The 51930-nt window shown below is 36.6% G+C and overlaps 2 protein-coding genes, 1 long non-coding RNA gene and 1 pseudogene across 4 annotated transcripts in view; 2 read left to right on the plus strand and 2 right to left on the minus strand.

Annotated features, from left to right (window-relative positions):
• Nucleotides 1-1117, plus strand: part of LOC140929162 (uncharacterized) — a 5147-nt gene extending 4030 nt beyond the window's left edge. Inside the window, exon 5 of the mRNA XM_073379031.1 lies at nucleotides 1062-1117. Coding sequence (XP_073235132.1) covers nucleotides 1062-1117 — 56 coding nt within the window. The remainder of the gene's footprint in view (nucleotides 1-1061) is intronic.
• A 1266-nt stretch (nucleotides 1118-2383) lies between these two features.
• Nucleotides 2384-6487, minus strand: LOC140929163 (uncharacterized; annotated as a pseudogene).
• Nucleotides 6488-41056: 34569 nt separating this feature from the next.
• Nucleotides 41057-48956, plus strand: LOC140926462 (uncharacterized). Of its 2 annotated transcripts, none has more exons than XR_012164428.1 (3): nucleotides 41057-41113; nucleotides 47751-47826; nucleotides 48793-48956. It is a non-coding gene; the product is annotated as an uncharacterized lncRNA (long non-coding RNA). The 2 variants fall into 2 exon arrangements; XR_012164429.1 differs by lacking the exon at nucleotides 41057-41113 and adding an exon at nucleotides 46421-46560.
• Nucleotides 41240-42393, minus strand: LOC140926461 (transcription factor MafF-like). The gene has a single exon (XM_073376197.1). The coding sequence runs from the start codon at nucleotides 42307-42309 to the stop codon at nucleotides 41776-41778; it is 534 nt and encodes a 177-aa protein (XP_073232298.1). The 5' UTR covers nucleotides 42310-42393; the 3' UTR covers nucleotides 41240-41775.
• Nucleotides 48957-51930: the final 2974 nt, after the last annotated feature.

The raw sequence follows: 51930 nt of genomic DNA on the forward strand, positions 1-51930 counted from the left end.
TCATTATAAAAAAGAGTATTTATCAGAGAAAGTATTATTATGAAAAAAAGGTTGATCAAATTTCTAAATTAATACATCTAAATGATGATGAAAAGAATGAATTATATAGTCGTCTAATGTCAATAGATAACCATGTAATGAAAATAATAAACAAGCAATTTTGTAGAAAGAGAATGATAAACATTTTTTATTTAATTAAAAAACTTTTGGAGGAGATGGGTTGTGAAAAGAGTAGTCAAGTTTATTTAAAGATATCACCCCAAAATATAAAAAATTATGAAAAGTGGTGGGATAGTTATAAATCACTAATTTGTGAAAGCACCAGTAAATAATTTTATATTTTTTAAAAATATAAAATTTAATCTTCTAAGTAACTATATCCACTTTCAAATACTCTAAAAATATCTAAAAATGCTTTTGTTTCATAATAAAGATCTTCATTTATTTCCGAATCTATTTTTAAATTAATAAGAGTTTGATATATTCCTTCTATATCAATACCACCATCTTTCATAGCAGCTTCTACAAGTTTTGAAACATATTCAACTTTACATTTTTTTTCAAGTTCTGAACTATTTTCGTTAATTTTCATTAGATCAACTAATTCTTCTCTTTTTTCTTCTGTTATTTTAAATTGTCTGTGTAACATATCAATATGATTTGAAGCAAGATTTTCTAGGAATTCTTTTTGTATTTCTTTCATTTCTTTAAATTCTGAGAGTATATACTCACCATGTAAAAATTCAAAAATTTCTTTTAGTAATGTTTTAGCAAGATGATTTAAATCTTTTTGCCTTATAATAACAGCTGCCATTTTATTTATAGAATTATATTATTCCTTTATGAAAGCACCAATAAATAATTCCGGTTAGATAACCAAGTACTTCACATTCTTTGAAAGGTGAGTTGATTGCATATACACATCCTCTTCCAATACTATAATGTTTCCAGAAAGCTCTAAAAGCGAGACTGAATATCAGGTGATTGGTAATGATATTTGAATCAGAATTTAGGTAGTGTCTTGATGTTGTCAACCTATAAATAATTTGATCTATTTTTAGGTTTTGTGAAAAATACTTTGCGTAGAGAAACTGATAAACTAGACAAGCTTTTATGAAGTTATCCGGATAAAATGGTGTTTTATAAGTTGGAAAGTAAAGATTAACATATTCCACTATTGTACTAATCATTTTATATATTATGTTTAGAGTAAAAAATATAAAAAGGAGGCCCCAATTCAGGGCCCCCTTGGAGGAGAACAAAATTGTATAATAATCACCGAAGCAGGTTTAAGTAATAAAATAAAAAAAGTTCAACCCCATGAATCACGGGGTTGAACTTTTATTTACTATATTAATGAACCAGGATTTTACGAATTAGTTTTTTCAATATTTATCTAAATATTGAAAATAAAGACTTTAAGAATATAATTTTAATATAAAATGACAAACATGATTGAGAAAAGTTATAAAAATGAAGATTTAGGAATTGAGTTAAAATCATTTATCGATAAAAAGCAAAATGTCTGGTTTCTTGGAAAAGATGTAGCTGAGATACTTGGCTATAGTAAAACAAGAGATGCATTATCACGACATGTTGATAATGAGGATAAACAACAAATATTTACTTCTCATACCAGCGTCCACAAAACGGGGACGGTGGCTCCATGTGGTAGTATGTGCACTTACATAAATGAATCAGGCTTCTACTCCCTTGTATTATCCTCTAAATTAGAAACAGCTAAAAAGTTCAAACATTGGATTACCTCACAAGTTCTACCTTCGATAAGAAAATATGGTTTTTACAAAATGTTTGATAACCCTAATAATAAAATGTTTAAAATAGAAAATGAGACAGATCTACATTACAAAGTTGTACAACTAATTAGAAATTATTATCCAGATTCAATATTAGTAGCTGGATTGGGAGAGAATCAAGATACAGAGGAAAAAAGACTAGATTCCTATAAAAAAGGATATCAACGAGGACAACCAGATCTAATGATTCTAGATTACCACAGGGAATATAAAGGTCTCTGTATTGAATTCAAATCACCAACTAACAATTACTGTGTATCAGAATTTCAACTAAAGATGAAAGAGAGGTACCGAAATAATGATTACGCATTTATTTTGAGTAATGATTATGATAAGATCAGTAAATTTATACATAATTATATGGATGGTGTACGTATTCTTTGTAAATATTGCCCAAAAGCATTTTGTAGTAAGAAAACTCTTAATAATCATCACAAAGTAATTCACAGAATTGAAAAAAACATTTAATTTTTGATATAGTACTAATATCAAAAACTTGGAATAAAATGTAGAGTATGGATTCATCAGGTTACTCTATTTATCTAAAAGGTAAACTAGTTATTTTTTTATATATTAAATTTATTTTTATATTTTTCCGCAAAGTTATCCACACTTGATGGACATTGATCAATTATCATTTCATCTAATATTTTAATACGATCTATAAATTCTTGTTTATTCCACTCATCTCCTCTGAGTGCTGATCGAAGTTCTACTAATACTTTTTCATAAGTAGTATAAGCCAGCTTTGTTGTTTCTATCTTCTTCTTAAAATCTTTCTTTTTTGTAATTCCAGCTACAATTACTCCTGCTCCATTTATTACTCCAAGAATAATAGGATTTAGTGTTAATCCTCCTGTAATAGTGCCTTAACAGCAATAAGAGACAAACTAGTAATAGTAAAAAAATTATCTAAAAATTTATAAGATTTATAAGATTTTTTATAGCACCAATGTTTTTTATGATAGTGTTTATAGAGATTAGAAATAGTGTTATATTGTTCCTCTGATAAATCTTTATCAATATGATTAAATTCAAAAATACTCTTTCTTTTACTACTATTTCTTTTCATTTATTCTTTTGTTTACATTATTGAGCAGTAGCTTCCACTATAATACATAAGTTCCATTTAACTTTTCTTGAAGAATTATTTTGTGATATTCTACAGAGTCAGTGTCGTAAAAGTTTGGTGAATACATAAATTTTTCGATTATTCCATCTTGATCTAAAAACTCAAATTTTTGATTAGCTGAGTGACTAACAACTGAAGCAACTATTTCTGCGGAGTAGTTACTTATTTTAACCTTTGTAGTACTTGTTCTAATATTTTCTGCTAACCATAAAACTACTTTTTTTCCATTAAAACTACTTGGGATTGGTATATTTTTTCTTGTATTACTAATTTGTAAATTTAGTGTATTATTTACATTAAGATAATATAAAAATAAAAGTTGATTATTATTTATATCTTTTTTTGTAATGCTAAAATTCCTATTTCTCCAAAGATTAAAAATAATACATAACGTGTAACTTGTATGACCAGTAACAGGTGAGTAAGAAATAGTATAACCATTAACATTCAATCCATCTTTTTTTATAATGTCAACTGTTTTATTTGGAAAAGTAAGATTTCTTGCAGAATTACCTGTAATAGAGGATAAAGCATTAAAAACAACTCCAGATCCTTGTTTATTTATCACGTAACTATTTGCGTTAGTAAAGTCAAAAAAATCTTTAAAATATTTTCTGTAAATAATATTTGATGTAAAATCAACTAACTCATTAACCATAGCAACTGTGGCAGCGCTATTGTTACTGTTTCTATCGAGAGCAATATTTAGTATTTTTTTATTATTTGTTTTAATGTCAACATTATACTTAACTTCTGTTGGTTTAATATCAAATGCGGTGTGATAGTCGTAAACTTTAACTGGATCGATATTGCTAAATGTCCCCATAATACCATAAGCAATCATATAAACCCCTAAAAACTGTCTCGGATATGTATTCAAGTTATATCCACCACGAAGAATATCAACCAAAATGTGAAGAAAGAACTTATTCCCAGATAACAACTTTCGGAAATTAACTATTATTCTATGGTAGTACATAGTTTGTGTTTTCCCTGTTGGATCAGCGTACCTATGGGATAGTTTTTTTACACCTACATTTCCAATTGACAATCCTGTTGAAGTTCCTTTGTCAACACTTATTTTACACACTTATCCTTTGTCAACACTTATTTTATTTTTATTATTCCAAAGATTATAATCTGTGTTGAGTATTTCTAAACACAACGTGTAATCAGTATTTACAGCTAGTCTAAAAAAATTAATTCCCATCTTATAAATATATTTATGTCCCCTTTCACGAATATGGTAAAATAATACCAACTCCGAGTGCACTTAATGTCAACAGCCAAGCTTAGTTTGCTAGAGTGCATAAAAAATAGCAACAAACAGTTGGGATTAAAATTCTGGCCATTCCAGATGGCCGCTTTTATTTACATAACTAAGAAATCCAAGAAATAAGAAACTAAAAGTAATTTATTTAAGCTCTAGCAAAGGTGAGGGCCACGATAAAAGGCCACAGGACGCTGTTTCAGCGGCCGGCCCCACCCGCAGGCTGTTGACTTATAAATGCAGACTTAGGGTATGATAAACACAGCGCCAGCTTGTGTTTCGGGATATTAACAGCTAAACGCTTGCTTACGTAAAATTCGTACCTAAACTAGGCGTTCTGATATATTTGGGAAAGGCGTTTGATTTCCAGCGACCTAGTAAACGAATTTGAGAGTCAGAAAAACCTTTAGCGGTAGCCCAACTAGCGGCTCCAATACGGAAACTATGAGCTTTGTAAAGAGCACAGTCAAGGTTGTTAAACTTCAGGGCAGCTTTAAGCTTCGTGACAAAAAATGTCCTAGTGATAGGCGTCCCATCGGGCCAGCAAAACAAGGGACCCGGAGCATAACCTCTAAGTGAAACATATTGCAAAAGCAACTGTACAGGACAGCACAAGGACTCAGGATAAATGTAAACAACAAAATTCTGTCCCGGGTCACTGTGTTTGTAGTTAATAAGAGTAAGCTGAAGGGCTTTGACGTTTCCCTTCTTATCCACTAAGCGATCTAACTGAGTTATTCTAATGAGATTAGTGCTCTCACCGGAAGTTGTTGTTATTTCTCCTATTCGCAGAAATGCAAAAAATGCAATGGCACACATAGCTGAGAGCAAATGTATTTGATATGCTGATGAGACTGTGTGTTGAAACGATCCTAATAGCTTGTTTAGGATTGGTAACGTAATCGGCAAACGAATATCTGTAGTGGGAGCTAACTTCCTATAGCCCTTAAGGAGCTGATTTATAATGGCTGCTTTGGTGGGATCATCCACTGCAGCTAATTGATGTACGTAACTAATGGCAGAAACATAAGACGTAACGGACGACGCTGCGTATTTCAAAGAGTACAAATGAGCAATAAACAAAGCTAAAATAGCTGGTTGAATGGGTAGCTTAATAAGCATGTCACCTAAAAATTGCTGGGCCCAAGAGGTAAATAGTGCCCAGGGCCTTTTGTAAGCTTTAACTGAAGCGCTACTGATGCTAGCCTCTAAAAGTGTTTTAGTTATATCGGCCAGTTCTCTGGTAGCAGATGTGGAGGAACAATTGTCGGTTCGGCTGCTGCATACTGGTCGAGGGACTTGAATTTGTCTACCTGTAAACGCGATAATGCGTCAGCGCTTGTGTTACAAATACGGGGCAGATGAACTGCCTTAAAAAGTATGTTATGCTTCAAACATGACAAAACCAAGGAGCGGACTAAAACCAACAGTTTTTTATCTTTTGTGGTTTTCTTATTGATAACCTCCACAAGCGCTTGGTTATCTGTATGGAATGTGACACACTTATTGGCCAGCCTATTGGCCCATATTTCAACACTAATTACAATCGGAAACATTTCAAGTATGACTATATTAAGCGAGCTCCAACGCTTGGGCCAAGCGCCATATAACCAGTTCCTACCAAAAACCGCGCCATAGCCTAATGAGCCTGAAGCATCAGTGTATAGGTGTATCATATCGGATGAAAGCCAAACGAAATCTAAAAAGAACGATTTGCCGTTGAACTGTGTAAGGAATTGCAACCACAAGTGAAGATCGCCTTTTACTGCGCTCGTTAAGCGAATCATATACATCGGTCGCCTGACGCCTACTGTGAGGTTAATCATTCTTCGGAGAAATGTTCTTCCAGGCACAACTACTGAGCAGGTAAAATTTAACAACCCTATTAGAGATTGCATGTCTTTTAGAGTGACTTTCTTGCGCTTTAGGAAATCTTGTATCATGTTAGTACATTTGTCTATCTTATCCTGAGGAAGCCTCGCTTCCAACTTGCAAGTATCAAGTTCGATACCCGCAAAAGAAAGAACTGTACTAGGACCAACGGTCTTTTCAGGCGCCATGGGAACCCCTAAATCGTCACAAGTTGTTAAGAACGATAAAAGTTTTGTCGAACATGTAACTGTATCACGCTCAATGATGAGAAAATCGTCTAAGATATGTAGAATACCCGGAGTTGACAATTTGTAACGTGCAATCCATTCTAACGCGGAGCTAAATGCCTCAAAAATCTTGCACGAGCTGGAACAGCCCATGGGCAAGCACTTATCATAATAAAAGTGATCTTGCCAAAAAATACCAAGCAAGTCGTAATCATTTGGGTTAACCGGAATCAATCGAAAAGCATTTTTGACATTTGTCTTTGCAAGCGCACAGCCCCTGCCTGTGCGCCTAATAATCCTAATAGCATCGTCGATTGATGCGTAGCGAACTGAAGATGCTTCCGTAGGAATATGAGAATTGACAGATGTGCCATAAGGAAAAGATAAGTGATGAATTAAGCGAAATTCCCCTGGCGCCTTCTTAGGGATTAAACCTAACGGCGATAAACGCAATGAAGAAAAAGGCTTTTCAGAAAAAGGTCCAGCTATTCTACCTAATTTTAATTCCTTGGAAAGTTTTTCATTGACAGCTGAAGGATTTTGAATTGCTGACAGCAAATTATTGCAGAAGGACGTCTCGTGATGTCCGACGTAATCAAGAGAAAACCCTCTTAAGAAACCATCTAGTAGATAGCGCTTCGACGCCGGTGGATAGCCGTCTAAATAAAACTCTAATTTACTTATTTTGATTGGTGTTGGTAGCGGCATGTGCCGAGGCGGGGCGTGATGTAGCGGCAGAGGGTTTGGTCCCTCGACATCTAAAAGCCGGATGGGTTGCCCCACATTTGAAACATTCATGTTTGAAGTTACAGCCGAAACATTTTTCGCCTTGATGAAACTTCCAGCAAAAGCCTTTGGGAAAGGGCTGAGACGATTGTTTATTAGCGTTGTTTCCTGGAGAAGCTGGAAATGAACTACGGGTCATGTGGTGCGCCTGCAACCACAATTCCCATTGTATTTCATCCCAGGGAAAAAGGGATTTTTGCCGCAAATAGCGGAAATTCTCATCGTAATAGCGCCAATGCGCATTTTTGGCCGCTAAATCACGCACCGTCGCACTATACTTCATCAAGGCCGGTGCCGTTTCTGGAAAACGCACTGTGTAAATAGCAACAAAAATTTGAAATGCAGAGGTCCACTGATCGATTGTAGCTATGCGCTTGGTGTTTTGCACAGGCTCGAGACTAACAGTTGGCGTTGAAGACCCAGGTAAATTTTTTATTGTAAAATTGTATTTGGGGTCCCCGGGCAACGTTGCGAAAAGGCTACCTAAATCGACATATTCGTTTGCCCAGATTTTAGATTGCAGTTTTTCGGATACCCTACTCGCTAAGGGAACGGAAATCAACTTGTGAATAGTACCAGGCCGACTGTTAGCATCGGGACTGCCCGAAATTACAGAATCATTATTTGATTGAAAATTATGGCCCTCACCAGTTAAATCCTGAACAACAGCTGCCACTGACTCCTGTACAGCAGCAGCTGGATCAGCATTCTGCTCTGTGGTTGGAACAGTGTTCGCCGACGGGATAACGCCTGCCTCAGATAAACTTTTTATCACAGCGGCTGACACTGCCTTTGTCAGATCCGGAATGGAGACCGACGACGGGATCAATGAGGTCGTTAGGTCTTGACGATCCACTGCAGTGGTGGAATTGCCCGTGAGGGGTTGCCTTTCGAGTTCAGCTGGATGCGTAGCGTCTGCAAGATGGGGTGTTTGGACAGGGCCGTTGTGTGGAGGGACTCGTCGTGATCGCTTGCGTGCCACAGAAGGGACAGAACGGGTGGAACTAGACCTTTTAGCACCAACGCTGGTGGCTTTGCCTTGTGTAGCGCTTGTTCCTTTACTCAGGCGTTGTTTTCCACGAGTCATCATTCTGGCGGATCCGAGTAGTGCCCTAAAAGTAACAGACAAAACCTTTCGAACGACTAAGAAACTGGCCCTGATAAACGAATGTTACAAATGCGAAATAAAGGAGCTAGCGACCATAGGCAAAGAGGGTGGAATGGGATAGCGGACCAAGAAAGTTGATCGCCAGGTCATTCACTTAAACAGAGATAAATGTGGATAAGCAGGCAAACAACAAATCGGCAACATGTTTGGCAAACCCAGTAAAATGAGATGCCGCAATGAACATGCTAAAAGTTCCGGAAATAAGGTATATATACCTTAAAACATATCAATATAAACTCAAAAGAGTACACAAAAACAAAGAAAGGTGAATGCCTGTGCGATCTGACGTGTTCGAACCAGTCAGGTCCTCTGAGCTAGGGAAAAAAGTTTCTTTAATGCAAACAAAATCGCCCCTCTGTAACTACGATATAAAGCATAATTGCCCCGGTCGTTTAAATGAACGCCATCCCGCAGTAACATGGGGATGCTTGGTCTTCGTAGGCCTTTGTGGTTCCAAAACTCGGCATAAGACAGGGGCTCCAAGACAACTTTAAGGTAATTGTTCAAGACCTGAACACCCAAATTGTAGTCGGGATGTTGCGAAGGGGCTGTCGCTCTATTAAGAATTTGGCAAACCACCACAAACTTCACATTAAACTGCCCGTGTAACATGCGGACAAAGTCCTCGATGTTTGAGCCAATAGTTTCTGGGCGTTGCCCGGCCTCACAGAGGTCATTAGAACCTATCTCTAAAATAACTACATGAGGCTGAAAGGCTCTGACGCGCCCTAAATCGAAGGAACGAAGTTTAGCGACAGTTCTTCCCCCAATCCCAGAAAAACAGATTTCTATAGATGACAAATTCAAATTAGCTAGCGTCCGTTTGTCACGGCGCTGCTTTAGGAAATAATGAAAACGTTTCACGAAGGAATGTCCCATTATCAAAACTTTACAATTTTGTTCCATGGCATAGAAAAGAGGAAGGGGACAGAAGTAAAAGGAAAGTACTTAACTTTGCCGTAGGCTTGATTTCTTGAACGTCCGAAGATTGAGCTTGCAAATTGTGAGTGGAATCGAAGTTGTTCACACCTTATAACTCCTCGAGAAAAACGATCATGCGATTGTGTAATTTTACTGAAAACGTGGAGAGTAAAATTACTGCACATGTTGAGTAAATGTACGGAACGAGGACTACAGTAATTTTACTGAACGTGTTCCAGGGATATAAGTGGTCCCTGAGATCTCCTGATTATCTTGTGATCGATACTTTACATGACTGTACCTTTTACCTATTATATAGTAAGAAGCAAAGGTCAAGAGAATCACCTGTACATGTCGACGAACATTATCAGGTCACAAAAACAACCACCTCAACCCTACATTAAACTGTGTAAATAACTACATATTATTGTGTAGGTGACATAAATTTTTTTATTTGCGAGCAAATAAACTCATTTACCTTGAGAATTTTTGATTATAGACATGTAAATAACTTTGTGGTTATAGTCATGAAAATTAACTTTAGAAGGAGTTAAGTTTCCTATACTTCTTATAACAAAACTAACTCCTCCATCTATTTCATCAGTCCATTGAGACCCACTTGACATGAGATAAGCAAACTCATCTTTATAATGACTTGGTTGAACTGCAGTATGATGAACTAGATTGTCGACATAACCTTTGGTTGCTGCTTCATTGTCTTGGGTTGGTACACCCAGATTCTTTATTGAATTACCATCAAGGTTGACATCAGCTTTTACAACCCCACTTATTACAATTTTAGGTGTGTTGATTTCTATTTTCTTAAGTGGTTTGGTTATTGCTTTTGGTAGATCAGTGAATAGCCGACAAGTGATAGCTGTGTGATTTGAATTGTTATGGGTTCTTAGTTTTACTCCTGACATATTATAATTCCAAGACTTGTGAATATTTAATGACCAAGTGCCAGTTCGATTTCCACTTACCCAAAAATTAGAATTGGAATGGGAGTCATCTCTGGGAATAAACCACAAAAAGTCAACGTTTATATTTCGCGAACCAAATTGAAATTCTATTTTGTTAATGTATGTGTTAGCAGTTGGTGTCCATCCTACAAGAGGTTGACCAGGTGCTGATGTTGTAAAAACAAAATCATCAAATGATGAACCTGAGATATATTGTAGATACAAAGTCGTGGGCGCAGCTGGATTTGTTATAGTAAATACACCACTTGTTCCTTCTCCAGAATGATGATCAAATCTTTCTATTTGTTTACGAACCCATCCGCGATTAGCAGCTTGTTGATCTGTGGTTGGGTCACTGAGGTTAACTATTTTATTACTACCAACATTAAGGTTACCAGTCATTGCAACAGTACCATCTTTTTCCAAGTAATCACTCAAATCTGGACTTCCAGCATTATCATCCACATATTTTTTAGTTGCAGCATCTGTGTTTGACACTGGAGTAGCAAGGCCAACTATTTTATTGTTGTTAAGATTTAAGTTACCAGTCATTGCAACAGTACCATCTTTTTTCAAATAATTACTCATAGCCACATTATTTAATAAAAGCGTATCATCTACATATTTTTTGTTTGTAGCATCAGTATTAGCAATAGGTGCACCAACATTTCTTAGTTTTTTATTTATCATATCATAATCCCCACTTGAAGTGAGATTAAATCCTACTCCTGGTGCTCCTTGTATTCCCTTAGCAAAGGGATGATTAGCAGAATGTTCGTTAAATATTCCCATTTTAATTATTGGTTAGATTACCAGTAAATTTTTTTGCAATACGTTTTCTTGGTTTATCAACGTATAAAAATGAATACGGTTTTTTAGTTGCTGCGTGGTAATCTTCTTTATTAACTCCTAACTCAGATGATATTCTATTTGCTTCCCTAGATGATGGAAATTCGTATAAACAGTAATGAGAACAATTCAGCCGAATGTCCTTTGGTGTTTTATAAAACGATTGACTGAGATACACCACCGAACAATTCTTATGTCGACCTTGAATGAAATAATCAATCAGTTGTCTTTGGTTGCGTTCACAAACATAGTCATCAAATATCACAAGTTTTTGGTTGTCTTCGTAATCCATTTCTGACACTGGTATTATTTCATCATTACTTACATGAAGTATTTCATACCCCAGTTTACTACTCAACTCCCTCATTTTTTGAATTAGATTTTGATACTTATCCTGTTCTAGATTACGCGCGTAAAGATAAATCTCATCATAATATAGTAGTGGTTTAATTAACATATGATACAACAAATTAGTTTTACCACTTCCACTGTTTCCACAGATTAACATCCGAAATGTGTCTGATGGCATGTAAGAAAATAACTGTTTATATTTTTTATCAATGTCATCGGTACTATCATAGTTTGGTATTTCCATTTTTATTTAATCAATAGATAAAATGGATATTGAAGAATACAAAAAACTTGCAAGAAATAAAATTGAAGCCGATGCTTTGACTCGACAGGTGAGAGATGTTATAAAAACAACAAAATGGCAAAAACAAGATATGAGAGAGGGATTTAAAGAGACGTTTAAACCACTTATTAAGTCCCAAGATAGTATTAAAAAAAGTATTGATGAGCAGCAAAACGAAACTATAGCTCAACTTAAAAAAAATCAACTTGCTCTTACTCAAGGTTTTGAACAGTTCAACCGATTAGCTGATATGAGGGAATTACCATATCCCAATGAATATTGGGGTGATTATGATAATGTAACAGGTTGGAATGAAAATTGGGTGCCACAACACACTCCTCCAGAGGATAGATATTTAAATTTAGAAAAAAACTTTGAAGGAATAGATTTAAAGATATTAAAAGAATATGGATACCCAAGACCAAATGATTTTTTTGAAATTAATCCAGAAGATTTAGATCTAAATTTAGAAAAATTAAAAGGTAATATAAAACAGTTAACTGGTGAAATTAGTGGTAGAAATAAAGCTAAAAATCCATCTCCAGTGTATGAAGCTGATACTAAAATTAAAAAAATGCAAAAAGGAACACTAATGAAATATAGAAATACTATGAAAGATTATTTAAGATCTCTTAAATATAAGGTAGGGGAAGGTATTTACTTTAACAATCCACTTCAACTTCTAGACAGACTTGAATTACTAGGTGGTTCAATTCTTGCTGGGAATAATGGTGTAACCTGAGTTTTCTCAAATCGCACATCTTCTCAACCAAATGAAAGTAATCTCAAAAAAACAACTTAACGATCTACTAAAAAATTATATAACAATAAGATAAAAAAATGGAAGAACGAGCTATCCACATTTCTTCAATTAATAGGGAAAAAAGAGGAACAAGCAGACCTGGTGATTTTACTATAAAGTTTAATCCATCTCTGAAACTTGACCCTGATAAGAAACACGAACTTGCTCTTGATCGGCTGTCCATGACTTACTCTTGGTACAACATTAGAAGTGATTACGACAACAATAAAATCAAATATACTCATGATGGCTCCACCTGGCAAACAATTACTTTTACAGATGGAATGTATTCCTACTCAGATATCAATGATTACATTCATCAATATATGGCTCAAAAAAATCATCACTCAACAAACTCCAAAGGAGAAAAGAAGTATTCAATTAATCTAACTTTTATATTATCTACCTATCGAGTTTTAGTATCACTTGAAGGTGATTATCAACTTGATCTGAGAGGAACTAAATTTGGAGACCTAATTGGATTTGAAAAGAAACTTATTACAAAAACAGAGTATGGAACAAAACTACCAAATATCACAAATTCGATTGATGTATTGAATATCAACACAAGCGCAATAACTGATAGCATTGTAAATGGAATAAATACTAATACTATTGCTGTGGTACCAACAGACAATCTCACAAGGTCTTATCCATTTACGTTTGAGCCTAAAAGACCTTTGTATTGTCCTTTATCATCATTTCACATTGATGAAATGAGAATATATGTGACAGACTCACTTGGAAGACCAGTAAATTTTAATGGTATAGATTGGTTTATGACTTTGATACTTCACTCGATGTAATATAACTATTAAAATAAAATGATGAGACAATCAGAGTTTAAAATGAAACTTGACCCTGAATTGGGTAGATATACAAGACAACATATTTATGGAGAAGGAATGATGGATGTGTTTAAATCGGTTGGTAAAAAAATATTTGGAAAAACAATGAAAAAAGCTGCTAAAAGGGGCGCTAAAAAAGCGGTAACAGCAGCTGCAACAAAAACTGGTGAACATGTAGGTAAAAAGGCTGGTGATAAGATAGTACAAATGTTATCAAAAGAAAAGGCTGCACCCTCCAACAAAAAAGTTACTTTTAATAAAAATGTTGAAACAATTCCAAACAAAACAATGACTCAACAAGAGATAAATAAAAGAGTGAATGCCATTCTTAGTGGAGGTACAACACGTAATAGAAAAATTATATAATTATTAAAATAAAATGAAGTCATTTAGAAATCCAAAATATTTAGAAAGATATGAAGATGTTGTTTTTGACCTTGAACAGGCTTTAGCCACGCCTGGAAATAATGCTCATCAAATTAAAACAGGTCATAGATTTGTTGCTGATAACACAGGAGAAGCTACTCCTTTTGATTGGTATAACGCGCGATTTTCAGTAGATTTCAAAGTTGATCAGCTGGCTGCTGGAGCTGATATAGATGCAGATGGAGATCAAATGGGAATAGTAAATGGAAGTAGTTCTCTCATAGAAAAGTTATCTATCCTAGCAAATGGTAGAGATGTTTACAGTTGCAACTATGCTAATCATGTAGTAAATATTAAGAATTTGCTTGAGTATAATCCATCTTATGTTGAGAGTGTTGCCACAAATGAATTTTACTATCTTGATACATCAAGAAATGCTGAAAGAAATAAATACACAAAAAGGCAAGTAACTCACAGACGGAATGCAGCTAATAACGCTGATGAAGCAGGATTGATGATAGATGATGTTCAAGCTAATTATAACAAAGGTTTTGCAATAAGAAAAGCACTATTAGGCGACTCAGCAACAGTACGATGTGAAATTCCCCTCAACAGATATTCTTTCTTTGAATCATTAGAGGACAAACTTCTTCCAAATACAAAAATTGAGCTGAATATAGAACTAGAATCAGATAATAATCTTATCTGGCGAGTTGGAGGAAACGATTGTAGAGTTATACTAACAAGATTTCAACTATTTGTTCCAAGAATAACATTTAACTCAGAGGGACAAAAACTATACATGGAAAATTATCTTAAGCCCTACAAATGGGTGTATCTTAATGAAGTAGTAGAGCGATCAAATAACTCTCAACAGCAAACAGGTCATTTTAGAATTACAAATGCTATCTCAAAACCACGTCATGTCTTTGTTTTTGGAATTAACACAGCCAATATTGGTTCACAAACAGAAAATCCATTCCTGTACAACACTTTTAATTTACCAAACAATTCTAATATATCTCGCTGTTATCTTGAGGTTGGAAATGGGAATGAATACCCTGATATTCACTTTAAACCAGCTACAGATCCAGCAAGAGTTTTCAGAGAAGTAATGGGTTATGTTTACGCAAATAACGACTTTCAAGGTGGAACACTACTTAATAGATCAAATTTTGGTTCTTTGTTCCCATTTGTTTACTTTGACCTAACAAAACAAAAATTGGATATCAAAGACGGTGTTACAAAATTAGCACTTCACTACGAATTATCTGCTAATCCAAACGCTGATTATAATTTCTACGCTTTAATACTTCACGAACGAGTGGCAGAAATCGAACAGCAAGGAGGAAAACTATTGCTTAGGGCTTAATCTCAGACATCCCTGCGACCTTCCAACTGTCTCAAAATTTTATACTAGCTGTTAAAGTTACACAGAATTTTCTACAAGCTGTTATAATTACACAGAATTTTCTACAAGCTGTTATGATTACACAACATTTTATACATTTGTAGAAAATGTTGTGTAATCATTTGATTGGTTGAAAAAATCACACGATAATCTCGTGATAAAAAACAATAACCTTCTAGAAGGTTCTAATGACAAAGCAATTTTTAGATCACACCTAGAACATTTCAAACTAATTTAAAAACTTAACCACCAACTGAGATAAACCCAAAACAAATTAGATTGAATTTAATATAAATATTATAATAAAAAATGACAACTTATTTTGAATACGGTGTAAAACTTACAGATGGACAAAAGTCAAAATTGGCTTCTGTAATATTAAATCAATCACCACTAACTCTTCGATTAAAACATTCTCATCTTCGAGGTACTGATGAGTTAATGCTTACTCAAAGACAAATTGCTAAAATAAAAAAATCTATTGCAAACAAAACAGGATCAGATATAAAAATAAGTAAAACACAGATTAGACGTTCTGTTAAACATGGAGGAAACTTATTTTCTTCACTCGCATCTCTTGGAGCAAAAGTACTACCATATGCAATGAAAGGAATTTCAAAAGTTGTTCCTGCATTAGCAACTGGTGCTGCTACTGCACTTGGAGAAATTGGATTAAATAAAATATTTGGAAAAGGAATAACAATTCCCCCACAGTTTTTCCCAATGTTACCACCTCTTGTAAGAGAATTTACCAAATCACAAATAAATCAAATTAACAAAGCTTATCAAACAGGTGGGCGATTAGTTATAAAACCAACTCGTAAACAGATAGAAGGAGGATTTTTAGGTACTCTTGCTTCTATTGGAATTCCAATGGCAATTAGTTTAGTATCTAAGATATTTGGATCTGGACTGCAGGTTGATAGAAGTGGATCATCTAATACAGCAAATGTTTACGTTCCACATCCTCCTCCACCACCATCCACATATGGAGAAGGTTATCCTTATCACTTTCCACCACCCTTTATCGGTACATGGGAAAACCCAATTGGAATGGGAGTTAAAAAAAAAAGTCCAATTCCAAAGGAAAAGGACTACTACTAGGAAAAAACAGCCCATTTTAGAGGAATATTTAGTCGCGATGGACTACCTCATAAAATAAAAAAAGAATGTGGAATAATTAATCTAGATGATATGAAAGGTCCCGGCACACATTGGGTTTGTTATAGAAATCTGGATTCGGTAGTCGAATATTTCGATCCTTTTGGTCTAATAATGCCAAATGAAGCACTGGAGTATTTTCGTACTTCCGGAAAACGAATAGTTTACTCAATGGATGAAATACAAAATCGCAATACTGTTCTCTGTGGTTATTGGTGTTTATACTATCTGTTTGAGAGACAACGGGGTAATAGTATTCTAAATGTAATACATAACCCTCATTTTGATAATGACAATAGTGATTTTATAAAAGAGTATTTTGAAGGATAAAAATAATATTTATTAAATATTATTTTTTTATTCACTATCCGCCGGTGAATCCTTTAGTTGCTTAACACTCTCAACTTTTGTATTTAAATTTTTAATAATATCAACTATATCATTAATTTTTGAGTAAATGTCAATAAGACGATAAAGTTTCTTCTTTTTATCACTATCTATTTTCAACCAAGAATACTCCTCATATCTTATTTTTTCCCACATCTCACATTCACCAGCCATTAGCACTCTAGAAAGATCGTCGTTTTTCTTTCTAAGAGAATCAAACTCATTATTTATTTTTCTCCTTACTTCTTTCTCAAATTCCTTGAGTTTTTTAACATCCATCTTTTTTTCTATTTCAGAAAAGAATTTGGCTTCCATTTATTATATAAATAGATAATTACCTTTTACAACTTTGTTGAGAGTATTTGATTTTTCACTTATTTCCATAAGCAACTCAAATATTTTTATAAATTTAGTATCATTTTCCAATCTAGAATGATCTACATATTCATAACTCACGTTTAAAAAATTATATATCTTTTGAAGTTCACTTTTTACAAAATTAGATCTAGTAGACATATTTTATCTAAACATTATATTAAATGAAAGAATCATATTGCATTAAAGATAAAAGAGTAACTCCTTGCACAGAGCCAAGCGGTTACCAATCTGATAAACGTGGGCGCACTCAATTCTTCTGTCATTGTGCAGTTTGTGGAATTAAAAAAGTTAGATACGTGAAAACTGGAACAGCTTCTCAAACTGGAAGTGGAAAAAGAAAAACTAAAAAGTAGTCAAAAAACTAGTAAGCCCGTCTGAAGGGGCGGGCGTCTTCGATACTGTTGTTGGTACGGCAGTTGATGGTTTTGTTCATTACGGTTTACCTTGGATGGGTAAGAAAGCAGTTGAAATGGGACGATATGGAGCAAGTGAGTTAATGAGAAATAAAAATCTTCAGAAGAAAGCTGTAAATTATGGGATTAATAAACTCACTCCATTTATTCAAGATTCTGTTGGAACAGCAATGGATGAACTATCAACAAAAGTTAGACCAAATAAAAAGTATAAAACTGATAGACCAGAATTAGATGGGAAAGGAATAGATATTCACAAATGGATTGGAAAACTTCCAAAACCAAAAGCAGGATGGACTCCAGGTTCGTACAAATATATGGGTCCCTACAATCCTCTAGACAAACAATTAAGTTATAATCCTGAAACCGGAAAAGTGACAGCAGCTTATCACGATACAGTGATACGGTGCATTATTTTGCATTATTTTTTTGGCCAGAGAAGATTTACAGACCAGAAATTAGATGATTCAGGATTAGTATAAGTTAACTCACCTTGTTTATTTTTAATCTTTGTAGCTCTAGCAAGATATTTATCTCGTCGATCTTTGTCTTTGTGAATAGTGTAGTCTGGATATTTAGGTGAACCAAAACGAACTTTCTTTCCACTTTGAAGTGTTGCCATATATTTGTTATTTTTTCGTGTTGAATAATCAAGCGATTCAGCACCAAGTTTTTTAGCATTTCGGGTTAACTTTTTAAAATCTTTTCCAGTAACAAGATATTTTTTATCTGGAACATAATCTGGATCCACATCATGTCTATAACCATCATCAACTATAAAATCTAAATCCTCTTGAGTAGGAGTAGTTTCTCTCGATCTTGGTTCCATTTTTATTATTTTGATTATATTGATTTTAATCAACCTGGTAAAAAATAAATAATATCTTCTATTACTCCTACTAAAATATAATCTGGATCCCATTTTTGTTGGATCAAAACTTTTATTTTTAATAACATTTCAAAATAACGTAATAGTTTCTCATTATATAATAACTTTTGAATATTTTCATGATAAAATCTAAGATATATGTAGTATTCTAACATTATCAAAAAATGTAAATCAATAAAACTTTTTTCTTTTTCAATTTTAAGTAATATTTGCCTATTAAGAAATTTTTTTAAATTTTGTATCACTTTCAATTTATCACAAAATTCTTCATATTTTCTTCTATCAGAATCAATAGCTTTCTTTTTCTTTTTTGCTTTGTAATAGTTATAAACACGAGTTTCTAGAAAGTTGTCAAATATTCTTTTTATTTTTTCTATAGATGTCATTATCTTATTATAAAATAACATATCTTTAAAACACTAATCTTATAACAAAAAAATGTTATAAGATTTAATAATCACTATCACTATCACTATCACTATAACTATCACTATAACTATAACTATCACTATTCATAAATCTATTGTAAAGCTCAAAAAAAGTAATATAATCAGGTTTTAACTGTGACTTAAACTTTTCAAAACTTTCACAAAATTCATCATACTTAATTTTATCATTCGGATCAAAATCAAAAACTGGAAAATTATCTTCATAATACGCGTAAAACACATCTGAGTAAATTTCTAAATCTTCTTCTAATCTATATATAAAATTAACATCTGTTTCTTTTAAACGTAACTGACTTATATCTTGTTGTAATCTCCCATTTTTTTGACCTCTTAAAAAACTATCAAAATATTTCTTTATTTTATTTGCGGATAAACTACTAAATTTTTTTCCTTCAGGAAAATAATCATTTTTTCTTTTAATAAATGATTCTATACTCTTATTTATTCCACGAATGTACAACCACTCTTTTTTATATTGTTGCGCATACTCAGGAATTTTATCATTTTTATTTTTAGATTTTAATTTTAAAACAATGTGCGCAGTTCCCACTTTCATTACTACTCTTCTGAACAGTTTTCAGTAGACACTTCAACGCATATAAAGAATTCGTCTCCTTTTCCTCTCTTTCCTTACCATTTTTTCAACATGGTAGGATATCAACATTTTTTAAAGCTTTCCCTAACCGTTTTCGGAGGACACAACGGAAAGACATTACAGCGTACATGGGAGATACCAGACTAAGCACAAACTGCTTTTTACAAACAGACTGCAATTGATGTAACTTGAGTTTGCATGTATTTCTCTCCAGGACAACTTTTCGAAGCTTCTCTCTGTCATCCTCCAGCTGTCTTCTCAACAGCCTCAGGCGTGTAACTGTAATCGCCGCTGCCGGCATAATCTCGATTTTTGTAGTTACGGCGTCTTCGCCGTATGACTGCAGCTTTCTCTGATTGCATGTCCCGAAGCAGTTTGTTTAACTCCAAGATTCTTAATTGTTTCGCCCCTTGTCTCGTTTATACTATTTTAAGTTTTTGCCTCCTTTACAACATCATCTTCAAAATCCTGGTGTTGATCCGTTCTAGAATTCAGATTCTCTGCTGATGCCTTTAAATTATCTTGTGCAAAATTTAAGAGGAAGTGATGGGAAGAAGGAAAATATTTACCACTGGATATTAAAGCATTGCGAGACAAATCCAGGGACTTAAGTCGAGTAAATGCAGAGAGAGAAGTGCCCAGTGAAGATATCTTTTCATGATATGTACCAGGCAAAGAGAGAGATTTCACATGATCTTCATGATCACAGGAAAATAAATAATAATGACAAACCATCATATCATCACCAATGTTTATTTATTTATGGTGATGCAATAATAATAATAATAATAATAATAATATTTTAAAAGTGATTTATTCATCTATTTTGCACAACTATCAATACAGTATGTGGTCCTTGGTCCACGACTTGGTCCGCGAATGTGTTCGATGATTTATTGATTAGTCTTCTTTCATATGGTGAAGTTTCGGCTTTGCTGCTGTTGGTGAAGCTGCAAAATTAGAGTTTCTTGAATTTTTTACTTTTGCGGCACCATAAATTACAAGGTCATGTTTACGTGGCTTGTGAATAAATAAAACGCAACGGGAAGACGTGCCTTTTTGCAGGACACTGGTTTTCAGATAAAACTTTTTCTGCCGATGGAAGCCAATTTTGCTGCAGACTTTTTTAGTTTTTGTTTTATTGACTTTCGGAAAAATCACCAAATTTCGCGTAGTGGTCCTTGGTCCGCGACCTATCACTGTGGCTTAATGACATTCCGCAAAAATAAATGAAACCTTTTGATTGATAAAAGGAATGTGTTAAAAATATTCCTAATACATGTTTACAAGTTCTCTTTTCTTCATTTCTCGAACACATACAGAGTTTTTCAACCCCACTGAATATATTCTCTATATTTTGATCTTTCATATGGTGAAAAGGTGCTGTATTTTTATTTTTACCTATGCTGAGCGCTGAGTATTAATTTATAGCATAATTGTATGAAGAATAAATAAAATACATGAAATATTGTGAAAATTACGTTTTCGTAGGGAAACTATCACATTCTGTCGTGCTTTTCGTTCTTTTTACATGAGTCGTGGACCAAGGACCATCACGCACAGTCGCCTTTTTTCGAATCACAAACAAAATACTTAAGGTTAGAACTTGTCACTTCACGATTATCGAGAGGAAAATAGCAGTTATCTTCAGGGAGCATTTCAGCTGGTTACGTTTTGATTCAGGTAAGATTTTCAAGATAATAATATCTTGTTGCACACCAAGGACCACATACACTATATTTAATTTTGAATTGTGCATGTATTACGCATGCACAATATGCGTGAATTAGTATGTGTAATCAAATGGTGACGAGTGAAATTAGGGAATAATTTCACGCGCGTTTTGTCCAAATCCTTATAATTTCCCGAGCCTTTAGGCGAGGGAAATCATTAGGATTTGGACAAAACGCAAGTGAAATTATTTCCTAATTTCACGAGTATACCATTTAATTACCTATTAATATCATGGGTGACGAATTACGTTAGCAGTCTTGGATTTTTGACATGTTTATCCTGGATCGTATCGATCGAGAACTCCTGCACTCTCTCGAACGTTTAGAGCTTAAATTTGGCTTAAGTTCAGAGTTTTTTGACAAAATACCTGTTAGAATCCTTCTTGATGTGCTCTTTCGTGTATTCAGTTTTTCTAAAGCGTCTTTTTGTGCCCTGACATCTTCATTCATGACATTTTAAAACTTGACACTGAGACGTACGGAAGGTTGCCATGGCAATTTTGTAATTTCACATGTGAAATTACAAATTAACGCTGAAATTTCGCGCCAAAATTAAGGAGTAATTCGTCACCTATGATTTATTATAATTATTATTATTGAGCATGTATTACTATAAAAATACTACAGAGATCTTGGATCATATCAACAGTGCTCGTCATAATATATTTACTCGGCTTGTCTTTAAGTGTATTTCAGCTTGCCCAATTAATTAGCGAAAATAACCAGTCTGAACCGCCCCAAACCGGTCCCATAAATGCTGACATCAGCAGAAATCCCAAAATCTGTAGACGTATGTGAATTCCGGAATGGACAGCCATCGTAGTAACAACAACAACAACAATGCAGACTTCTAAAAGAAAACAAGATCAATGAACGGTATTGGCAAATTGTAAAAAAATGTGGTTGAGGCAAAAAGATCAGTCAAGTTACTCCATGCGCGTATTACCAGTAAATTGAGCTTAGTTCTCAATCTTTTGCTCATGAGCCCCTTTTTATTTTTTAAATTAATCATACTATTTCACAGCGTTTAATTTATTGACTCTTTCTTTGACCTACGGGACAATTATATGTATATGTGTATATTGAGGTCACACAGTGATGCGATGGATATGTAAATAAATGTAAACAGTTGAGTGCATACCTGGTGTTGTGGGTACTGCTTGAGATGAAGTACAACTTACAGTTGAACCAGTGTAGGTGGATGTTGGAGATGAGATTGCAAGAAATGTGGACGATGCTGCAATATGGTTGAGGTAAAAAGAATCAGTCAAGTTACTCCACGTGCTTCTTACCAGTAAATTGAGCTTAATTCTCTATCTTTTGCTCATAAGCCCCTTTTGTTTTTTAATTAATTTTTTAAAATAATCATACCATTTTACAGCGTTTCATTTATTGACTCTTTCTTTGACCTACGGGACAATTATATGTATATGTGTATATTGAGGTCACACAGTGATGCGATGGATATGTATTACATGTAAACAGTTGAGTGCATACCTGGTGTTGTGGGTACTGCTTGAGATGAAATACAACTTACAGTTGAACCAGTGTAGGTCGATGTTGTAGATGCGATTGCAAGAAATGTGGACGATGCTGCAATATGGTTGAGGTAAAAAGAATCAGCCAAGTTACTCCAAGTGCGTCTTACCAGTAAATTGAGCTTAATTCTCTTCTCAATCTTTTATTCATGAGCCCCTTTTGAATTAATCATACTATCTTTCACCTCCGGGACACTCACGTACGGTGGCGTTGTTTTCTTTAATTGTAACTGCTTCCAATTATAGAAGTAATGTTTACACCGTATTACCTGTATCAGCGAATGAGGATAAAGCTAGAAGCCTAATTGAAAGGGGCAATGTGTTTAAACTGCCAATTAAATCTTACAACGTCAAAAACAGGATGTATCAGTAGTGATAGAGGGTCATTTTACGCCGTTTTGGTGCATAGGTATAGGTAAATCAAGAATAAAAGATGTTTTAAGTTATCTTTCCCAAGCGGTGTCGGAAAAGCGTGCTTCTGAATTGCTGCATAGTATGGTCCCTTCCCAAGATATTCTTTTCTGGACTCCCCACGGACAATTACTTTGAAATAAACGTATAATTCCACAAACATCGCCGACCTAGTTGAGTATGTGTTACTACTCCCACATAACAATGACGTTGCCAAGCCTCGTACGTTTCTAGATGAACTTGTAGAGTTAGGATTCGATAAAGGTTTAATCAAGAACAAAAAGTTGCTAAGTGATTTAATAGAAAAGGAAAAAGGCTACCGAAATGCAGAAGATACTTCCGATAACGAGATTCATAATGAGGAGAGTTCATCGGAATGAAGAAAAAAAGGCGTTTGTACCTGACTGGCTAATTTAGCTTGCAAACCGCGGCTACGGCATGTCCACGGATGACTTCCCTAAATCAGTGAAAAAGTTCCTGGACAAGGAAGTAAGAATTATACCATTTAACAGCCGCTCGTGTTCCCCACCATACCCCAGTCATTTGTTATGTTTTATTTCAGGATGCTAGGTTATATTTTTGGAATCGATTGCCAGACTACTTTGCAAGTGCAAGAGAAGCTTTTAAGTCGCTTGCCTGTCGAAATGTATGTACAATTACGTTTTTTATATTTGTGTCCGGATACTGGGCCAGCTGTCCGGATACTGGGGAACATGAGCTCTGCAAAAATATTAATTTCGCGATGGAAACAAAGGCAAAAACTGTCTTTCGTCATATTAAGGACTAAATAGATTTTCTCTAGGCCAAATTTCAGAGCTCTTGCGATTAACAAAGGAAAGTTATTGCAATGTTAAACTGAAGTGTCCGGATACCGGGCAACACACTGTATGAATATTAATGATTTACCTATACCCAAACCTATTGCTGGTTTTCAGTGTCACGCCATTCAAAATAGATCAAAATCAAAATCAAAATCGTTCAATAGATAAAGTCCAGAATCTGGGAAATGAAGGGAGGTACATATGCAAAGACCCTTGCCAAGATTCAGGTCAAAGGAAGATTTCGTATTCGAGATATCCGAAGAAATGTTTTACCCAAACTTATAGAGATTTGTATGGAGACGCCATGCTGGTGCTCACCTGGATGAGCTCCAACGTGGCGGACGGAGACCAACAGAAACATCTGTTACCGAGTTTTGCTACAAAAGCGTGAATTTATTCTTCGAGAAACTCATAAATATTAAAGTAATAGTTTTTCTAATACATAAACTGTTTAGATAGCAAAATGTCCTGAAATAAGTCATTTTTTCAACCTACATGACAACTCTCTTGGCCGTCATGTAAATGCCGCGTCACGCAAAAGTTTAGAAATTCAAGCGTACTCTATCACAAAACCAAGAACCCTTTTGAAGCGAAAATTTGTATGAAAATTAGTTTTAATGCGTCGCGAAAGTAAAATCTCGGTAGGATCGATAGTTTTTTAGTTTGAATTTTAGTGACGTCGTGTGAAAACCAGCAATACCTATACACCTAAACGGCGTGAAATGACCCTCTACCACTACTTGTATCTAACTCGTACGATTTACTTTTGAAACAAGGTTTATAAATATCGACTCTTCAGAGAAAACGAAAATAAGGCGAATATTTTACTTAACAGTTTAAAATAACTGAAAAGGTTGTTACCAATTGTTCAGAGGACAGGACATCACCATCTTATAGTTTAATCTGATTTTTTTTTATTTACATAGGATGGACTGAATGATACTTACTTTGGTGTGTGGGTGTGACGCTGAAGCAACGTAATGGACTTAAAAAAGACGAACTTGAACTCCAGTTATATGGATTTATAGAAGGATATATCCCCACATTTGCCCCGCTGGAGTTATCTGACATTAAATAGATAAACCAGTTAGATCTCGTTTATTATTTATACTTCATCAGACATGAAAAGCTCTCAGCCCAATCCGCAGCGGGATGGATATAATCTAGAGGGTTCCATGACCAGAACTTCAAACCACAAAATAACAATGACCAAATGTCGGTAAGAAATAATCGCGAATACTTTTAGAAACTACACCCGGCAACATATTCGACAACTTCTTTCGTACCCGTTCAATGACAATATGTCTTCTTATCAAGAAAACTTGTCTCTTTGCCAACGGGTTTTGGCGGTAGGATTCTTAACCTTGGTAATAACAAGTCATACTTGCGGTGAAATATTTGGTTACACTGAATTCGCTTTCGATTTCCATTGGTGGTGAACCTATGACAGCGCCCTTTCCCTTCTCACCCTTCCCCCTGATTTTGGAGTTGAAGCAAATGGCTTCATGTACTGCTCAACTGCATGTACATACTCATCTGAACTAGTAAGGGGCAAACAAGAAGTACACATTTCTGGACAGTCCGCGAACTGAAATTACCTCCTACAAAATAGTAATATCCATGTTCTGCCCATGTGAAACACGCCCCATGTTTTGTGCCTCGTTTTAGAGATAAAACGTTAGGTGGCAGTCGACCAGCAGGTGATATTATCTGTATAATTCCACCTGCTCCACCACCCAAACCGGTAGCTGCACCCAACCCTGGTCCAGTTTTTGGTTTGCCATTTCCCCCATCAACAATGAGTTTTCCTTGCTCCTTTAGTTCAACCTAAAGAAAATAAAGCAATGAAAATCATGGTTAAATTGGGTATAAAATCAAGCAATAAGTGAAAAGTTCAAAACCAAAACGTTGGATCGACCCTTAGTGTCTTGTCATATCTCAAAAAGCAACATCCGTTTTTGGACGCGGATATCCGGATTTGGTGATTTTCCCAAAAAACGCAAACATACTCTCTGACGATGTTGTATACATTCAAATTTAACTGTTTATAATTAAGCCATAAAGGCGAAGTTTGAATCATTTCCTTTCTGAGTTATAAATAGATCCTATTTTAACACTTGTTCTCCTTCGTAAGAGTAGAGCAAGGTAACACGTAAATACTTCCTAACCCATTATCTGAGATAAGATTAAACTCTGTGATAAGAGAGACTCGATCATTTTTTTAAAGTAGAATCTGGAATAAGTATCTGTGAGAATTTCATTCAGAAATGGGGTTAGCAAAATTCGTGGAGATAAAATTAAAAATTAGTAGTAGTAGTTTTGCAGATTGGAAAAATAAACCTCATGTAGCATGTGGAGCTTACGAAATCATGGCGGCTACACTCTACTGATGCAGTTTTGCAGTATGACTTCACCAACCTTAGAAACTCTGCTTTGTTAAGTGCTCGGTGTATCTATTTGTTGATTTTCAAAAAAATATGCAATTAAAGCAGTCTGTGTCCGCGTCTCGACCGCTATTCTTCTCACCAAAACCAAGTCGTATGAAAATGTTGATATTTCAGTCTCCGAACATCCTTACTCCGTCTGAAAATGGAAGACGAGACTTGAAGAAGTAACGGGGATTCAAGGGATCGTTTGTGCGTGTAATAAAAAGGCCTCCTCGACTATTGACTTTTACTTCTTTTGTTTGTTACTTGAGACAGCTTTACTTTGCCGTGTATACAGTGTCGAACTTCTCCTATAGTCTAAAATCATCATCCGCGAAGTTATCCACACCTTTCTAATACAGAGAAGAACCGCTCCTCTATTGAAAAGTTGAGGTTGTGGATTACGTAAGTGTTCAGTACGGTAAATGCGAAAGAGGCTGTCCCGTAGTTACACCTAGTCAAACTTCGCTGCTATTTAAAAAAAAAATTACTGCGAATTTTGCAGACTGTTGTAGATACAGATTCAAACTTTGCCTTTAGGAATCCTGCTGTCATAAAAAAACAAGCCACAAAAATAATGAGTCACTATGAACTACACATTAAAGTCATGGATTACTTGAGAAGCGTTAAGACGAATAAGTCCACCAGATCCACCAGAACATGATTCCACTGTTTCACGCTGAGCTGAAGCTCTGATGATTGCATCTAAAAAGTATTGAAATAAAATGTTTCATCGAAGAAACATATTCCTTATCAATAAACAATAAAAGAAATGATAATAGGAAATAATTGTATTTCCTGAAGACGTGGCGTGAGCAGGCTGTTAATGAAATAACGAATTTCTGGCGATTGGGTCATTTAAGATTCTTCTTCAAGAAACAGTTTTAAGACTGAGATTGATACCGGATGATAGGATGATTAAAACACAGCTTCTGAGTAAAAGATTAGCACTGTTGCATAGAAATCAGGAGAATGAGTGATACACTCAATTACAAGGTCTTCCGGAATGATGGTTATTGTGGGAAGCCGATCACTATCTCTGCACCTGTAGCAGTTGTCATCAGACTTATATTTTTCCTGAGCACGTTTCAGCCTCTCAGGGTTCTACGTTGTTAACAAGTTACATATCAAATAGTTTACAAAGAATTTGCTAATCGTTAATATTTATGGTTATGCATCCTTTATCTGCTACAATTTCAATGGCTCCTCCACCAGCAACACTTCCTGTGTGATGAGCACATGAACCTAAGGTTAAAAGAAGTTAGAATTAATAGCAAAAAGAGAAATTTTCAACACTAGTTTATCAGGAAAAATATCTTATTTTCACCATTGATAGGTAACATTCGTTTGTCTTTGCACACTTATATCTCAATCCTTTCTGAGTTTATTTGTTGTATTCTTTAGTTGCAGATGGGATATTTTCTGGTTTAGTAGTATTATAGTAAGGACCGAATTGACCTTTTTAGGGAGGAATCTTTATTTGAGGGGGAATACCTTAACGTCGATGACGTTATGGCTTTTTGTCTTTATCTCATGAATAAAATGCGGTGGAATCTCATTATCTTCGCTTTTGTGTATTTCTAATACAATAGAAACAATAGTCTCACCTAACCTTGACCGGTTGAAGCTGTTTGTCATGCTCTTATGCTCTTTAACCGGTTTGAAAGGTTTTCTAGTAATGTCTAGCGCAATGATTCAGTCTTGGTTTTTGATTGGTGGACTTGAAGCGAAGAAAAATTTTAATTCGTTCATTCATGTTGTCGAAGGAATAAGCTTGTGAATTAAAATCACTCAGCTGTAAAGTAGCCATAAACGATCAGTTTCCCGCCGCTGTCATTGTCCATTGTAGACAGCCTATAGTCATGGTTCCGGTTCACTGATTCTTGGCGCGTAAATTGTACATGGTAAGGAGGATGAAGGCAAACTGGCTCTTTCTACCACCAAAAGATTTTTTTGCTTAGTCTTCCTCCTCCACCACCACATTTCTAGTGTTTTCCCTCCACCACCCCCAGCACCACGTTTCTATTGTTTTCTCTCACCACCACCACATTTCGAATATATATGTTGTGGTTCAATATTATCCTTGGTTTAAATTTTATTTTCTTTTATTTCAAACTCATTATCATACATTACCATACCTAGAAACAAAAGAAAATAAAATTTAAGGCAAGGATAAAATTGAACCGCAACATATATATTTAGCCAAAGCTAAAAGTGAAGCTCCCGTTTATGCATTTTGAATTTACTGCAGACAATGGACTTTAAACTATTGAAAAGACCACAAAACTATACTTAACTTTACGGAAAAACCATATGACTAAAAAACATAAACTTGAGCCCGCGATCATTTAATAGCTAACAACTGGTCAGCGGAAAATTGAAAAAAAAAACACGCGACCTCCATGATTTGGCATCTGAGCTGGCGATACAGTCATGTGACACTGGTAAGCAGATACTGTTTTGACACCTGTCAATTGACCATAATATGGATATTTATTATCATGTTAAAAACAGGTTACGGGCTCCCACACTAGCTAGAAAATTAGACATTTCACATTTCACACGGTTAGTCGGTCACGTGATTAAAAAAATTTCTCGGATAGATAGATTACCAAATTTTCATAGGTATGGGCTCCGCTCGCGCGCGCGAACGTGAAGCTCCGCTATAAATTAGCTAATTAATATTAATTACAGTTACATACACACATATTTTTATTACAACTCCCTTAAAGGGCGTTCCAGTTACAGGACAATAAGGCAAGAAAATTGCAAGAAAAAGGCGTCAATAACAGTAATTCATAAAAATAATAATAAAAAAATAAAAATAATTAATGAAATAAAACTTGCTATTTCGAATCCGGTTCTTGATTGGAAAGAGGTAGTTTGACAAGTCGCTTCTTAAATATGTTAACTGAGTCGGTAGATTTAACATTATCATTGATGCCACTCCAAAGCTTTACCCCTCGGAAAGGAGAATGACCGCTGACCGACAGCTCGATGGCATCTCGGAATGTTCAGCTGACTACTGTGTCTCGTACTTCTCGTGTGGTAGCACTGCTTCGTGTCGTGAGGAACAACCCTGATTTTCTTCAACTGTAAGCTGTTTGTCCAGTTCATCAGCGACAGTTTCTCTAACGATCAGACACTCCAAAACTCATGCATGCATTAGTCCAATGTACTTAAGAAATACATTCCAATCCCCGAAGAAAAGGAAATTGTTGTCATATAAAGATGCTCTAGTAGACCAGGGGCTCCTAAGTAGACCCAGCAAAAAAATTCTCCTACTTTACAAAGAAGTGAATTCTAGTACAAGTGGGTGGTCACTGTTGTTACAAGCTTAGGTTTTTTGATGCTATAAAAGAGTAGAGGAAGCTATTAGAAGATAGATTTGGTTGACAAAGAGCACAATAGTGAAAAATGAAAGAGCGGAAGTTTCGATGATAAAAGCGGTAATAAAGAGCCAACGATGAAAAATCTTTTGAGCAGTCTTTCCCAAGCGAGCTAATGTTACTCCCGTTTTTAAAGCTGATGCTAAAGATGTAGTCAAAAATTAACGGTCTATTTCAGTACTATCCATTCCGAGTAAATGTCAAGAGAGGATTGTGTATAATGCTGTATACCCTTATTTGGCTCCTTATCTGACAGATTGGCAGCACGGGTTTATGAGGGGACGTTCATGTGCTACTCAGCTAGCATCATTGACCATCAATGACCACCTTGAATGAGCGCAAACAGGTGGACGTTGGTTTCCTGGACTTTGCAAAGGCATTTAGCAGAGTGGCACATAATATCCTGCTGCAAGAAATTAGGTAATTTTGGTATCTCCGGTGCGCTTTTGAATTGGTGTAAGGATTATCTCACCGACAGAGAACAGAGAGTTGTCATAGTTGAAGCACGTAATACCGTACAAAAGGAGTGTGAGAACTGTAAAAAGTGCTTTTATGACCGGAAAGTTGCTAAACTTAAACAAACCAACGTTAGGCGGTGGTGGAAAGAAATCAAAGGCCTTACTGGGCTGAGATGTTCCGAAAGTTGGGTGCAGCAAATGCTTGGAGATCAATTAGAGTCCACTGAGTTGCTGGCTAACAGCTTCAACACCTTTTTGGCTGGTCTTACTGCTGACTTTGTGCCGTTGCCCCAAATTATCCCTGGTTCATTTTTCCCGGTCCCTGAACACCTACTGGTTGACACACATATGGTATACAAGGCCCTGAGAGGTATTAAATCGAACAAGTCAGGGGGGCCTGATCCCATCCCGGGGAAAGTCTGGAAAGAGTTTGCTTTTGAACTTTCACCAGTCATCACTAATATCTATAATTCCTCGATGGTACAAGGATACGTCCCTGTGTTTCTTAAGCAATCCGAAGTGGTCCCTGTACCAAAATGTTTGCCACCCAAAGTAGTTGAACAAGATCTTCGGCCTATTTCTCTCACGCCCCATATTGCAAAGGTCATGGAAGGGCTTACGCTGTATTCCCTCTTCAGGCAAGTCTGTGACAAGCTCGACACCCACCAGCTTGCCCTTGCTGGGAAGTCCACAACCCACGCTCTTGTTTTCTTCCTCCAAGTCATCCTTGAGGCCCTTGACCAAGGTGACAGTTATGCACGCATCTTCTTTACTGATTTCAGTAAAGGTTTTGATTTAGTCGATCACAATATCCTTATCCAAGAAATGGAGCTGCTGGGCGTGCATGAGGCCACCATCAGATGGATCGACTCGTTTTTAACCGACCGTTCACAAAGAGTGCGAATCGGTCAGGTTCATTCGCATCCAGTTACACCGAATGGGGGAATACCACAAGGAACAAAACTCGCGCCATTGCTGTTCGCCATATTAGTGAACAATCTGTGTAGGGACTGGAGATATAGGATTAAATACGTTGATGACACCTCGGTATTTGAATCTACTCCTCGATGTTCGCCTAGCTACCTTCCATTTATCGCCGCAAATATTAACACCTACGCTTCGAAGCGTAACATACGGCTTAATGAGAAAAAATGTAAAGATATGGTTATCAATTTTTTGAAGTACCAACCCACTGTTATAACGCCGATTCAGCTTAATGGTATAGTCATTGATAGAGTATCTAGTTATAAACTCTTAGGGGTTATTATCTCTAATGACCTCTCTTGGAACGAACACTGTGACAGTATCCATAAAAAAGCTACTAGGCGATTGTTTGTGCTGCGGACCCTCAAGAGAGTTAGACTGGGCACTAACGATCTCGTGTTAGTCTACTCTAGTATTGTTAGATCCATTGTTGAGTACGCCTCGCCAGTTTGGGCTGCGATCCCTTTATATCTTGTGGAGTTAATTGAGTCTGTACAGCGGAAAGCCCTCAAAATAATATTTGGCCGGGCAGACTATGCGGAAGCCTTGGTCTTGGCCGGCCTGGAGTCTCTTAGTGACAGGAGAGAAGGAGCTTGTAAGCGGTTTATGGCTACTGCACGCCAAATGTCCCCCCTTAAGAACATCATCCCCTGTCCTGCCGCTTTTGAGTCTCACTACAATATGAGGGTCCAACTTCCAAGACGTCAACATGGTCATACCAGAAGAATTAATGACTTTGTAACTTATAAATTTCAGTGAATGTATGTAAATGGTTAATTGTGTGTGACAATGACCTTCCCCAACAATTCAGTTATTGCTGCAAGTGGGTGGAATAAACAGAATATCTATCTAATATCTATCTATCTATCTATCTATCTATCTATCTATCTATAGAAGGAATAAATTCTACATGGTGAGCTATTCCATCGGGCGTACCTCAGGGCTCCTTATTGGGCCCTTTGTTCTTTGTAATTTTCATTAGTGATTTGCCTGAAGTAGAAATACCGGGAAACTGTGTGTCATTATATGCTGACGTCTGCAAAACATCCAGGATTATAAACCGTCCAGCTGATCATTCCGTATTTCAGTCAGATCTCGACAGTTTATATGCACGGAGTCAATAAAACCTCATGGAGTTGAAAGTGAAGAAATTTAAACTAATGCATATCACTAACAGGAAAACACCTATTCAGGATATTATTATTTAAGTGTAAGTCAGAGTGGAGCTAACATCTGAGCTCTGTAATCTTGGCTTGGTTACTGTTTGCGATCTGTCTTGGAGCACTCTTATTGATAAAATATCGAATAAGGACAACAAGATCCTAGGTCTAATTAAAAGGATCCGTAAAGGATTTCAAGATGTTTGCACATTGAGAACTCTGTATTTTGCCCTGGTAAGATCACAGCTAGAGAATTGCAGTGTTGTGTGGTCACCACACAAATCTAGAAATATTTCTTAGTTGGAGCGAATTCAGCGAAGGGCAACTAAGTTTATTTTGAAGACCAATAATGATTACGAACAACGAAGAAAAAAGCTTAATTTGTTGTCCTTAGAACAAAGGCGATTTTTATTTGTCGTATTATTCCTGTATAAAGCCCTGATTGGGTACATAAATATTGATCTATTTACATATGTATAGTTTTTCTCAGATTCTGATCGGTATCCTTTAAGAGGAAAAGATGAATGTGCTCCTAAAAAGAATTATGCTAGAACTAATACATTTAAGTTTAGTTTTTTCAGTAGGATCGTGGACATGCGGAACACTACCATTGATTCGTCAGGCAACAACTGTTGCTAGTTTTAAAAAAGGAGTGAGGGAGTTCTTATGGAATTTGGGAGGTTTTTAAATTATTATTCTTATTTATTGATTGTTTTTTATCGCACATATCTCTGTATGCATTTTTACATTTCCAATTGGTCTTCGACTCTTTTACAAACCGTCTTTATGGGAATGTCTTTCTTTTTATCACTTACCTGAAACCTTTGCCATTAAATATTTATATTTTTTTATGCGGTGTGTAAAGAGCATGCTTTTCATTTTCTATATAGCATGGCAGCTTCTAGGGATTTTCAATTATATTCTGGACTCCCCGAGGAGAGTTACTTCGAAATAAACCCATAATTCCCGCGACAAACATTACCGAGCTAGTTGAGTGTGTTGATAACGATTATGTGGCTAAACCTAGCGCGTTGAACGTGTTCATAGATGGACTTGCGGAGTTTGTAGTCGATAAGGGCTTAATCAATAACAAAGACTCGATTTGATAGAAAAAGAATAGAGACCTTTTAGATCCTAAGGCGAGTACAACTACCAGTACGAGATTTTCTCAATACTAATTAGTGCGCGCGCGTGAACCAGCGTCATTTTGGCGGGAAAAAATGATAGTCGTTGTCATTCTACTACGAGTTTTAGCGAGAATGTCTTACGTTAGCGGACACAAGTTATAAAGTGTTATAAACTGAATTATTTTGCGACTGTGAGATATCTTAACCTCTTTGAATAAAGAAATCAGTGCTTATTTTTTTGGTGAAAAGATGTACAATGAGGCTATCCGGGGTGGCTATTAGTCATTATTTGAGAATACGCGAAAACACTTTAAGTGAAATCTCGTACTCGTAGTCGTTCTCGTCCTAGTCTCCAATAACGCTAACAAAATGGAGAAAATACTTCCGAGAACCGAGGGTAACGTGGAAAGTTCATCGGATAGTAAAGAAGAGGGAGAACAGATAGCTTCTACGAATGGCAGTGAAGCCGAAGACACCCACGTGAGCGACAACGACACTGAAATCGATAGCGAGGAAACAGAAAGTAATACCTTAGAGCGGTAGACCACCACGTTTCACTCTGACAATCCCAGTGAACATTGTGAGAATGCGAATGTGTACGAGAACATTGATCATGGGATGTACTGAGTCATGTAGCAGCTGCTTGTAAGAGAAGTCATGTACCGGCACCGCAGAAACGACTTATCGACGCACTCAAGCAAAACTAATTACGAGAGAATGACTAGACAACTGACACTTTGACTAACAATAATCGACTGTTTAACTGTGACAATAGATGGATCGAAACGCACCAATGACATTACGAGTCTTCATGGCCAATAACATCACGGCTTAACTGACAGACGACTAATAACACCGCGACTTAATTGACAAATCAGGTCAATAAGCAGAGTTTTATACCATCAACTGACGTGATATAACACACTTTGACTCTGAAGATGACTACCCCACAGGTTGTCGAAACGTCAGTCACTGACAACAATAACATGTCCTATTCAGGACTATGTTCACCCGGACGATCATACTTATCCAACTTATGAAATGCCTCCTGGGTTAATACCTTTCACAGTCAATAAACTACTTTACTTACAACCAACAGTTTCCAGAATTTTAGTAAAAAGTACTTAAAACACAGTTAATTCTTTTAACATAGGCCTGAATTGTCGTAGTGGGTGTGCCGTAAGGTACAGTAATTGTAGTGTGCCCGAAGTTTTTCTTCACTTGTTTTTTTTCTCTATTAACCAATTTCCATTCCAGCTCTCGTTAGTACTTAGATCAGAGCCACAAAGTGATTTTGAAATAGTTTATCTCACCTCCGCTTCCTCCTAATAGTGATACTGTGTCTTGCTGATCATATGCTACATCTGAATATAAAGCACTGCCACCCCGAGCCAGTGCTATTCCGCCATGACTAGAACCAGGTACGCAAACAAGGTCTAAATTAAACTCGCCGGCTTTTTCGAGGCGACCAGGACCAAGACCTGTAAAGAAAATAAAAATCATTAAAAATCCCCGGTTTACAAAACCAACATTAGCCAACATTAAGAAGTCTTATGCAGTCGTTAGAGTACAAGAAAAGTGGTATTTTATCGGACTTTAGAAATGGAGAAAGGGATTTAAGCAGCGCTTCGTTTTTATTAACTAGTACTTCACTCTGTCCGTTTCCACCCAGTTGCAAAAAGAAGTACCACGCGAATTAATCAGACTGCCCCTTCCCTGTGATGGACTAGCATTCTATTTGGGAGAGTAATACTGAGGACGCGACTTATCTCTATTTCTTAAAATTTCAAGAATTTGATCAGATATAAAGAAAAAATATTTAGTAATTGAAATATCCTCGCTACGTTTGTGAGCTTGAAGCAATATTTACCTGTTGTAAGAACAAAGCCTTTGCAAAAATGATCTTTAATTAGGCTGTATAGGTTCGAAGAACAGCATATTTAGAATTTCCTCTATTTGTTTTTTAGACACTCACAAAACATAACAATTATAACACGTTACAAAAAGGTGTTAATTATAAAAAAAACCCAGCATATAATTTAAAGTGACAAGGAAGGCTAAAGAAGTTGGGAGCTTACTATTAAATGTTACTCAAATGGCCACGGAATGAGTGAAGACCAGTCATAAACGACCTGTTCCCTGAGAAAAGCAGTGATTACTGACTAGATGTAAACATTCTCCTTAGTAGCAGCTGCTCTGCCATGGAGTTCTATTTCTCCTGTCCCTGTTACGCTAAACAAATTATGGTAATAAATCGGTCACAGCTGATATGACTTCAGACCTCAGGTGTGGCATGACTTCGAGCCAATGTTTCCTGTGAACTATCATATTATATCACACTGAGTTTCCAAGGAAACCAATTTTGCCTCTTGGTTGAGTATGAATTTACCTCCGACGGTTAAACATTAAAGACACCCAGCGATTTACTGTTCGTTATCATACCGTCTTATTTTACCTAATGTACCCACCTCCCAGGAAGTAAGTGTGAAAGCGAGAGGAAAAACCAAATGCAAATGTAGGAAAGGCAAATAAAGCAGTTTCTATTACCTTTATATAAGAGTTTGTTATTGCGATCTTTGAACGGCGCTACTGATGACTGTGTGAACCCACCGAGACATGTTTCATCCAGCACCTTCTCTGTACACGTCATGTTAAGATCAGTTTCTATTAAGATGTGTCCATTCTGACTTGTTATACTCAGACCATACTTTCCAAATACCTGGACTGTTGAACCGTTTCTGAACTCAATGTTACCACTGAACCTAATCACGGCAGCGAGATGTTCACCATACGAGGAAGATCTTTTTTCATGTGATACGTTGTAATTGCAACTGGGGCAGTTGTTATTAACTATGGATGGTGCAGTTGTGTTGATCTCCAGGACTTCACCGCCTCCTATTATGAGATTACCGGCTAAAAAGGAAATAACAATAATGAATAATGTTTGGACTCAGGATGGTGGGTAGTGGTCTGAGCAACATGCAGCGAAGCTAGGCTCAAGAAGACCGTTATGGGAAGGGGGGGGGGGGGGGGCGGGGGGTGTTAAAAAAAAAAAAAACATTTGACTCCATTTTCATGCGGATACAAGCTGTATCGAGATAAAACATCTTATTACAGCTCCTGGTATCAGCTTGGTGACAAATGTTTTCCGCCAGAGAGCTATGATGTTTCGACATACACACGGGAAAATAACAAAATTGGTGCTAAATCAACATTCTTGTCCCCAGAGACTCTCGATTATAATCGACTAAAAGAAGCGATGGGCTCTGAGAATGATGGTAAAGCGAACATGTGCCCGTGCCCAGTGAAGGAAACCGGCGTCAAAACAGACTGACGGCTCAATTTCGGTACGTTATTAAAATAACTTATTAGACATAACATTATGTATGCATTGAATTCGATGCGTCGTTTGAGCGACGTCGAAAATGAGGCGCTCTACAGACGTTTTACAGGAGTCGATCTTTTCCTGCGTTTTATCCGTCTGGCGAATACAGAGAAAACGTATTTTATACGTCCCAGAACCATCGAATCAGTTAATTGAATGGGAAATATTTGAAATGAATTCGTCTGAATTTAACGAGCCTTGTCACGAAATTCATCAAATTTCAAACAGTGATAACTGCCACCAGGAGACGAATTGCTGGGATTGGCTAAAAAGTTTTGTCGTCACGGATCGCAGACGTAAAAGGAACCAAAGAATCATCTGCTATGACGCAGGCCATGCAGTTGCTCTCCTATATTGTGTAAATAAGCCCGCTGTTGTAAGAGAAAAATTTGTCAAAATTCTGACAGGTTTCCCTGGAGTACCCGTGACGGAAGAACTGAATTTCTTTGAAAATGAATATTCAAAGAATCAATTGTTTCACCGATTTTGATATTTTCACCAAACATGTAATTTTCTTTTTTCGTTTTCTTTAACAAAGGGTCAAATTAGCCCTTAGAAGAAGGACATTGTCTCCTGACCCTGTCATGATACAAACACTAGCTGTTAACAAATGTTGACTTCCACTTAGCCGTATACCGAACATCGGACAGTAGAAAGAGATATATTCAGTACACAGCTTCAGGCAATCATTGACGTCATGCGTTGTTTTGACAGATCATGCATTCAGTGAAAGGGTGTGTCAAATTCATAAATTTCAACATAAAAGGCCTTGGCTTGCAGTTATGCACACGCATCTTAAACAGTTGCGTGTTTGTTTAAGCCTGAAAGTATTTAAAACTCACCCTTTAACGGGATTTGTACCCTCCCTATGTAGGTACATTGCTGTAACCAGATGAACTACTAACCCAACTACCCATCGTGAAATATAATCGTGTAAAAGGGTATAAGAAACTTGTATATTTGAACTGGCTTTCAACACAAAAAAGATCTCCTCAATCAGGAATAAAGGTTGTCTGTACCGTTCGTGATGAAACAAAACGAATTTAACCGAAGCATTAAGGGGCTTAAATAATTTGTTTAAGGACCAAACTCCTGTAAATTATTTAAGGAGATCATCTTAACTGCGGTTTAAGTTAAGAAAATGAAACTGCAGGATTATTTCATTCAAAAAATGATCATGAAACAATGATACTAATAATCTCTTCCTGAAATAGAGCAGGGATATAATAGGGATACTACGAAGACTTTTTAAGTTTTGGCTTGGATTCCAATCAAATGGTCTACCACACCAAAAACATTTTAATTAACACTTACGGTTAACAGTTGCCTTTGTACCAGCTAGGAGACTCTGTAAAGAAAAGTTATAAAAGAGCGTAACCACCTTGTAGAAAACGCTTTTGCCTGACTAAATGGCAGTTGGAAATGTGAAAACGATAACACAAACCTGTATTATTAAGAGAATTTCTAACTTCATATCTGCTGTTAATCCTTAAAAAAAAATATATATATTCGCGTAAGGCCAACCGGGACAGCTACGTTAAAATATGGCAAATATTTTTTAATTAACATACATCTTCAAGGGACTTTTCTAAACAAACATGACAATTTATAACCGACAGCCCACTTTTGATATATTAAAATTCAGCAGATAGCGAGCCCTGAAGAAAGCGAAACCAAAAAAATAATAATTCTCGCGGAGCGAACGAAGCGAGTTTATAAATTTGTCGCGCGCGCAGCGCGCGTATCACGCGAGGATCGCAAGCGAACTGCAATTTCGCTTTGGTCATAAATCTTTTTATCGGTTTGGTATCCGCAGTTGCCTAGCAACAAGCCATAAACAAATCCTAAAGACGCCATTCAACATGACGTCATCGTGCATTTTGGGTTTCCAGGCAACACGTGTAGAGACTTGGGCTCATTTTATTCATCCTCTGTTTATTGTACGTTGGCAAATCGCAAAATTTTTCTGAGGATAAAGAACCACAATGCATTTGGGTAAAATTTTGGTCACGCAAGATGGACGATTTATTGATGAGAATATAACATCTTGAAACAAAATGTAATTAGAAATGATTATTTGATTTTTTTACGCTCTCACGGTGAGGGTACGAGAAAAAGGCACCCAGAGTAAGAAAGAGGCGGAGGAAGGGAGGAGGAGGAGGGTCAAACTCGCAAGCTTGTTAAGACTGGAGACCAAGAGGAAGACTTCGAGGAACTGACACAGCTTGTCTTCTACCCTAACCTTAAATGAAGTCGAGGCTAAGTGCTCTTCCGGACGAGATCGTGACTAGTTACAACGAGTAATATTCCGGCAAGTAATTTCCCAGCTAGTGATTTCCAGGCTTGTAAATTTCCGATTGATCTCGTGATAATCTTGTGATTGATAACTACTTGACTATTTTGCATCAAATTTGGACCCTGCTTACACCCCTTCCCTAACGATTAACTATGTTGAAGCTGAATGCGTGACTAGGAAAGAATGCCCCTCTTAGTAAACTAACATTTAATGAATGGGTGACTAGGTGACATAAACATTTTTATTCGCAGGCACATAATCTCCTTTTTCAGCCAACTCTTGACCTGTTAACTACACTTGGTAAACTACATCAGTACCAAATGAAAACGATTGTCTTCACAAAAGTAACTCCGGCTCAGCTGAGCGGTACGAGGAAGTATATATAACAGCGAGAACGGAAGTCCAAAAAATGGCCACAGAGGGAAATAGTTTTAATATACAAATTGATTTACATAAAGACTCTATACGATTCAACAATAAAGTGCCACGTATTTTTTATGTAGAAGAAATCTCTGGTTTCTGTAAGTTCTCTTTTGATGTGTTTTGCGCCTAGTCTTGGATTTTAAAATTCAGTTTGCTTTAACTGGGAATAAATTGTTCCTCCGGCACGAAGGATCCTGGTTGAGTTTAAAAAGCTCACGATGTTGAGACAGACTCTGAGTATTCTGATGTCCATTGAGGCCATGGTTTCAATTCTGCTTCGCACCACATTCAGTGTTGCTAAAAACAAGACGCAGAATTAATTCTCACGGCGTAAACAACAACAAACTCAATACTGGACTCCGTCACAATCACTGGACTTCGAGAAACGTTTGGCAAGTAACAAGCTCTTACTTCTTAGATTTTGGGTACAAATGAAATAAAACAGATAGTTACTAAAAACAATACGACACAGAACTGAGGAGGGCATAGAAACTGACCAGTCAGCTGGTCTTGCCGGCTGCTTTGCAATATTTAAGAGAATTCTGATTCAAGAGACGCATGAAGCTGTAGATATTTTGATTTGTAGTAATCTCTTTGCTTTGTAACTGTTTTCAACTCTTCCTTGGCAACAGAAATCCTTTTCTCCAGGGACTTATTTTCTTCTGCCATTTTAGTTCTCTTCTGAACAGTTTTCAGTCGGCACTTTAACGCGTATTTGCGATTCTTAAGAATTCGTCTCCTTTTCTTAATCTTTTGCGCTTGTTGCTTTGGAATCCCTTGAATATATTTGTTGAGCTCTTTAATGGTCATTTTTTCTAGCTTCCCGTCGCTTAGTGTAGGTACTGGATCAAATACTTTGTTAGTCTTGTTCTGATTTCGTTTGGAACCTGACTTTCGCTTTGTCTTACTTCCGGGAGTAAACCTTGATGGCGTATTTTGTTGATGCTGATCAAATTCACTTGTAGTCCCTGAACCCCTGTCGTTTTTCTCGCTAATTGGTGCGGCGAGGAAAGTGTTGGGATGGTGCGAACCATTAGCTTTTATGAGAGAAGTAGGCGAAGATTCCTTTAAAGCAAATATATCATTTCCAGACTCCATGACTAGACCTCCTTGGAGTGAATTCAAAGTTTTGTTTTGAATAATCAGTTAGAAGGGGAACCCCCCCATTTCTAAACCGTCCAATGAAAATGAAGCAACAATGCTAGATCGTATTTCACACTGGCTGACGTTCAGTGAACTGTGACACTTAATATCGGTCTTTTCTTTTTAGCCTGGGGAAAAAGGTTCTGGTTTCTGATGTAAATTTAGTAAAAACTTGTATCAAAAGTCAATAATAACAAAATGAAAACTCGTTTCTCAAACGTGTGTACGAATTAAAGCTAAAATTTATGATTTTTTTACTGGAAATGTGCTATGGCGTTGCTCTAGAAACATACTTTTTCTCTTTTTTCGTTAATACGTTAATTCATAAATTTAATGATTAATTAATTGTTACAAAAACAAAACCCATTTTAAAATCGTACGTAAGTTCTAATTGTAAGATTTTTTTACTTAAAGTGCAAATGAAACAAAAGTTGTGTCGTCGATTAATAGAGAGAGAAGGGTAGAGGCGCTGCAAGCTACAGGTATCCTCCTCATTTAATACATTCTTATACGTCTAGCCTTTTGAGAAGTTAAAGCTAGTGGAATATAGAACAATTACAAATACATTGTAACATTAATGTTTTTTTTTTAAAGTTTAACCCAGCGAGGTCGGTATATTTAATGACGGAAACTGTCTCAAACTGTCTCTGTAACTGAACCGTACTAGAGGTGGAATTTCGTGTTTTTACTTGCGTAGTTTTTATATCTGGTGAATGAGTTTTATAAATGATCGTATAGGGAATGCTCGTAGGAAAAAAAAAGGTTCTCCAGTCCATTCTATTTTTAATCTCTCTAAATTACAGAAGTATATGAAAATGTCTTACAAGTGAGCACGAGGAATAGACCTCCATCTTGCAAAAACATTACATATGCACTTTACACAGTTCAGCTATGTATTGCATTTCTCCCCTTCACTGAGTCTTACTAGTGTTGTATAACTGTATATTTAGGTAAGTACTCTTTTGGTCACGTGGCAAATTTATGACCATCACTTCGAGGAGGTCAGCTTGACTGTAATCTTCAAAGTGTTGTCTCTCAAGAGTGTCTATTTTCTTACCGTGTTTTCAACAGGGTAGGATATCAACATTTTAAAATCTTTTGCTAACCGTTTTCGGAGGACAGTGATGTGCACAACTGAAAGACATTACATGGGAGATACCAGACCAAGCACAAATTGCTTTCTGCAAACAGACTGCAATTGAAGTAATTTGCGTTTGTATGTATTTCTCTCCAGTACAACTTTTCGAAGCTTCTCTCTGTCATCCTCCAGCTGCCTTTTCAAGAGCTTGTTCTCGTTGATGAGATCCTCGTGTAACTGTAGTCGCCGCTGGCGGCAGATCAAAGCATAATCTCGGTTTTTAAGGTTACGGCGTCTTCGCCGTATAATTGCAGCTTCCTCTGGTTGCATGTCCCGAAGCAGTTTGTTTAGTTCCCGAACTCCAAGATTCTTAATTTCTTCATCACTTATCTGTGTTATACTATTTTGAGCTTCTGCCACCGGTGCAACGTCATCTTCAAAATCCTCATCCTTTTCTTCGCCATTAAACAGGTCAGTAATGCCGTTGTTCAAATCACACGTTAACACATCCTCAAACAGTGAATTATCCACTGACCATGGTGAATCGATGATGTCCACCTCCCCAGAGAAAACTTCATCAAAGAAAATGCTTTCTTCCATATTTTTTGCAGTGTCTAGAGGAAATAATGGTAAACTTCCTCTGTGTAACTTTGGAACGACAAAGAATATGAACGTTTCAGTGGTGCGAGATGATATTTGCATCGAAACTCACAATATTAACCAATCACAACAAGCAAAACAAGGGAAAATTCCCTTTCACTGGGAAACCCCCTCTGAATTATTTCACCACGTGATTCTTGGAATTAAGTGTCCTTCTTGGAAAGCCGGTCATGCACAACAGGCACTGTTAAGCGGAAGTCTTATATAATTAGGCTACGTTCATACTATAAAAGATAGCTCTTTCTTCGGCACGAAAACTACTCCGGATAGCGCTTCTGTTCACACATAGGAACGGTGATTTCGGCGCGATTTCTGTAACGGCCGAGCGATGCTGCACCGCGCTGTTCTCGAAAGTGGGGCGTCATATATGGCATAGGTTCTCTGCCACACTTTGGTACAGTGTGAACAGGTATTCGGACCGTAGCGGAAGTGAATAAATAAGAGCGAGTACTCGAATCCACTGAGAAGGCAGTACATTTTCAGGAGTGAGGACAAAAAACCCTCTCAGCCAACCGCTCTGGCACAATAGGGCCATTTATACGAGGAAAAATAAGACGCGTCTTACATAAGACGCGAACTGTACCATTTATACGAGCATGTCTTATCTAAAGACGCGTCTTAGCCAAGCCGCGTCTTATTTTAGACGAAATGTACCGTTTATACAGAAAGTTCGCGTCTTATTTAAGACGCGTCTTATGTAAGACGCGTCTTATTTTTCCTCGTATAAATGGCCCTATTGTTTTATGTGTGTGAACGACTTGTTCCAGTTCTGTGCCGTTTCTGTTCACACTATACCTAGCCTACGTGTAGCCGCACCCCCTTTACCCTCCCCCTGACAAAGCAAAAAAGGAGAGAGAGAGAGAGGAGGGTGCGGGTACTCGTAGGCTACACTATACTGGATACCTTTTCGTGTCGGCACGAAAAGGTATCCAGTCAGTGTAAACACAACTTTAGATGATGTGAAGTTTCTTAATATGCGTAATCGTTTGGAGATTTCACAGCAGGATATATTAAAGGCTGTGTCACACAATTCCTGGCAGTTTGTCTGGCAACATTCGTCACAAGTTTATTTGTTGTTTGGGCCTTTTGCCGTGTTGCATGGCTCGTTGCCTGATGCAATTACACAGAAACACCCAACGACGGTTTCGTCCTACATACATTGCAAGCACTTTTCAGGCTATCCTGAGTACTTTTAGACCTCTAGAAATGCATTCTAAGCGGCGCTAAAAAAATAGTGTCTGCTCGGTCATCCTAGCGGAACTCATCCTCGGAGACCCAGGGGCAGTCAGCCGGGTTGGGAGAAAAGGCGCGACGAAAGGTTTGAAGCACGAAATTCTCACCGGACCATTTCCAGACGGCCAAGCGAATGCTGGCTCTTGACTGGACACAAAAAATGCTTTGTAATATTGTGCCCAATCGGCGAACAGCAACTCCTGATTTTTTTTCGTGATTTCGTACACGACGGCTATTGACTCCAGCACGGTTTGTCTGGCTCCGCACCAAAGAAATGCACGCAGTCACGAAACTTTCAGTTTGATATAAACTCCCCATTTCAAATACTGTTTACCCGAAAACTATCGACGCTTTTCCAATAGCCTGCGTAGCGTGGCGGTTTTGTCGGGAGCAATCTCCTTGCGGTTTCTCCGCCCTCGCCCGCCTTTACTTACTTTGCGCGCCCAACCAAAACCGCCATGCTACGCAGGCTACTTTTCCAAAAATACAAGCTTGAACTTACAACGGGTATTCACGCTCACAGCAACGAAAACGTCGCATAAAAAGTGAATTCACTTTTTTTCATTCTCTATCGTGATTATTCCAACTCGCTTACTTTGTCAAATGTAAGTGAACTCTTCTGGAGCTGAACTTCTATCGACCACATCCAAATTCATAAAGAGAAAAAAAATGTTGTCATTGCTTGTTTACGTCTTTCACCGGCTTGAGCTTACAACAGGTATTGTAAGACGTGAAATTAAGCATTTTCACGTGGTAGTCGTGTAGTGACGGCAAAGAAATGTACAAAAAAACGTGAACTTAACTTGGAGAGTGAAATGTGAAAAATTAAACTTCAGAAAATCGTAGAGAATTTATTGGATTGAGCTTCGTACTGTACATGAATATAACGTTCATCTAAAAATTTTTAACCATCCTCAAGTAATACAGAGGTTTTAGGCAATATTTGCCTCTCCGAACAGATATTTTACAGAAAACAGTCGTTTAATTTGGTGCCTCTGATTACAACGAACAATCTTTCTTGGAACGCCTCCGAAATTTTACGCACTTCCGTACCACTCAGTCAGAAGAATGAGCTGTGACGAAAGTTGTTAGGCGCGTGTTCAAAAGCTAAGTGGATTCTTTGAAAGACTGCTTCACTCCTGTTTTAGCACTAAACCGCTAAAATTCAACTTCTAGTTGACAGCAGAATGCATGGTGAATTGTTAAATTAACACCTGTAAAATCTAGTACAAATTTTCCAGCCAGTCCTTCGTTTATATTATTTGTTAATTTTCCGGAGCGCTGCTTTCTTTAATTAACAGAATTTTTGGTTTCCTCAAGTAAAATTTTTTATTAAGCCTTAAGTTGACTCACAGAAAAAGCACCGATTTGCTGAACAAAGCAACACCTTTTTTAAGAATTTGTCTCAAAAATATGGCAGCATCTAGTAAATAAAGTAGAACGAATCGTGGGGCTAATTCAATAATAGAACGTTTTCACTCAAGCGGTCAGCTAGCTATGCAAATTTATTAAAACAAAAGAAAGTTTTTGCATAAGAAAAAGATTTAACTCTAACAGGACCGATGTGGGAAACGGACAATTGCCGCCGAGATTATATTCAAAGAAATGATGGTTACAGATATTTTTGGTTGTAATAAAACAGTATAAGCCATCTGCATTTTACGTCAAACAAATGTTCACTACAACACCAAAGGCTGAAATCTAAACTCAACATTTAAATTGTGTTTCACACAATTTGCTTCTAGAATTTTTATCATAAATGGTTGAGACTGATAGCAGTGTTACAACTTGTGAAGACAAAGGTGGCTTCGAAGTCTTTCAGCGCAGTCACATTGTCGATGCTTTTCAAGTTAACAGGAGCCAATGAAACAATAAAACGTCTAATTTAAATCAGAATAAGAATCGTTTATGCTTAAACTAGGAAATCAGAACACACAAGTGGTAATATTTAAAGCTTTTTCTTAAAAACGTTTGGAGAAATTGAATATCAAGCCTATCTTGCTTTAGTAAGACCACAGCTTTAGTATATTAGATGTTGTACATGGGTCCCGCATATTCAAAAACAGATAAAGGACGTTGAGAGTGTGCAGAGACGAGCGGCACGTTTTGTTAAAAATGAATATAGCACCGCTCCTGGAACTGCAACGAAATTGCTGAATGATTTGAAATGGGCAACACTCGAGAAAAGAGGGAAAGTGGCACGGCTCACAATGATGTTTAAAGTAGTTTCTGGTCTATCAGCTATACAATTTCCACCCTATATACAAAAGGCGACAGAGCACTAGGAAATTCCACCCTAAGATCAAAATTCATTCACAGACAAGTTGGTGCTACAACAAACACATACCAACACAGTTTTATTGCACGTACAATCAAAGACTGGAACTTCAAACAGTGTCATTGAAAAGCAGTCAGTAGAGGCTTTCAAAAAGGCCGTCATGTGCTATCTTTTTAAAAACGCTGACGCGATTTCTTTCTTTTTTTTTTTAACTTAATACTGGCTCTATAATTGTATTTTTAATATAAGCACATGCACATCTGCACATCTGTCGTGATGGGATATACCCTAAGCAGATTATACATTAGAATTAGGGTTAGAATTAGAATTAGAATCTCTTGTTCAGTTTGCCGACATTGTGCATTGTACCATAAAATTTCATGAGATTTATAGTCGAACGGAAATTGATCTTTTTCAACTCCAAAGACGGCATACCTTAATGACACAGAAAGCTGTGAAACAATTATGTTCACCGACTTTCACGGCTGTGTGCTAAATCAATCAAAGAGATTATATTAACTTTGTCGTGTTGCTAAAGCAGAAGGCTTATAATTATCAGAGTGTACTAAACCACTTATCCGCTGATAGCCCAAGTAAAAACTCAAGTACCATGAAACTAGTTTGTCTGTTATTTTTCGTGATGCTTCTTGGTTTCTCTGTGAATGGTGAGACACCTCCGGGTAAGATGCCTTGATATTTATGTCCCTGCATACTTATTTCTCAAAAGTATAAGGAATTGTTGGTAGAAATACTAAATAATTTGATTAAATGCCGATTTATAACTTAGTTACTGGCCTTGTAAACAGTGTAGTGACACTGAAAAAACGATTATAATAATGTGGTCATGTCCATCTCTCCTACGGTGATGAGGAAGTCATTGAAATTTGTAGGCATGTATTATAGACCTTGTCGCGATCAGGGTCTTCGACGCCATATTGATGAGTAAACGAGTGAGAAATTACAGTGTTTGTATGACAATCTCACGTCGAATAAATTCCGTAGAACGGCTGTTCCTAAAAAAATATTAATTGTAAACTGAAGCTTCACTCCTAAGGATTTTACTGAAAAAAAAAATGGGGGCGTTACATGCGTTAGAAGACCTTGAACCACTTCCTATACATTTGTTTGTAAGTCCCGGGAAAGATTACAGATAAATATAAGGAAAATGTAAAGCAAGCCTCTGGAGAAATTTAAGCACAGGTACGCTCCCAAAAGATTTTTATAACAATCCTATGCTTTGTAGCTTTAGTCTACGATTCATTTTTTCAGAACAGCCATTTTACGGAAATTATTCGACATTAGATTCTCATACAAACACTGTAATTTCTCACACATTTGCCTGCTCTTCAATTAGATGGCGTCGAAAACCGTCACAAGGTCTATTAAAGATAACAAAATATAAGAAATTCAACCAAAATCTAGTTTTTAGTTGTTGCTGTTTTTTTCCGTTTAGGTAATTTAAAATGCTCAATGCTGGTTGGAAAACAAAGCAGTGACAATGTCATAAAATTCTTAAAACGAGTAGGAATTCTATGAATAAATGGTCACATTCCGGCTTTATTTGTTGTATCAGTTGTATCAACGTCCTATTTTCTACTGAGCCAATATTAGTAGAATTATGTTTGAAAACTACATTTTATGAGAAACAGAGACAAGTTATTATCCAACAGCCAAATACTTTCTATTTGACACAAAAATTATTACAAGTGAGATAGAATACGGATCGCTTGAATGAGTGAATGAGTGTAGTCCTGCCATGACAGGACTATTGTCGACAGTGACTGACGTTTCCAAAACTTGTGAGGGTTAGACACGACTATTTTCAGAGTCGAAGTGACCTGTTAATGCATTTTTCTATAATTTTTATTAGGTCCCCCGGCATTATTCAAAAGGCACTACTCTCTACTCAGAAGACCTTGCTTCGTATGCTGTTATTTATCGATAAGGTACTAAATAACATCGGTAATACATAAATTTTAGTGATAAAATCCAGGTTCACGACTTGAAAGATCAGTTGTGAAAGGTTTCTACCCTGCGAGCAGAGGTTCCTCTCTTGCATGGTCGTTCGCGTCGCTTTTCAGTCGCGAAGTAACGTTATTTTTTCCTCCTCGGGAGAAATAAAACACTGCAACTAAGCGACTGACAAGCAACGCGAACGACTTCGTAAACGCTAAAAGCCATGCAAGAGAGAAACCTCTGCTCTCAGGGTAGAAACCTTTCACCGTCTTCTGGACTATTGTACTATATTAAACAACAAATGAAAATTTAACAAAAAATTAAAATTGAAATAAAAAAGAAGTTCTTCTTTTCAAACAATGCTAACGTACAGTTTGCGCGCAGCACACTGTGTACAGTGTACACAGTGTACACTGTATACAGTGTACACAGTGTACACTGTATACAGTGTACTCCGCGCAAACTGTACGTTAGCATTGTTTTAATAGAGGAACTTTTTTCTTTTATTTCAATTTTACTTTTTTTAAAATTTGCATTTGTTGTTTAATACAGTATAATTTAGGAAAGACCCACTTCATCTCTTGTGGAAACATATAGAGACGGCCATTCTTTAGGGAGGAAGGGGATTATTTTATTTACCAAAACGCAGTGCTAGTAGCAAAGAAGAAGGGAGAAGCACATGGGAGAATATGACACTTTTAAATTCTTTTCTTTATTATTTTGCATGAGGACGGGATGACTGTCTATAATTAGATGGAGATTTTAGTGCGGATACTATACAAGATTAGTGCATTGGAAATGGTACTCATTTTTGGGAGTTAATATCATTAATTACATGCATCTTTTGTAACTATTTAATTGTGATAGTAGAGCTGGCAGGGGAGGAGCGGGGCGGGGTGAGGCTTGATAGAGCATTAATGTATCTCATTTATTGTTTTCACTATTTTTGTTTGCAGCTGTAAGGAGCGCTTTCGAGAAGAATGTCACTGTCGAATATAGAAATAAAATTCATCGCTTCACATCTCGCTGGCGGCAATTATACACAGGAAGGGATGCCAACAACAGGCCGTTACCCTGCCATTAAAATGAAATAAAACTCAATATTGGTCTATGAGTAAAATTCTGTCAGTAAACTTTTTCCGTCATTTTTTTGGTACACTTGTTATGAAGTGACGCTCCCCTGATCACCAAATTAGCACCATTTTGCTCAAGAGATTAGACGTAGTCGTCAGTAACTTATCTGTGCTTTGCCCCGAAAGCGAACGAAATTTTCGTAGGAGATTTGCAGAGGAAATAATATTCGCCCGCGAATTAGGTTTTTCCAATTAAGCGCTGGGAAAAAACTGTTAAGCAGATGCGGTGTTGTGTTCTTCGACCGGAAGTACCATTTTCTTAAAGAGTAATGAACTACAGAGCTAACCTCGATAACTCGAACTCGGATAACTCGAATTCCTCGCTAACTACTTGAAATGTTTATCGTTTCCCTTCAGAGTTCGAGTTACTGGGGTTCTACTGTACAAATAGAGTAAATTTTCACGGTGTCCGTTTTTTTTTTTTCGAAATGTTTTTTATTTTTATTTTTGTTATTTTTCTTTTTGTTTTTCCGGATCGATGGGAAACCGGCGAAATCTGCCAAAAACGTATCAGGGGAAATACAGCTGTATTTATGACGAGTTATATAATTTTAATTAAATTGAGTGGAGTGCAATTTGGTCGAAATATTACGTGGCCGCGCGATTTAAAAATTAGACGAGCGCGCAGCGCAAGTTCGATTACAAACAAGTATGATTACAAACAAAAACTTCGGGTGTTACGAAGCCCAATTAACACTTTATTACAGCCATTTTGAAATCGTAAATTCAGTCAGCACCAATATTTTATTGATTATTTTACATATTATTTTGTATGCAAAACCGAAGTGATGCCATTTAAGGCCTGTTTACAAGGAGGTGGGGTACCCCAGGAAAGTGAGGTAACCCGCATATGTTGGGTAACCCACCTGTCAATATGATCTCTCATTTTAATTTGATCACATTTACATAATAGGTGGGGTGACCCGCCGCGGTTTACCTCACCTCCATGTAAACAGGCCCTAAGAGCAAAAAATGATGCGAATTAAAACACTTGATTTAGAGCGATAAATAGTGTTAATCGTGAATATATCACACTGTTGAGAGCCAATCGGATTGCAAGGATCATCACTGATTTAAAAATTTCAAATGAATGTAACAAAAGGGTAAATCAGTGGCTGGTCGTGGTTTGTTTCTGAATTGCATGATTTGGGCCGTCTCAGATATTGGCTACCGATATCTGGATGGTTACGGCAAGAAACCTCTTTGCTCATATACCATTAACCCTCTATAAAGCCACCCCGCCCTCTCAAATAAGTCGCCCCTCTCTAATAAGGCCCCCCCCCTTTCAGGCCGGGAAGAAAGTTAATAAGCCCCCCTCCCTCTATTTTAAGCCTCCTCCACTCGATCCCCCTTATTATTGTTCACAAATAAAATAATAGACTGTATTAATCAATTACCACTGTAAAACTTCGTTTGCACTGATCCAAGATGGTTAATTCACCAGCTGGAAATTCAAATTTGTTTTTGATCCTCGACTACATGACCTCCAACTTTATGACCATTCCCACTTTGCATTCTGGTTCTTTATAGAGAACTGATACTTTTGTCATTGCTAAATTAAATAGTAGCCCCCCTCTCACAAAAAGCCCCGTCTCTATTAAGCTCCCCCCCCCTAAAATGTGTTCGAAATAAATAACCCCCGGGGGTGCTTAATAAAGGATTTACTTTTACGATAAGTTCCTCGACCATAGCTTTAACTCATCCCAGGGAAAACATTAGGGGAGAAGACAGATTACATTTCATAAGCCTTTTCAGTTCTGTAGTTGAGTGCTATACATTTACGCAAATAATGATCTTTAACGGACAAAATTTTGGTAACAAATGCTTAGTCTAAATTTGTTTTTGTCTTTAGGCTTCAGTCTTTTTTCTATTAATGTTTATTGAATTGGCTGAAAATAGCGGACTATCCATCGCATTTGTCGTTTACACTGACTACCAGTTTTCAAGGTTGCTCATTGCTCAATGAACGCATTCATTATTCCTGTTTTGACTTGAAATATCTTAGCTCAGCATATGTTTATAGCTTACAGGAAAAACATACAAACCTATTAAAACAAAAGATTTCTTTTGTGCAACAGCCAACAAAGGTATAAACGACGTCTTCTTTTGCAGTTGTGGTCAGAAAAAAGAGTTTCCTGACGAAATTTCCCTATTGATCTTGAATTGATTGTGCTCATGCTACAAAGGCCAAGTGCCATGGGTAGCAGCTGCACATAGATGCTGGCACAGGTTCTCTCAGTCATGCTACTTTTCTCTGTACTGGCAGTAATGTTAGCCCCCTTTAAAAAATATAATAAGACCTAGTTTTAGACTCCTTTATTCGTGGCATTTCTTTTAGCCGTTGATACTATCATTTATGGCGGCGCTTATTGATCACTGCCCTTTACTATTGTCTTTGTTACTGCTGCTACACTTCATTTGTATGTGCAGAAAACCCATGTGTCTAGTGCGAAGTAGTATATTTAAGTGAAACTTTGTGAAACGCTGAATTACACTCTTTAAAATACCCCTTAAATTTTAAACTAAAAAGGAAAAATTAGAAAAGACTTCATCTCTTGGCTAAAACACTTCCTTTGGTCAGGTGAATTTTAATTTATTGTTCAACAATTTGTATTCAAAAGAAAGAAAAGACGTCTTCCTTTGAAATTAAAATTAAATTAAGAAGAAAAACTACCCTCAAAGGAATCAACACATTTTTAACAGAGAAAGAAGTAGTCGGGAAATGAACCTAAAATTAGCAGATCCTGGTATAAAAGATTTAATAATATACAGCAAAACTAAACCTTGTTCGAACCTTGTTAGGGGACATTTTTTCCTCATTGGAGGGCAGTAAAAGTTGGAATGAAGAACTCTGGTTGGTACAAAGAAACGAAAGGTAAGCAGCATTAATTTTAAAAAATCAAACATCAAACAAAAAAATAAAGCTAAACAACAAAAACCCAAAGGCAGATTATTAACAGA

The sequence above is a fragment of the Porites lutea genome, chromosome 2 (assembly GCF_958299795.1).
Source record: "Porites lutea chromosome 2, jaPorLute2.1, whole genome shotgun sequence".
Classification (NCBI taxonomy): domain Eukaryota; kingdom Metazoa; phylum Cnidaria; class Anthozoa; order Scleractinia; family Poritidae; genus Porites; species Porites lutea.

Coding starts and splice junctions, on each gene's coding strand:
- LOC140926461 (XM_073376197.1), bottom strand. CDS start 42,309: ATGGAAGAAAGCATTTTCTTTGATGAAGTTTTCTCTGGGGAGGTGGAC.